Raw genomic sequence first — 72,089 nt, forward strand, 5'->3', positions numbered from 1 at the left:
TGCCACTCTTGTACAACTGTTATGTGTGTGAGTCAATTGTACAGTGTCCTGATGCCTGTCTCCTGTCTCTCCCTGCCTGCAGCGTCATCTGATGTGGAGGGCGGAGAAGGTGCTGTGGAGCACAGCAGCAGGGATGCCACCACCAGCCGGAGACGCAAGGCCCGGCTCCCCTCCCCTGTTGTCATCTCGTCGGGGAGTGAGGAGTCCGGTGCTGTGTCCCAGGTCGCAGCTGCCGAGGGGAGGTCCAGGAGGCGCAGGAGGAAGTTGGACTCCTCGGCAGCAGAAGGGGCAGCTGAGACCCCACAGGGTTCCGCGGCGGAAGATGGCAGGGAGTCATCCAGGTTGGTGGTGGGTTTGGTGGAGGAGGAGGCCGTGCAAGGGACGGAGATGGGGTCTGGAGGTGGGCATTCCACTGGTGCTAGTGGTGCAGCACAGGGGCAGGGACAGGAGGCAGCACAGGCCGCCGCGGAGGTGCCTGTGTGTAATCCTGTCCCCGGTCCTGTGTCTGCATCATCTTGCACCAGCAGGGTTGCCCACGTCCGGACCCATTCTCAGGGAGACCAGGCTGTGTTCTTCCATACACTGGGCCTTGTTCCGACCCCCTCCTCACCTGAACCCCCTATGCGCCAGTCGTCCTCCGTGCCATCTTCCTACCCACCTGTCACCTGGGTGCCCTGTGGAGCTGCCTCTGACGATGGGGCCAAGCTGGTGGAGGACACATCCCTGCCCCAGTCGGGAGTCGTGAGTCCAGCAGGGGTGGCCACCGCAACAACAGCACCCCAAACAATGGAGGATGTGCAGGCAGCAGGTGTCAGGGCACCGGCACCAGCACGTCAGCAGCAGGAGGAAGAAGGTGGGAGCCTTGATGGCTCGGGGCCATCACCATCAGAGGGGCAGGCATCAGCCGGAGGGCAGGAGGACCCTGGACGTCAAGTGTCTTCCGTGTGACAGCGGTTGGGCCATGCCATAGATGCGGAGCGGCGGCGGGCGGAAGAGGCGCGGCTCGCTATGGTCAGGGCGGAGAACTCCATGCGGAGGGCCCTGAGGCGGGCCGAGTGCCTCGAGGCCATCCGCAGGGAGTTGGAGGTGGGTACATCGGCGTCCCTGCGGACCCTCGGGGCTGTGGAACGGGGCCGCCTCCGGGACATCGAGCGGGAGTTCGATGATGCCCTGGCCCGGAACAACAATCAGTGAGCCGCAGGACTTGCCCGCCGCCTTTGTATATAGTTCTGTAGTTTAGTTGTAGTTAGGTTTCCTTTGTTTTAATGTTATTATTTGGTTGCCAAAGGACAATGCACCACATTTTTATATATAGACATTTTCTTACTTAGTGTAAATAGTTAGGTTTCATTTATTAGGGCTCATGGACCCGGATCATCATGTTGATAGTTTGAGGGATGTTAATATTTGTTTGAATTTTTCACATGAGGCAATGTGTTTCTTCTTTCATTTGTACTTGGATTTGATTTTGGACTTTGACTTTGGACCCCTATTTTACTTAATTTTTGTTAATTAGTGTTCCTGATTTTTTTGGTTGTGCTTTTTTATTATTTAGTTTGCATTGCATGTTTATTGTTATTTTTTATTTTTACCATCCTTGTTTATTTTTAATACATTTTCATTTGATCCTTCAATGTGTTGTATCATCTCATTGCTTTCATGCATGACATGTGGGGTGTTTGGACATTCACTTGCAACATCTGTGTGTGACAGACATGTGTTCATTCATATGATTTACATTGGGTGTGTCACATGTCATTGTGTTTGATATGTGGGTGGATGGGATAGTTGTTTGGGAATTCTTGCAGGGCAGACTGTCCATTACGGTCATGATTGTGTGGGGTTGTGACCCAGGTGAAGGTGGACATGGATGGTACATGGGTGGGGGCCTTCTGGTAGGTGCCCCTGACTGCGGGGGGGGGTGGTAGACATGGGTGGGGGCCTTCTGGCAGGTGCCCCTGACTGCGGGGGGGTGGGGGTGGTGGTTGACATGGGTGGGGGCCTGCTGGAAGGTGCCCCTGACTGCGGGGGGGGGTGGGGGTTGTGGTAGACATGGGTGGGGGCCTTCTGGCAGGTGCCCCTGACTGCTGGGGGGGTGGGGGTGGTGGTAGACATGGGTGGGGGCCTGCTGGAAGGTGCCCCTGACTGCGGGGGGGGTGGGGGTGGTGGTAGGCATGGGTGGGGGCCTGCTGGAAGGTGCCCCTGACTGCGGGGGGGGTGGGGGTGGTGGTAGACATGGGTGGGGGCCTTCTGGCAGGTGCCCCTGACTGCGGGGGGGGTGGGGGTGGTGGTAGACATGGGTGGGGGCCTTCTGGCAGGTGCCCCTGACTGCGGGGGGGGTGGGGGTGGTGGTAGACATGGGTGGGGGCCTTCTGGCAGGTGCCCCTGACTGCTGGGGGGGTGGGGGTGGTGGTAGACATGGGTGGGGGCCTGCTGGAAGGTGCCCCTGACTGCGGGGGGGGTGGGGGTTGTGGTAGACATGGGTGGGGGCCTTCTGGCAGGTGCCCCTGACTGCTGGGGGGGTGGGGGTGGTGGTAGACATGGGTGGGGGCCTTCTGGCAGGTGCCCCTGACTGCTGGGGGGGTGGTGGTAGACATGGGTGGGGGCCTGCTGGAAGGTGCCCCTGACTGCGGGGGGGGTGGGGGTGGTGGTAGACATGGGTGGGGGCCTTCTGGCAGGTGCCCCTGACTGCTGGGGGGGTGGGGGTGGTGGTAGACATGGGTGGGGGCCTTCTGGCAGGTGCCCCTGACTGCTGGGGGGGTGGTGGTAGACATGGGTGGGGGCCTGCTGGAAGGTGCCCCTGACTGCGGGGGGGTGGGGGTGGTGGTAGACATGGGTGGGGGCCTGCTGGAAGGTGCCCCTGACGGGGGGGGGGGGTTGTGGTAGACATGGGTGGGGGCCTTCTGGCAGGTGCCCCTGACTGCTGGGGGGGTGGGGGTGGTGGTAGACATGGGTGGGGGCCTGCTGGAAGGTGCCCCTGACTGCGGGGGGGGTGGGGGTGGTGGTAGACATGGGTGGGGGCCTGCTGGAAGGTGCCCCTGACTGCGGGGGGGGTGGGGGTGGTGGTAGACATGGGTGGGGGCCTTCTGGCAGGTGCCCCTGACTGCTGGGGGGGTGGGGGTGGTGGTAGACATGGGTGGGGGCCTGCTGGCAGGTGCCCCTGACTGCTGGGGGGGTGGGGGTGGTGGTAGACATGGGTGGTGGCCTGCTGGAAGGTGCCCCTGACTGCGGGGGGGTGGGGGTGGTGGTAGACATGGGTGGGGGCCTTCTGGCAGGTGCCCCTGACTGCGGGGGGGGGTGGGGGTGGTGGGAGGTATGAGCAGGTGTGCAGGGTAGTCCCCTGTGGTGTGGGTTGCATGCAGGGGACGTGGAGGGTGTGAATGGAACACCTGTGAGGACCCACCCAGCAGAGCCGCGTGTGAAACTTCCCACGCACCCCTGTAAATGACGTACCCTGGCTTTTCGCGTGTAGGATTTCACGCGCACCCCTGATATCGACGTGGCCAGGGCAATCGCGTGTGGGACTTCCCCGCACCCCGGGATACACGTACCCAGGGCAATCGCACGAGTGACTTCTCGCGCAACCCGTTGTACACACACGCGCGAATTTTTGAACAGTGGGTGTCCGTGTAAATGGCGTACACCTTTGCACATCATTTGTCCTTTGGGGTCACGGTATGGCCCATTGCTGTATGTGGGTGGTATTTGTTGGCGCAGGTTTTGGCGCACTTTCGTTAAGTGCGTCGGGACGCTACCGCCTGCTTACTTGTGGCGTACGTTTTTGGGCCTGTGCGCTGGTTTGATCGAGCGCTGTTTTGCCCTGTTCGAATCCATGAATACGTGTTGCCGGAGAGCGTGTGGGCGTTCCGCGCACTTGCCTCCTGTACTTCCCCGTGCCGCCCACATTCTTCCCCATTCCGAGTGTTGTGCCCCATTTTATTCCCCATTCCGAGTGTCCCGCCCTGTGTTCCGCCTACTTTAGAGCTGTGCGCTGCGCTCGGAGTGATAGCGCAGTGGCCGTGGCGCACGCCGTTGGTTGACCTGTGCGCCGGCGTGCGCCGCGCACTTTTTCAGCGCACTTCCTATGCTTTTCTTACGCACGGACTTCCATGAATCGACGTGCGCTGGTTTCCCTGCGCTTTTCGCTATTTTTCGGCGCAGCGCACGTATAGGCCCCTCTGCGCCGGAATTTTCGGCGCACATTTATTCCATGAATCGGCCTGTCAGTGTTATCACAACAGGGTCCCAAACGTAGCTTATTCAGCAGAGATCGGACAAAAGCATGCCAGCATACTGTGTTCCAACTTGTGAAATTAGCAAGTTAATATTTAAAGCCTTTGTCAGATTCTGCCCCTCATCCGACTATAGGGTATGCCAGAATGAAAACAGTCTGGAGCTAACAACATCCTCTAGATAAGTCAAAGCGGTTTCCAGGTGAGACTGGGCAAACGACAATAGCTTGGTCAGAAATTGATTTTCTGCTTTCTTCAGGCAATCCAAATTCCCATATCCCCAGATGTTGTTCCCATCCATCCCTGCAGGTGTTCCTTTGCCCTTATATATTGCCAGAATGATTTTAGCGAATCTGAAGATGCCACCTAAAACCTGCCTAATTTTCGCAGCTGACTTGTTAATTTGAAAATCCCAGGTAGGCCTATTATTAAAGCTTACACACAGATAGTCATGGTTTTCCGCTACTCCAAGTCAGTAACCCTTGTGGGATGTTTTAACCCACTAGTCCAGGCCCTGCAACATTACTGTGCATTGCTGGCAGCAGAAAACTCAGAAATGGCCACTGGAAAGCATGCTGCTCGCTAAAATCACCCAAAAGTGCGCAGTAAAAATCTGAAAAACAGGCCATCATCCACTTTTGCCTATGTCAGTGGGAACCCAGGAGACCACTGCCAAAACTCATCATTTGGCTGCCCACAGAGCAAAATCATTGCAAAAGAAAACACAGAGATGTTTTAAAAATCCGTTTTTTCCCTGGCTGTCAAAATTGCAAAAATCATGGCTCACAAACCCCACAAAAAGATCCAACCTCCTTGTTGGGTGCTGAACATCATTCTACTTCGAGAATCCACATAAATACAATGTCCACAGAAGTATATATTATCTGAACAAAGTCCACTTTTGAGGATGGTTGAGCTGGAAGAAATCTGTCAAAAATGGGTGTAGTACCGTTACTCACCTATGTCAGAAGCCGGCGATTTAAAACTTATCATGTGTAAAGTTGTCCATTGAACTCAAACTATGCCAAAAAAAGACTTGCTATCAGAAGCCTAAGAGGTGGATACAATTCAAAACTATATTCTAAACAGACTTGAAGTAAGAAATTGGTTGATGTATTTGTTAAAAATGTAAGTTATATTTTAAGACAAGTCAATTTCATACATTGGGTTTAAAAGTTAAAGTTTCCCACACTGGGCTTCAAACACATTCCACACCTCCTCCCTAAACAAAGGAACCTGTTCTCCTCTGCTCTGCTAAGAAATTGGCAGGCTGGTGTGAAAAGGAACTGGGAGGGGCACCCTGGCCTGTTATTCTGAGTGCAGACAAAGGGCTCCCTTGAGCTGAATGGAGATGCTAATTTGGGGCGTCAATAGAAACTGCCCTGGCAGGAAGGAGGCCATGTGACTCTTTGACTCAGCCAATCTTTGGAGGCGGGCCAGACTGAAAATGTGCATTTGACATTGGATTAAATATATGTTTAAGGAAAATACTTCTAAAATATTGTACCGAACTGACAAACATATCAAACTTAGAGATTATTAAAATGAAAAAGTCGCTCACAGTTTTAAATTAATCTGGAATCTGTGCGATGTTCTGAGACTGAACCACAAATGTTTTTAATATTGCGGCTATTGTGGTTGTGCTAGGAACATGAAAAATTACAGAAGTATGACCAGATGGTAAGTGCATGTATATGTAAAAAATTCTACAGATCCAAAAATGTGTAACCAACCAAAAGCGCGAAAAAACTGTCATTTGTGAACCATAACTGATAGGAACATGGGACTTGAACAGAGACGTGCCTTAATTAATCTGTGATGTGTATATGTAATATTAACAAGTTGTGCATATGAGAAATATGTTTTTTGTGAAAAATAGATTTTCTAATTAAAAGCAAAGGGAAGGTTCTTCCCTGGATTGTAAATGGCAGCCTCATTCTGACACATGATGACACACTGTTCCCTTCTCAAATCAGGGGACAGGGAATTCATTGACCTATCAGATCCTTAGAGGGTTGGGCATAGACAATCAGCCTCCCCACCCACTTTGGAAATGGATAAATAGGGACTGTTGAGGACCCACAGACACACTTTCCACTCATCAACTGATTTCTTGTCAAAGCACCCCGCAGGAAGATCCAGACTCCAGACTCTGAACCAGACCCAGATTCCAGACTCTAGAACTTTGAAGCAGAGAGGCCTAATCCAAAAAGCTGAACTCTTTTCAGCTGGCCTTCAGAATCTTAAGCAACCTGATTCGAACCCCTAAACTTCCAAGGGGCACCACAAAATCCAACAGCCTGGCTGAGCTGTTTTGCTGTTCTAGCTAAGAACCTTGTGCTAGAACCAAGATCCAGACCCATAGAGCAGAGCTGTACCCAGAACCAACCCGTCAGATCCAGTCCAATAGGCCGCGCAGACCAGAGGGCCTTGCTAAGAGCAGAACCCAGTGCCTGAGACCTGTCCGGTGGCGAGTGAAGTCCAAACCCCTGAGCAGATCTTTGACAGGCCCATTCCATTCCAAAGCCATAGGAGTGAGTATTTAGTATATTACTGTCCATAGTCACCTCTTAGTTTAAAGTAATCCTATTCAATCCATTTCAACCTATCCGGAACTACATTATAGAATCTTGTGTCCATACTGAATTCTTCTCATTATATAGTCTGTGATCATTGTAGCAATAATGATCTATGTGCTGATATTTTTGAAGAAAGTCAAGTGTCCTGGTGCACAACAATCAGAGTGGAAGGCGCCCTGTTCTGGTGGTTGTCCCGTTGGGTGTCCCGTTGGGTATCTTGCACTTTCATAGCCTCTTAGTATAAGTCCATATTGGTTCTGAATCTTTAAAGCGCAATCTTTCATTTTGAAATCTTGACTCTGTTTAAGAAAAATCTACCTTCACAAAAACCTCTGTAACTTTTGAACCATACGTCCTAGAAACAATATTCCAGTTCCTTATAGTTTTTCCGCAATCGCGTTTCCCGCACGCGGAAAAATTGCCGCAAATTTGCAATTTGGGTTCGATTCCACCACATGTAAAAATAGCTATTTCTTGCTTTCAACTTCTGAATTTCTTTTTCCATCTGCTAATCATTCTACAATCCTTGCTAGTGTTGACCTGAACCTATCCCAAGCCACTCTCACTAGTTATGAATCTCCTTTAGCGAATTAAAATCATTTTAAGCATTTTTCCCATTCAATTCAAACCACATTTAAAAGTAATTGACCTGCTTAAAATCATACCTGTTCTCTCTAAGCTTGCTGGGGGAAGTGGGATTGAAACTGCAATTGTTGATTATTATTCCTGATACCTGTGTGCCCTCATTCCATATCTCCATAGTGCATGTTGGGGGGGTGAGTAACAACAGGGGGGAAGAGTGATCATATTGTCTTTTGATTGAAGTCATATCAGGTTTTATTTCTGTGTTGCATTCTTTCCTATCATTGCATTTCCTTGAACCATGCATACAAAGTATTCTCTGCTAGATTATTCTTCCTATTCTACTCTTAGTTGATTAAAGAGATTGTTGATATTGTAATATTACCCATTGCTTATCATTGTTCATATTCATAAGTGTGATATTCAGATATTATTCATATTCATAAAAGTATAATCTATATATTGTTCAATTCTTCAAATAAACCTTTTAATTTGCAAAACAAACCTATTTCTTGGTTCAGTGAGACCAAGGGAATTCAAAGAGAGGGGCGTTATATAAGGGTACATCATCCAGAATTAAACAAACTTTTGACATAAAATATATAAATAAGGGTTTCCATTGGCCATCTCATACTAGGCATTGACTTAGTTGGAGTGCTGGATTTAAATCACTTACACCCTCCATGAAGATTCTGGGAACAATCTTTCTCTTGCCTGACACACACATTACTAAAGATTTGCTTTGGTTAAGTTTTAGACTGTTTGCTGAGATCATCTGCGTAGCTCAAGATTGGCAGCATGCTGCTTTCACACCTAAGTTTGTCCACATTTGTAGATGCCACGCAATCAGCGAGTGAATTCATATTTAAGTTATAGAGAAAGGGGGCCAGCACAAAACCCTGCTGCACCCCTTTGCCCACCCTGACATCCCCACTAAATTAATTTTAAGTCCCAAACCAGACTCACACCCTCAAATGAGAGTGCAAAGCCTTTATCATTAATAAGACAGATCTTGGCACATCCAAATCTCTCAAGGTTACTCACAGGCAATTCCTGTCTATGTGGTCAAAGGTGGAACTCAAGTCCATGAAGGCCACATAGACGTGGGAGCCCAGGATGTTCACATGCTTGGCCAAAAATAAATACACATGTAGTCCCTGGAAGATGGTGCCTGGCCCCTGCCGGCTGGCTATCAGACAAAGCATTACTTTCCTGTGCCCATTCCTATAGTCTTTTTAACAAAATGGCTGCATAAACAGTAATCCCGGGTTTACAACTAATAGGTAGTGCATTAGTAGAAATTAGTGCATTAAAAATGTAGCCAGGACTGGTATCCATAAATCAGGTTGGGAAAGAAAAATGTCATTAGGAATGCCATCATTCCCTGCGGATTTGTATGCAATTTCCCTGGAGATCACATAACCCATCTCCTCCATGGTAATGGGGCCTATTTGTTAATCAGCGGCTGTGGCCTTTCCTTCTGGTACAGCACTGCCCTCACAAAAGTAGAGACCTTCAAAATGGTCTATCCACATCTGTAGGAAATTCCCTTGCAGCCATATCCAGCTCAACAGATTTCCTGTCCACAATATTCCAGAATTCTCTACTGTCATTTTGCCCCGCCGCCTGACATAATTGGACCCTCTTCTCAGTGGTAATCTCTGACCTTCTTTTAGAAAGTTATTTTTTTAAGTCTCTCCTCTCTGTAACAACTCCAGTATCTGGGCTTGGATTTTGAGGGGTGCTTTGTTTTTGTCAAGATGTCCTTATTCTATTATCTGGCTCTTCTCTAGGGCAAGGTTTGAAGACTTATAGCAAATCCTTATTATTTGAGAGAGCGCCTTTACTATCTCCTCAGGTTTGGCATGCACATTTAGATTAGGTTATTAACTCCTGTTTTGTAGAGATAGTGACCCTGCTCTGTAGGCTGGCTTCCCTCTTGTTCATCCAGTGTACTACCGTGGTAAAGTCCATTATCCTAGAACACACATCAAGAAAAATAACCAGAATAGACGCAAGAATGGTCCGGCAGTGCCAAGTCCAGGCCAATGCAAAAAAGAGGAGACACCTCAAAAGACACATAAATTAGCGTAGTGAATCAGGTGCTCTTTCGCAATCTGCACCATGGATGCACACTTTGTCTTCCATTCAAAATGGGGCCATGGACAGTGGTTGCTAAAAAGGGCTCCATGATTGCGGCCGAGAGTGGACATAACAGAGTGACGAAGAACTGCATTTGGTGCCAAGGACTCTTGTCTAACCAGACTGAAGAAGCTCAGATTCAGCTAGAGACAGCCAGGGAAGTGAGTGAAGATGGAAAAGACCCCAAGGAGCCAATGGGCAAAGATACTCTCTGTATGATTATGACTGAACGCCTCTAAGACAGAATCCCCCCTAAGCCTTAACAGTACCACAGCACTGCAGAGCCTCAGTTGGCCCTTTGGGATGGTGCATAGAGCTGCTCACCTAGGGGTTCAGGTGTGGACAGAAGGGGCCACCTCTCTTGCCCATAGTGCACCAGAAGTTAGTATTTAACCTGGTGCTAAATCATTTGTAGACAATCTGATTCTTGGTTAAGGTTTCATAAGTGACAGAGCGGCTACCTCGCTGCGATCGATTGAAAGTCATCCTCTGCACCAAGCTTTTAAAAATAAATATATATATAAATACACAAAGACTACATGGTCATCACAAACACTACATGGAAGACAGTCACCTACAACAGGAAGATCACGGTGATGCCAAGGAATTAGTTCTAAGTGTGACACATGACGGGTAAACAACAAGAGTGCACCAAGTTCCAAACAATCAGATGCAAAAGGGGGAGGCACCCCCAAAATATCCTGCCAGAGTGTCTGCAAGGTTTCCTCAGAGGTTAAGCAATTGCCTAATATTTTAATAGTTATCTAGCTGATGAAAAGTTAATTATGGTTGTAGAGGAATGTTGTGACTTAGACTTAGGGCCTCATTACACGGAAGGCGGTAAGGGTTAACGGTCACCGGTAATGGCACCGGTGACCGTTAACCCTTACCGCCTTACTACGAGGTCCCTTTGCGGGTTGGTACTTTAACGCCTGCTATTAGCAGGTGTTAAAAACCAACCCGCAAAGGGACCAGGGTGCTAATTACGGTACCGCAATTTGCGGTACCGTAATTAGCACCTTCCCCATTCCCATTATGCCCTATGGGGCAAAAATGGGAATGGGGAAGGGCAATGGGGGAAGGGGGAATTACCGCCCCACCAACCTTGGAATAGGGCGGTAATTCCCCTTTTTTCCAAGGCGGTGCCGGTATTTTACTGGCATGGACCAAGGTGCTGTTAGCACCTTGGTCCACCGCCTACCGTGTAATGAGGCCCTTAGAGTGTTCCCCCTGGCAAGTGTCCACTGTCACAGAATCATTCATGAGCGTTTGCATGAGTAAAGGCCTTGCCATCTAGGGCAAGGGAGTATCCAGCGGAATCTGGCATGGCACCCTTACATATTCCCCCTGTGTCCCGCTCATGATATCAGGAGCACTGGCGCAGAGGGGCTACCCTGTGGAGACACCCACACTCCTAACAAAGGAGATCTGATGTCTCCAGTGGTCGAAGTGGGCGGCAGCGGTTGGGAGCAGTGCTCCTCTACCTTTTCATTTTTTTTAGGTTTTACTGTTCCTATATTTTTATTTTAAAAAGAAACCGTTCCGGAATGATTTACTTTTAAAATTAAAGTCTAGGAAAAACCTGCACTTCAGTGCACTGCACTGAACAGTAACTTAAACAGCGTGTGTGTTTGTTTGAGGGCTTGGATTTTGCGTGGGAGGGGGCGTGTCAATGGGGTTTGTGGGAAGTGGGGGAGGACAGCAGGGAACATAGTTCCACTACTTCTTTTCGTACACTTCGACCACTGGATGTCACTCACAGTTGATGATATCGAAGGTCGCTTTAGCACAGCAATGTGCAGTCGCTTTCCCTTCTATGTTCAAAGTCAGAAAATGTGCCAACTATTTTCAGGTGGTCAAAACACTGATGTATTTTAATTATTCATTTTATTAAGTTTGCATTACGTAAGGGGAGCATCACATCCTGAGCAAGCGTATCCTGTATAATTACCTAATAAACGCCCTCTCCTAAAAGGAATGGTCCGCTTGTCTGTTAACAGACCGGGGCCATGCCTTCGCTGCAAGCAATGTTCTGTGAATGCACAATACAGATGCCAAAGAAAAGGCAGCACACCCACCCTCTGACTTTATAGCCTTAGCTGCTGATTGCTCTTTTTATGCAAGAGGACTAATTGCATGGCGGTGACAGGGAACAAAATGAGGCGTGAGAATGTAAAAGCATTTTTGTACCTTGTCATCACTCATTATAAACTGTTTTTTCATACTTTTTTCATAAATCAAGAAGCTGTGGGCCTCATTACAAGGTTGGCGGTGCAGGAAAAAAAAGTGGTAATTCTGTTACCGGTACTTTTCCCACTCAGCCAAATTACTAGTTTGGCGGAGTTACCAAGTGGAAATTCGGCCGATTTATGGAGGAAAAGTGGAGGATTTAGCAGCAGAGGGAGATACATCCTCCACTTTACCTCAACCACTTTACCTCAAAAAAATATGCAGAAATATCACTCAGTAATTCCGCCAGTGGTAATTCCACCAAAAATCCCCAATGGAGTTCTGCAGACTCCATAAATGAGCACTAACACTGCCTTACCACCCCTTGTAATCCCATGGTAAACCCACAGGATGAAGTGGTGGCAATGGTAATTCCGTTTGGTGGTATTCGGGCAGATTTACCACCGGCATACCGGCCAACTCATAATGAGGCCCTGTATGTGTTATCAGGTTTTATATTAACCATACAAATATTAAAAAGTATTGCAAAATGTCTGCCGTGAACAATTTCTCTCCTCCATACTTCAAACAATGGGCCTCATTTCACGGTAGGCGGTAAGGGTTTACCGGTACTGGTAAGGGCACCGGTACCGGTAAACCCTTACCGCCTTACTACGAGGTCCCTTTGCGGTACCCGACCTTAATGGCTGGTGTAGACCATTGAGCCCTATGGGGCAAAAATGGGAATGGGGACGGGCCATGGAGAAAGGGGAATTACCGTCCCGCCAACCTTGGAATGGGCTGGTAATTCCCATTTTCTCCATGGTGGTACCAGTATTGTACCGGCGGCAACCATGGTGCTAATAGCACCATGGTTTACCGCATAACGTGTAATGAGGTCCAATGTGTCCAATTTAAATCATATCCCATTCTCTGGTTGCATCTTTAGCCGAGCCATCCCTACCATAGACTATGGGCCTCATTACGAGGTAGGTGGTTAAGGATTACCGGCACCAGTAAGAACACAGGTGCCGGTAATACCTTATCACCCTATTCCGAGGTCCCTTAGCAGGTCCCTTCCTTAATGCCTGGTTTTACCAGGCGTTATGGATGGGACCCGTTAAGGGACTTCAGAGCTAATAACGGTACCGCAAATTGCGGCTCCATCCCCATTCCCATTGAGCCCTATGGGGACTCGAATGGGAATGGGGAATGGTCCCCGGAATGGGGACTTACCAGGTCCTCCAAGGTTGGAATAACCCGGTAAGTCCCTATTTCGGGAAACCGGACCCGGAATGCGGTAAGGGGGTAGCCATGGTGCTAACAGCACCATGGCTACCTCCCACCTCGTAATGAGGCCCTATATATTGTAAAAAAACAACAAAAAGATGGATTTTAAAATAATGTAATTTCCCTGAGCAAAGAAAAACAAATAAATAACACTTGAATAATATCTTGCATTATTGCAAATTGTGCTAATTCATTCCTTAAAGGTTGTGCTGCTTCAAGCTCTCTCTGACCCTCTTACGGCAGGTTTTGCAACTTAAAATGAAGATAAAAGTTCTGACCTGTGAATGTTCTGGAAATCTTTGCATTTCAAGACATGCTGGGTGCTTGCAGTTCTTTCAAATCTTGTATGGCTCTCACGTGTCCTCCGCCCCATCGGAAACTGCCTCTTATCATATGTCTTTGAATTTCTTTTCTAATAGCTGTTATTTCTCTTTTAAATCTCACACACCCGTAGCATGATGAACTCGGTGTGGACTCTGCATGGGGATGAATGGCTTTGTCCATCAATGTGTGACCTCTTAATGCAGGGGTTATCAACCTGCAGTTCTTGCAATGTAATGGACTGCAACTCCCATTAGCCCAATTCACCATAACCAATGTAGCGGGATCATGGGAATTGAAGTCTCAAACGCTGGAGAGCAACATTGTGGAGGCAATGTCTTGTGAGAGGCTAGCTCTTATGAGAGGAAGAGGGAGCACGGCAAGGAGTGCACGAGTGAAAGAGAGGGGATTAAGCACAATGATTAGCATATTACCATGAAGCATCTCTCCTGCATTGCTGAACATAATAGTACTATTTTCATATTTATACTTATTTATTTATTATTTCATTGGATTTTTTTGCTCAGTGCTGGCCCTATCCAGTAGGTCTTGGTTCACCATACAAGGTTCAAAGGTTGAACAGATTGGAAGTGAATCTGAAGTTACAAAATATTTTCAGGATACGAATGGAAGATTAGCATAGACAAGTGGTAACAGGGGAGGTGAAGGGACGGGATTGTGCGTCGGGAAACAGGTATGCTTTCTTTGAGGCTCGTTCTAAAAGTGGGGATGGATGGTGCAGTGCATATGTGAAGAGATAGGCTATTCCAGGCTCTGGGTGCCTGCTGGGTAAATGTTTGTTTTTGTTTACATGTTAGTTTGCAGAGTGGAAGTTGTAGGAGATGCTGGCTTTATTCCCTGGTGTTTGTGTGGATGATGGGTTTTGAGTTTGTTGTGAAGATAAGATGAGGTTTTGTGGTGGATGGTTTTGAAAACAATGCAGAGTCCTTTGAAGGCAATTCTCAGAGGTACAGGGAGCCAGTGGAGTTGGTCAAGAGCTGGGTTGACATGTGAATGTTGGGTAGGTGGAGGATGAGTCTGGCTTCTGCGTTTTGTATGGCTTACATGGGGGCAAGGGTGCAGTTGGGGAGACCAGTGAGGAAAGCATTTCCATAGTCCATCTTGGAGAGTTCCAGTGCTTGGACTGCACTGCAGTACAGAAGATGTCAAGTAGAAGGCTGTGTCTGATCTTTAAAGGGAAGTGTATGTTTTGGTGACAGCAGCTATGTGGTGTGGGGTTTGGTGGTGAAGCCAAGTGTTTTCACAGGTTTGACGAGTGATATGTGTGGGTTATCCGTGGTGAGTTCTTTGAACAAGGGGGGAGTTTTGGGTTTATGTCTAGGGGGCAGGTGAAGAGGTATTCTGTTTTGCAAGGGTTGAGGAAGTAGGTGGCCATACAGTTGGTGACAGTGGACAGACAGACTTTGAGGGTGTTGTGAGGGGGGTGAGATTTGGAAGTATATTTGTGTGTTGTCTGCGTATTGGTGGAAATTGACATTTTGTTTCCTACGGGTCTGTCCAAAGGGTTCAACATATAGGTTGAAGAGGAGCAGAGATAGGGAGGAGCCTTGAGGGACACCATACTTGACTAGAGTGGTGTCGGATTGAAAAGGGGGTATGGAGACAAAGGGCCCCATTACACGGTATGCGGTAAGGGTTTACTGGTACCGGTAAGGGCACCGGTACTGGTAGACCCTTACCGCCTTACTACGAGGTCCCTTTGCTGGACCCAACCTCAACGGCTAGTTTTACCAGCCGTTAAGGAACGGGCCCGCAAAGGGACCTTGGTGCTAATTACAGTACCGCAATTTGCGGTACCGTCATTACCTCCTTCCCCATTCCCGTTGAGCCCTATGGGGGCTCACCTTGGAGTAGGCCGGTAATTCCGCCATCCACCAAGGCAGACACGGTAAAATACCAGCGGCAACCATGGCGCTAATAGCGCCATGGTTACCGCATACCGTGTAATGAGGCCCAAAGTGTGTCCTATGAGTAAGGAAGAAAGTTGAACCAATTGAAGACAGTGAGCCTCATTATGAGGTTGGAGGTAAAGGATTACCGGCATCGCTTACCGCTCCAGGCTATTACGACCCGCCAACCCGCTGTTAGCGGCACCGTAAATAACGGTGCCTCTAATAGCGGCATAGGCGCGGGCAAGCAACCCTTGATGGCGGCAATACTGGCATGGCGTAAACAGGAAGACATCACAAGTCAGGCGGACATGCAAATACCAGCATATAGAAGGTGCTAAAAGTGGATACCGATATGCCAGCAATACCGGCATCGCGAACCACCCGTAAATTGCCATGTACAGTGTTCTCATCTGCCACAAGTGCACACAATCAGCACAGGTGGAGGCAATGTAGACTGGGCCAGCACAAAAGGAGCACACCACACCCATTCCCACACCAAAATGATTCCAGTACTAGTAGCAATACTGGGGCTGGAGGACATGCTTGCATTGGACCTCCAGCAACAACAACAACAGGCAGCACAGAGGAGACGCAGGAGGAGAAGGAGGGTGAGACAGGCACAGCATGCCCACCAGTGCAGCAGTTGTACCACCCAGGCAGCCCCCAATCCCTCGAATCAGAGCCAGTCCATTCAACCTAACCCCTGAGCAGATCCACACCCTGTACTGTCTGGACCGGGGCACCATCACCACCATTGTGGACATGATACACAACGACATTGCCAGCCTCATAGACATCCATACCGCCATCCCCCTCTACTAAAGGTGGTGTCTGTGCTCCACTTCCTGGCCACAGGCACCTACCAGCACACGGTAGGGCAGATGCATGGCATATCACAACCATTATTCTTACGCATGCTGAACCAAGTGCTTGATGCCCTCCTGAAGCACACAAGCAACCACATATCCCTACCACAGACTGCCCAGGAGATCTCCAACACCAAAGTTGGCTTCCATTCACTGGAAAGCATCCCAAGTTGCATCAGTGCCATTGACCGCACCCATGTGGAGTTGGTGGTCCCACATGCCATGGAGGTAGTGTACTCCATCAAAGTGCAAATGGTATGTGACTCAAACAAGATCATCACACATTGTTGTGCCTGATTTCCTGGATCAACCCACGATTCAATGGTCCTGCGGAACTCTACGATACCACGCTACATGGAGCGTCATGCCGGACAATGTTCCTGGCTACTCAGTGATTTGCATGGCAAGCACATGGCAGTGTGATGGGGGGAGATGCATGCGTCACCTGGGTGAGATTGGGGTGGGAGAGATGCATACTTCACCTGGGTGAGATGGGGGGAGAGATGCATACTTCACCTGGGTGAGATTGGGGGGGAGAGATGCATACTTCACCTGGGTGAGATTGGGGGGGATGCATACTTCACCTGGGTGAGATTGGGGGAGAGATGCATACTTCACCTGGGTGAGATGGGGGGGAAATGCATACTTCACCTGGGTGAGATTGGGGGGGGATGCATACTTCACCTGGGTGGTATCAGTTGAGAGAATCAACAATGCCCATACTGTAATACACTGTGCCCCAAAGCAGCCCAGACTGAACCTGACACCTGACACCAATATGCAAGACGAAAGCTGCACAACAATGACAACAAGCCAGTACTGCAACTATACCATATCCATCCACATGTACACTGCACATCATCAGACCGTACCCTCTGCAACACAAAGCAGCGACATGCTGTCAGTATGCCCAATGCAAATGACCGCTGAACAGCATCACAACGGACAAGCGTCCATGAGTGCGTACAAAGGAATCACATGTAGGCAATATACAGAATGTCACTGGCACACCACCACAGAAGTGCAGCATGCCAGCAAGGGAACATCAAGCATGTAATGGCAGATCATTAGGAGTCTGGTTCCAATGGTGACAGGATCAAAGCATACGATTAACTACACATCACCTAGATTATGGCAACAACTGCCGTAGACAAGCACAGTGCATGAACACTCGCAAGGAATAGGACACCCCTGCATCAACTAGACGATGCTACGCACACCTGTGGATCATGTGACTTCACACATTGCAGTTACTTTGATTACCTCCATTCATGCAGGGATATGTGGATGTGATCAAGAAATCAATGCAGGCTTGTGTGTGATAGGTACAGGTTCCATTTGCTGAAATCACTTACACATAACCATTGTTGCACCCATGCAGGTGATGCTGGCTATCCCTTGAAGAGGTGGCTCCTTACCCCTGTCCGGAACCCGCAGAACAGGCACGAAGAGGAATACAATCGTGCACATACCCGTACCCGTGTGGTGATCGAGCAGACCTTTGCCTTTTTAAAGGCACGGTTTCACTGCCTCAGCAGGTCGGGTGGGGCACTCCTGTACGGGCATGAGAAGGTGGCCAAGACCATCATGGCATGTGTCATGCTGCACAATATGTGCATCAGACGAAACGTGTCTCTGCCCCCTGACATTGAACTGCAACTGCCTGGTGAGGCTGAGGAAGAGGAAGAAGATGGCGCTGCACGTCAGGCAGGTGGCGATGCACAGGAGGGACGTGCTGTGCGCCGGCATCTGATAGACCAATATTTCTAATACACATGGTTGAAAAGGGTGCAATGGATGTGGGACTCATGGCACTGGGTGTTGGGGGGACATGGACACTGTGCACTGTTCACCAATAAAGCACACACACACAATAACAAATGTCCAGTCATGTGATTGTTCTTGACATAACGGGTGTATTAACCATTAAGTGAATAGGAGGTGCATGAACCCTCCACCTCCAACACCCTCTCCCCCCTCAACTCCCCCAAACACCCTCTCCCACCTCCCTCCACAACTCCCCCAAACACCCTCTACCCCCTCCCCCCACAACTCCCCCAAGCATGGCGTGCACTTCAGTGCAGCATTAGTCTGCAAGAGTCACCAATGACAGGCTGCCCCTACTTCCCACGTCCTCTATCAGCATTGGGTGGTTGCAAGTCTGGCCACCGCAAGGACCGCACAGACCTGCGCAGGGGGCTGGTCTGCCTGGAGCTGGCAGAGGAGGAGGTGCTTCGTTGCTCCAATCCCTGTGAGGGACGCTGGCTCTCCATTGCATCCGTGATGCGGCTGAGGACCTGCCTCACAGCTGCCAACTCATCGCAAATGCATGTTGTACTGGCTTCTATTGTGAGTTTTATGCCCTTAGTGTATTCATGACACTCCTCCCTCGCCAGGACACCCTCGCTCATGTGCTGGACAACCAGTGCAGTGAACTCCTCCTGGCGCTGTTGGATGAGGCTGATTCCCTGGTCTCTGTCCCTGCCTTTGGTTGATCTTGGCGCAGCTTGCGGCATGTGTCCGCCATCAGGTGAGCTCTCCCTGGGGCTCCATCTCCCTGCCAATGACTCACCACCAGACAGTTCATGGCTACTGGCATTGGATGTGGGGTGTGGGCTGCGGTGGGTTGACAGCTGCGAGCTGGGTGTGCCCTGTCCTGCGGGTGTTTGGCATGGTCCCTCTACATCCGACAGGGGTGCCGTGGCAGCTGCTTCTCCAACCAAACTGTTGGCAGTGGACAGTGTGCCTTCTGCCACTGGCTCCTGTGTGGTGGGAGTGGCTGGTGTGGGTGCTGTTACATTGTCGGTCCCCCTTTCACGCCTTGGTGACGTAACAACCTGAGTGGCTTTGGCCCTCTGCGGCAGTCCAGGTTTGCCAGTGCCCCTTGATGTGCTAGGCCTGTTGCCTCCGTCCATGCCCCTGGCCTTCTTCATCGGTGTTGGGGCCTGCGCCGCAGAGTCCTGGTCCTCACCGTCAGATTGTGAGCCTGTGGGGGACCAAGAGAGGGACAGCATCGGTGATGGTGCAACATGCATCATGCATATGTTGTTATTGCTGCAGTTCTGTTGGACTTTCACAGGTTGCTTGCCATATGGGTGGGTCATACAGGCATACGTCTGGGTGACACATGTATGAGGTGCTGCATGTATGGGGACGTGATGGTGATGTGCACAGCCTAAGGGCAGGGTTGTGTACATGTGTGTGTGATGCCCCATGCATTGGCTGATTTCAGTGTCACATTTGGGGGACAACGTCATGCTTTGCATTGCAGTGTTTTGTGTGGACACTCACCTCCATCTGCCGATGACGGCACACCACGCTCCATTTCCCCCACTCCCTCGATTGTCTCTATGCCAATTGTGCTGGCACATGTCTCCTCCCAGTGTGTCAGCTTGATCGGGGAGCCTCCTCCGCCACCTGTTCCCATGCCCTGGCTCCTATTGGCTGCAAGTATGCTCCGGACACGGAGGCGCAGGTCATCCCAGCGCTTGTGCATGTCCTTTACAGTGCGGGGAGTGGAGCCTACCGCACTGACCTTGCGTGCCACCTCCTCCCAGATCTCCTTTCTTATCTGGGCGGCACGCCGCATGTCTTGCGCAAACACGACCTCCGCATTTGCAGCTAATGTGTCAGCGAGCATGGTTAGCTCCTCCACTTAGAAGCGGACCTTGCGCAGGCGCGCAGCACCATGCTTCAGGGCCTTGGGCATTCTCATGTGGTGTTAGGTGCAGTTGGGCTGCTGTTGTGGTGATGCGGGTCCTGGGTGCTGAGGATGGCAATGGATTGTGTTTTTAAAGATGGCCACCGTGCTCTTTCCCGTTCCTGTGTGATGACGCTACTTCCGGTTCCGCTTATTTACGGTCACTGCTATTAGCGGTGCCCGCTATTAGCGGTGGCTGCTAATGCTGGATCCATGGATGGCGGTAGTGCTATCAGCGCTTTCCTTGATGCTGCTAAGGGCAATTTTGGGGTCTTTAGCGGCATGGCGGTAATGTCCTTATCGGCATGGCGCAAAGCTTGTGCTCGCGAACTCGTAATAGCACGCAATTAGTGGGCTGTTTACTACACGGACACGGTAATTGCTCCATGCTGGTAAGGACCGTTACTTACCTCCAACCTCGTAATGAGGCCCAATGTGTAGGAAAGCAAAGTCCATCAATGGATTTCCTTTCAGAATATCTGTAAGCTTCCATATGCCTGCCGATTTCCATTTTCGGCAGTTACATTTTTTCTTTTCCTATATTATTATAGGGTTATTCAATAGGCACAATTCTTTGGAGAGTACATTTTTCTCACCCATTTCTATATGCAATTCCTGCCATTCTTTGACAGTGGGCCTCATTACACGGAAGGCGGTAGCCATGGCGCTATTAGCGCCATGGCTACCCCCTTACGACCTTTGGAGGCCGGGTTCCCGGAATAGGGACTTACCGGCCTACTCCGACCTTTGCGGGACCGGTAAGTCCCCATTCCGGGACCCATTCCCCATTCCCATTTGAGCCCCCATAGGGCTCAATGGGAAAGGGGAAGGAGCAAATAACGGTACCGCAATTTTCGGTACCGTTATTTGCACTGAAGTCCCTCAGCGGGTCCTATCCTTAACGTGTAGTCTGACCACACGTTAAGGACGGGACCCGCTGAGGGACCTCATAGTAGGGCGGTGGGGATTACCGGCACCGGTGCCCTTACCGGTGCCGGTAATCCCATACCACCTTCCGTGTAATGAGGCCCAGTTTGTGCTACAGATAGTGGGACCAGAGTGTATCGTAAGCTTTTATCCATTGTGAAGTGGCGGTCCAGAGTAATACAAGCAACAATTTCACACTATGATGGCCCAGGATGGCATGGTATTTGGATCAGTACAAATCCAATCAGATAAGGCACAAAAGGTGAATGCTGCATGCTATTTCCTCACATTAGGAAAGCCAAATCCTCTATCTTTGAATGGGTGCATCAGCATCAGGATTGGAATCCTGGGTCTTGTTCCAACCCCCCCACATAAATGAATGTTTTTTGTCTTTCCAGCTGTAGGTTTTTGGGGAGAGGCAGTGGGAGGATATTAAATAAGAATAATAGTTTGGATGGTAAATTCATCCCGATAGCACCAGTTTTGCCCCATAATGTGAGATTTCATTTTGCTTGTCTTTTGCAGTCCAAAGACAGCCCCTTATCTTAGATTTTAAATTGTTTTTCAGCAGATGTAAGATGCCCCTTGTAATAGAAATCTCAAGGTATTTGAAGCCATCCTTGGCACAATTAAGCTGCTGATCAATTAACAGGTCCCTGAAGCAAACTTTTGTAATGTGGAATATCTCAGTCTTAGTTATATTCACTTTAAAGTTGAATATTTTGCCAAACATTGTAGACTTCCATTAGTCTAATATATGTATGTTCCATATCCAAACTTAAAATAAAAAGGTCATCCACATAGACTACTACTTTTGAAGTACACCACATGTAATTTCCGTAATATCCTCATCAGAACATATTGTCACTCCCAGTGCTTCCATGAAATGATTAAAGAGGATGGGTGACAAAGGACAGCCCCGAAGTCTTCCACGATGTATCCCAAATTGTATGGTATTTATTTCATTGATATAGCGCTTTTTGCCAAAGTGATTTTACTAGTTAAAAGATGGTACACAAACGTTGCATATATAATGTAAGGGGATATATCCCAAATTGTATTGTATTTATTTCATTTATATGGTTATAAGAAGGTACAAAAACGTTGCATAGATAATGTAAGTTAACCAGTAGTAGGTAGTAGAAAGAGATAGTAGATAGTCTTTCAGGCGAGACCAGAAAAGGGAGAGAGTGGAGAGCCACCTAATAGATAGCCGTAGAATCTTCCAGTGTTTCGTTGCAAGAAGTGAAAGGGGTGGAACATTAGAGGGTGCACATGGGGGTGGAGAACTGCGAGAAAGAACTGTGCAGTACACAAGACGGAGAGTAAAAAGAGGCAAGAGTAGAAAGACAGGGAAGGGTGCTGTGTCTTGTGTGCCCTGCCTTGGTTCTGCATGAATGCTTGTCTGAGACAATGTCCGATGGAATGTTATGCCTGTTGTTAAGACGGATTTCTGAACTCTGTCCTGGTGGCGCAGAAGTTCAGAAGGCCAACCTAATTACTTGGAACAGGGTAACCTCTGGACAAGCCAGACCAATCAAGGTAGCGATCGCGGCGGTCAAGACTAGGTCTCAAGAGGGGTGAGGGTGACTGAAAGCCCGCAGTGAGCACACAAAGCAAGAGCGCTGACAAACTACTCCAAACAGTTGTTATATCAAAAATAGATACACATTTATTTTAAGGCCTTTAAAACAATGACCGTAGCGAGAAAATCACAATATCACAATACTAAACCAACACATACCATATCAACACAATATATATACAAATACACAGTCGCAAGCGTTTAAAGCACGAAATATGTAGTCCACCTGAAAGGAAAGGAAAACAGGCAGTGCGATAATGCTTTCGACTCAGTTCGCCTTCATAGGCACCTAACTAGATGGAAGTCCGAGCCCTGCGAAGAGTGGAGCCTTGTGCTCAAAGTACCTGCCACGCCGGTGCCGACGGGCACAAGGGGAAGCTCTTTGGAGGAAGTCAGGCGGTTCACGTTAGTGCACAGCAGAAGAAGAACAGGTTCCGCAGCTCAAGCGCAGCCTCCACAGCGGGCAGAAGCAGAGCGCGAGCGCGGCAAAAGGGTGCTGTTTTTACACAGCAGGAAAAAGCAATGGGATACTGCAGGAGGGCGACCAGATCCTAGATATACTACTCACCGGTCCCCGAAGCAAGCAGACCCAGGCTTCTCCACGATAGTTTCAGCAGCTGGCAGGTTCAGAAGAGCAGGGAACGCTTTGTAGTCGTGTAGAGCAAAAAGACGTCCCAATCGACGAAACCGGCACAGTTTTGTTGCCGCACAGGACAACGGAGCGGCCGTGTGTATTCGAGCCAAATGAACCCTCCTCCCTTCAGACCTGGGGACGCCAAGCGTACGAAGCGTGGGAGAGGGACAAGGACTCGCAATACAACACAACCTGGCGGCGGTTGCAGAGCCAAACTCCTCTGTAAGCTGGTCAGTCAACTGGATGGCCCAGAGACGCTTCCGAAGGCTTACTTGGCAGGAGATGGTTGAAGATGCCGGGAATAGCTGTTCCTGCTATTCCAAAGGTCGAAGCACCAGTACAGGCCTTCTGGTTCGATCAAAGGAGGACAGGGGCTCTCCGGACGACAGCAGTGCAAAGGAGGATTCCTTCAGCGGGTCACCAGCGATTCCTCGGTCCAGCCTCGTAGTTGCAGGATACTTGGCTCCTGTATTCCTTCGTTCGTGAGAACTCAGGAGATCGACATGGTAGTTGTGTTTCCAGCTCCCTCTTATCCACGGTTCCCTTCGCGCCAAAACGGAGGGGAGCCAATGGGAGATCCGCTCATCAACACACATACCATACGTGGACCAATCACGGACCACGGTGGTCCCAGGCATTCACACCACCCTAGACTCTCTGGCACCCAGGATGTGTATTGGGACCAGACATCCCAGCCCACACCCTGGAGGCACACAAACGACATGTAGAAGCCCGCGAAAGCAACCACGTTCCGCGGGAAAGTACATGTCCAAATAAGGAAGGCCCCGGGTCGCCCGACCTGGGGAAGGTGAAGGGAGCAAGACGGTCAGTGGACCGGACAAAGGAGCCTCGTGGACTGGCCATTTTGGGAGCCAGGCCACCATTTTGGGTTCAGTGCGAAAACGTGCTCAGAACGCCAAAAGGAGCTCAAAATAAACAAAACGATCGCTGCCACCAGTCCCGTCCCTGAATGACTTGCACCGATCAAATACCATCCTAAAAGAGTATCTAGGGCCTGTAGAAGGCTAGAGACCCAAGAGAGCTGTAACTTAGCTTACAGTGCCCTCTTGTGTCGTGTTGCACTAAAAAGCTGCGACACGATAAAAGAAACTACGGGAAACCACGTTCCCCGGTACTGACTGTCTTAAGGGCATGTCAGTTTCCCCGTAAGAAAGGAGCGAAAGCCCAGAGAAGTGCGGCAGAAGGCTGTACTTCTCTGGCAAAGTCAAGAACAAGGTTAAAAACAATAGCAAAAAGTTTAGGGGTTGCCACATGGAAGGAAAATTACCTGCAATCATGAAATCTTTCCTAACACTCGCCCCTCCCAGACTATGGACAGGGGGAACTAATCCACCCCTGGATGAGTCTCTTGTTCAGGTCGGTTAAACATTCTGGACAACCCATCAGCATTGCTATGTTGGACACCTGGCCTATGCTCAATAGTGAAGTCGAAGCCTTGTAGACTTATGGACCACCTAAGCAACTTTGGATTCTCCCCCTTCATGTTCATTAGCCACTTTAACGGCTTATGGTCAGTCTGCACAGTGAAGTGGGTCCCATAGAGGTAGGGCCTCAGCTTCCTTAGGGCCCACACAACAGAGAAACATTCTTTCTCTACCGTGGACCATCTGAGCTCTCTGTCCTTAAGCTGGCAACTAATAAAACCGATAAGGTGTTCCTTACCCTTCTCATCTACTTGTGATAGTACAGCTCCTATCCCAGTGTCAGAGGCATCCGTCTGCACGATAAAAGGTCTTTGATAATCAGGGGCCCTTAGGACAGGGGCCTGGCACAAGGAGTCTTTTAAGCCATTGAAGGCCTTCTCACACTCGTCGGTCCAAGTTACCTTCTTGGGTTTCTTCGGAGTTGTGAGGGCAGTCAGAGGAGCAGCTATGGTGCCATAGTCTGCCACAAAAGTGCGGTAATACCCCGTGAGTCCTAAAAAGGCTCTCACTTGGGTTTGCGTAGTGGGGGTAGGCCAGTCTTGTACTGCTTGTACCTGACTGAGTAGAGGCTGTCTCCTCCCTCCACCTACTTCATGTCCAAGGTAAACCACTGAGCCTTGTCCATTTTGGTGAGGGGCCACTCGGACACCCTCAAAAGAGCTATCTGAAGGACTGCTTGGGAACAGGCCGGGGAGAGGTTCAGACTCCTCTCCCGCAACGTCTGAAGCCAGTAGCAGTGCTGCGATTTCGACGCTTGGGCCGAAAGCCTTCAGCCTATTCACGTGAAACACTTTTAGAGCCTGTCCAGGCCTTCCAAGGTCCACTGAATAGCTAACCTCACCCAGGGGCTCCACCACTGGGTAAGGGCCTGACCATTTGTCCTGTAAAGCTCGAGGCCTTATGAGATTCATGATCAGGACTTGCTGACCAAGTGTAAAGTTGATGAGGGAAGCTTTCTGGTCGTACCAATGTTTCACCAGCGCTTGCCCTGCCTTCAATTTATCACTAGCCAAGCCCATCAGAAGTACCATCCGTTTTCTGAGCCCTAGCACATAATCAACTACGTTGGTAGTAACAGGGGGAGTGGGCATCTCCCATCCCTCTTTGACGATGGCTAAGGGTCCCCGTACGGGATGACCGAACAGAAGTTCGAAGGGGCTGAAGCCAACACCCTCCTGTGGTACCTCTCGGTAGGCAAACAGTAAGCATGAAACAAGAAGATCCCATTTTCTTCTCTGAGGCTCCTCCGGAGCCCCAATCACGCTCTTTAACGTCCTGTTGAAACGCCCCCCCAGACCAATGGTCTGGGGGTGGTATGCAGAAGAGAACCCGTAGGTGACCCCACATTCTTTCCACATAGCCTGCCTATACTTCGACATAAAGTTGCTGCCATGATCCGGCACAACTTCTTTAGGGAAGCCAACCCTAGTAAACATGCCGAGTAAAGCTTCTGCAACTGGCTTGGCAGTTACAGTTGTAAATGGGACGGCCTCAGGATACCGGGTTGCATGGTCGACCAGCACCAGGATAAACCTATTGCCTGAGGATGTTTGCGGGTCAAGGGGACCAACCATGTCGATCCCTACCCTTTCAAATGGTACCCCCACAACTGGGAGCGGTACCAACGGAGCTTGGATTGTCGCGCCAACCTTACCAGACAACTGGCAGGCGGCACAACTCCTGCAGTGACTTTCTACTTGCTCCCCCATCTTGGGCCAGTAGAAGTGCATGGATAACCTTTGCTTGGTCCTCCTCATACCAAGGTGACCAGCAAGGGGAACGACATGCGCCAACTGCAGGAGGAAGGGCCTAACAGCAAGGGGAACCACCAACCTCCTATGGTCTCCTTCTGTAGACTCTGTGGGCTCACTATACAGGAGTCCACCTTCCTGGTAAATCCTATGCATCCCAGGAGGTTCACCCTCAAGCTGGGAGCAGGCCTGTCTCCTTAGGCCTTCCAGAGATGGGCACTCACGTTGGCCTTTACTGAATTCGTCCCTATCAGGACCTCCTTCAACTAACAAGTCTTTTAGTTCAGGATGATCGTTGGGGTCGAATACTTCAGGCATCGCCACCTCCTCGTCAGGCTCGGGCGATTGACCAACTTCCTCCACCGCAGTGGTAGGCGAGCTCGGGGGAATATTCTCTTTCCCCCGTCTTGACTTGTAGACTCCTTTCGCCTTGGGTTGCCCCTTCGGCTGGGGCGGCGTATTGGACTTGGCCAATGCTGCCCGTGCTTGAGACCGTGTGTAGGGTCGTTCGGCAGTGTCTCCTACGAGCCCTAAAGCTCTGAGATCATTACCTAATAAGACCTTTCCCGGGACGTTTCTCTGAATGCTCACTGGAATCCTGACTGCTGTACCATTTAAAGTTAGATTAACAGGGATCACGGGAAACATACGGAGGGGGCCGTCAGCCAACTTAGTGGGCATCAGAGTAGCTCTGGCAACTTCCTCTGAGTCTACCAAGGTAGAATCCACTACAGTTCGACTGCACCCACTATCCCTAAGAGCTGGAGTATCCACTCCATTGATCAGCACACTGTCTTTAAAGTAGTGCTTGGTATTATCCGGAATCCTAGCATACGCCTCTGCGACTTTAGGCTCCCAGGAACCCAGGGACACTAAAACTACCTCGGCCTCTATTCCGCGGGGAAATGAGTCCGAGGAGAAGGATGCTCCTGTAATCTCTTCTTCCTCGTAGGAGGAGAAGGCCAGATTAGCGGAGTGGACCCCCAAAGGTCTAACCTTACAACGGGGATCCCCCTTCACATGGTCAGTTGCTCCACAAGAAAAACAAGCCCCAGTGGGTCTGTTTACGTAGGGAGGCTTATTGTAACCAGAGTTCTGTTTCGGAGGCGCACCTCCACTACCCTGTGAGTTCTCTTGTGTCTTACCCTTGTTTTTCTTTTTGTGGCCCTTATGGGAAGAAGATTTAGCAGATTCCCCACCCTCCATATCTTTGGACTTTTTCCCTTCCTCCTGCTTACCAGGATGAGTTTTGTCCTTATGGGACACTCGATGTGACACCCATAAGTCTGCTGCAATGGCCAGCTTCTTAGGATCTATCTCCTTCGAATCGGCCAAATGCTGCTTAAGCTCCGGGGAAGAAGAAGCAAAAATGTGTTCCAGCATGACAAGATTTATCATGCCGTCGAAGGTAGAAACCTTATAGCCTTCGACCCAGCCAGTTAAGTTTTTCAAAGATTCAGCGACATAAGATACCCAAGTACCACCTTCCTTTTTCTTATACTCTCGAAAACGCTTTAAATATTGGGCCGGAGTCTTCCCAAACTTTAAAATGAGAGTCTGCTTTAACATTGCGAAATCAGCCCGCTCAGCCTTCGACATTTCCATAATGGCACTACAGCCAGAATGGGGCAGTCTACTGAGCAACCACGCAATCTTATCAGCATTGTCAACTTCCTGGACCTCGCATGCATACTCAAACGCATTCAGCCAGTCCATAATGTCATTCCTCTCTTCATACACACTGAGCAGATCTTTTGGAAACCGTGGATGAGAGGAGGCCCCAGACCCATGTCCAGGACCCTTGGATCCATTTGCAACCTGAAGCTTGGCCAGTTCCAACTGGTGATCCCTGTCTTTTTGTTTTTCTGCCTGTTCGATTTTTAGTTTGGCTATGCTGAATTCAAGCTCCTGCTGCCTAAACCGCAGCTCTTGCTTCTTGAATTCAAGCATAGCCTCCCCATCAGCACTGGCAGAGGAAACATTAGACAGCTCGTCCTCCCTGTCCTCGTGGTCGCGGTGGAACACTGCGGCGGCAGAACCGTCGGTTCTACCAGTGAGAGCAGCCCCACCACCTTCCGCACTGTCCTCAGAAGTAATAGCGTCAAGCTGCGCTTCTTGCCACGCCACGATTCTTTGGATCATTTCCAATTTCGTGCCTTGAGAGGAAACACCTCTCTCCGCACACATCTTTTTCAGCGTTTCTGATTTGGAAGCATTTAAAGTTAACAACGTACTTGTTTCCATACTGTTTGATAGGACTATGGCCTTTTTAAAGTTATATTACAACAATTCACTACGTGTACTGTTTGGAATAACCTGAAATGCCCTAGTTCGAGCGCAACACTGGATACCTTCAGTCGTATCCCACCGCTGTACACCAATTTGTTAAGACGGATTTCTGAACTCTGTCCTGGTGGCGCAGAAGTTCAGAAGGCCAACCTAATTACTTGGAACAGGGTAACCTCTGGACAAGCCAGACCAATCAAGGTAGCGATCGCGGCGGTCAAGACTAGGTCTCAAGAGGGGTGAGGGTGACTGAAAGCCCGCAGTGAGCACACAAAGCAAGAGCGCTGACAAACTACTCCAAACAGTTGTTATATCAAAAATAGATACACATTTATTTTAAGGCCTTTAAAACAATGACCGTAGCGAGAAAATCACAATATCACAATACTAAACCAACACATACCATATCAACACAATATATATACAAATACACAGTCGCAAGCGTTTAAAGCACGAAATATGTAGTCCACCTGAAAGGAAAGGAAAACAGGCAGTGCGATAATGCTTTCGACTCAGTTCGCCTTCATAGGCACCTAACTAGATGGAAGTCCGAGCCCTGCGAAGAGTGGAGCCTTGTGCTCAAAGTACCTGCCACGCCGGTGCCGACGGGCACAAGGGGAAGCTCTTTGGAGGAAGTCAGGCGGTTCACGTTAGTGCACAGCAGAAGAAGAACAGGTTCCGCAGCTCAAGCGCAGCCTCCACAGCGGGCAGAAGCAGAGCGCGAGCGCGGCAAAAGGGTGCTGTTTTTACACAGCAGGAAAAAGCAATGGGATACTGCAGGAGGGCGACCAGATCCTAGATATACTACTCACCGGTCCCCGAAGCAAGCAGACCCAGGCTTCTCCACGATAGTTTCAGCAGCTGGCAGGTTCAGAAGAGCAGGGAACGCTTTGTAGTCGTGTAGAGCAAAAAGACGTCCCAATCGACGAAACCGGCACAGTTTTGTTGCCGCACAGGACAACGGAGCGGCCGTGTGTATTCGAGCCAAATGAACCCTCCTCCCTTCAGACCTGGGGACGCCAAGCGTACGAAGCGTGGGAGAGGGACAAGGACTCGCAATACAACACAACCTGGCGGCGGTTGCAGAGCCAAACTCCTCTGTAAGCTGGTCAGTCAACTGGATGGCCCAGAGACGCTTCCGAAGGCTTACTTGGCAGGAGATGGTTGAAGATGCCGGGAATAGCTGTTCCTGCTATTCCAAAGGTCGAAGCACCAGTACAGGCCTTCTGGTTCGATCAAAGGAGGACAGGGGCTCTCCGGACGACAGCAGTGCAAAGGAGGATTCCTTCAGCGGGTCACCAGTGATTCCTCGGTCCAGCCTCGTAGTTGCAGGATACTTGGCTCCTGTATTCCTTTGTTCGTGAGAACTCAGGAGATCGACATGGTAGTGGTGTTTCCAGCTCCCTCTTATCCACGGTTCCCTTCGCGCCAAAACGGAGGGGAGCCAATGGGAGATCCGCTCATCAACACACATACCATACGTGGACCAGTCACGGACCACGGTGGTCCCAGGCATTCACACCACCCTAGACTCTCTGGCACCCAGGATGTGTATTGGGACCAGACATCCCAGCCCACACCCTGGAGGCACACAAACGACATGTAGAAGCCCGCGAAAGCAACCACGTTCCGCGGGAAAGTACATGTCCAAATAAGGAAGGCCCCGGGTCGCCCGACCTGGGGAAGGTGAAGGGAGCAAGACGGTCAGTGGACCGGACAAAGGAGCCTCGTGGACTGGCCATTTTGGGAGCCAGGCCACCATTTTGGGTTCAGTGCGAAAACGTGCTCAGAACGCCAAAAGGAGCTCAAAATAAACAAAACGATCGCTGCCACCAGTCCCGTCCCTGAATGACTTGCACCGATCAAATACCATCCTAAAAGAGTATCTAGGGCCTGTAGAAGGCTAGAGACCCAAGAGAGCTGTAACTTAGCTTACAGTGCCCTCTTGTGTCGTGTTGCACTAAAAAGCTGCGACACGATAAAAGAAACTACGGGAAACCACGTTCCCCGGTACTGACTGTCTTAAGGGCATGTCAGTTTCCCCGTAAGAAAGGAGCGAAAGCCCAGAGAAGTGCGGCAGAAGGCTGTACTTCTCTGGCAAAGTCAAGAACAAGGTTAAAAACAATAGCAAAAAGTTTAGGGGTTGCCACATGGAAGGAAAATTACCTGCAATCATGAAATCTTTCCTAACACTCGCCCCTCCCAGACTATGGACAGGGGGAACTAATCCACCCCTGGATGAGTCTCTTGTTCAGGTCGGTTAAACATTCTGGACAACCCATCAGCATTGCTATGTTGGACACCTGGCCTATGCTCAATAGTGAAGTCGAAGCCTTGTAGACTTATGGACCACCTAAGCAACTTTGGATTCTCCCCCTTCATGTTCATTAGCCACTTTAACGGCTTATGGTCAGTCTGCACAGTGAAGTGGGTCCCATAGAGGTAGGGCCTCAGCTTCCTTAGGGCCCACACAACAGAGAAACATTCTTTCTCTACCGTGGACCATCTGAGCTCTCTGTCCTTAAGCTGGCAACTAATAAAACCGATAGGGTGTTCCTTACCCTTCTCATCTACTTGTGATAGTACAGCTCCTATCCCAGTGTCAGAGGCATCCGTCTGCACGATAAAAGGTCTTTGATAATCAGGGGCCCTTAGGACAGGGGCCTGGCACAAGGAGTCTTTTAAGCCATTGAAGGCCTTCTCACACTCGTCGGTCCAAGTTACCTTCTTGGGTTTCTTCGGAGTTGTGAGGGCAGTCAGAGGAGCAGCTATGGTGCCATAGTCTGCCACAAAAGTGCGGTAATACCCCGTGAGTCCTAAAAAGGCTCTCACTTGGGTTTGCGTAGTGGGGGTAGGCCAGTCTTGTACTGCTTGTACCTGACTGAGTAGAGGCTGTCTCCTCCCTCCACCTACTTCATGTCCAAGGTAAACCACTGAGCCTTGTCCATTTTGGTGAGGGGCCACTCGGACACCCTCAAAAGAGCTATCTGAAGGACTGCTTGGGAACAGGCCGGGGAGAGGTTCAGACTCCTCTCCCGCAACGTCTGAAGCCAGTAGCAGTGCTGCGATTTCGACGCTTGGGCCGAAAGCCTTCAGCCTATTCACGTGAAACACTTTTAGAGCCTGTCCAGGCCTTCCAAGGTCCACTGAATAGCTAACCTCACCCAGGGGCTCCACCACTGGGTAAGGGCCTGACCATTTGTCCTGTAAAGCTCGAGGCCTTATGAGATTCATGATCAGGACTTGCTGACCAAGTGTAAAGTTGATGAGGGAAGCTTTCTGGTCGTACCAATGTTTCACCAGCGCTTGCCCTGCCTTCAATTTATCACTAGCCAAGCCCATCAGAAGTACCATCCGTTTTCTGAGCCCTAGCACATAATCAACTACGTTGGTAGTAACAGGGGGAGTGGGCATCTCCCATCCCTCTTTGACGATGGCTAAGGGTCCCCGTACGGGATGACCGAACAGAAGTTCGAAGGGGCTGAAGCCAACACCCTCCTGTGGTACCTCTCGGTAGGCAAACAGTAAGCATGAAACAAGAAGATCCCATTTTCTTCTCTGAGGCTCCTCCGGAGCCCCAATCACGCTCTTTAACGTCCTGTTGAAACGCCCCCCCAGACCATTGGTCTGGGGGTGGTATGCAGAAGAGAACCCGTAGGTGACCCCACATTCTTTCCACATAGCCTGCCTATACTTCGACATAAAGTTGCTGCCATGATCCGGCACAACTTCTTTAGGGAAGCCAACCCTAGTAAACATGCCGAGTAAAGCTTCTGCAACTGGCTTGGCAGTTACAGTTGTAAATGGGACGGCCTCAGGATACCGGGTTGCATGGTCGACCAGCACCAGGATAAACCTATTGCCTGAGGATGTTTGCGGGTCAAGGGGACCAACCATGTCGATCCCTACCCTTTCAAATGGTACCCCCACAACTGGGAGCGGTACCAACGGAGCTTGGATTGTCGCGCCAACCTTACCAGACAACTGGCAGGCGGCACAACTCCTGCAGTGACTTTCTACTTGCTCCCCCATCTTGGGCCAGTAGAAGTGCATGGATAACCTTTGCTTGGTCCTCCTCATACCAAGGTGACCAGCAAGGGGAACGACATGCGCCAACTGCAGGAGGAAGGGCCTAACAGCAAGGGGAACCACCAACCTCCTATGGTCTCCTTCTGTAGACTCTGTGGGCTCACTATACAGGAGTCCACCTTCCTGGTAAATCCTATGCATCCCAGGAGGTTCACCCTCAAGCTGGGAGCAGGCCTGTCTCCTTAGACCTTCCAGAGATGGGCACTCACGTTGGCCTTTACTGAATTCGTCCCTATCAGGACCTCCTTCAACTAACAAGTCTTTTAGTTCAGGATGATCGTTGGGGTCGAATACTTCAGGCATCGCCACCTCCTCGTCAGGCTCGGGCGATTGACCAACTTCCTCCACCGCAGTGGTAGGCGAGCTCGGGGGAATATTCTCTTTCCCCCGTCTTGACTTGTAGACTCCTTTTGCCTTGGGTTGCCCCTTCGGCTGGGGCGGCGTATTGGACTTGGCCAATGCTGCCCGTGCTTGAGACCGTGTGTAGGGTCGTTCGGCAGTGTCTCCTACGAGCCCTAAAGCTCTGAGATCATTACCTAATAAGACCTTTCCCGGGACGTTTCTCTGAATGCTCACTGGAATCCTGACTGCTGTACCATTTAAAGTTAGATTAACAGGGATCACGGGAAACATACGGAGGGGGCCGTCAGCCAACTTAGTGGGCATCAGAGTAGCTCTGGCAACTTCCTCTGAGTCTACCAAGGTAGAATCCACTACAGTTCGACTGCACCCACTATCCCTAAGAGCTGGAGTATCCACTCCATTGATCAGCACACTGTCTTTAAAGTAGTGCTTGGTATTATCCGGAATCCTAGCATACGCCTCTGCGACTTTAGGCTCCCAGGAACCCAGGGACACTAAAACTACCTCGGCCTCTATTCCGCGGGGAAATGAGTCCGAGGAGAAGGATGCTCCTGTAATCTCTTCTTCCTCGTAGGAGGAGAAGGCCAGATTAGCGGAGTGGACCCCCAAAGGTCTAACCTTACAACGGGGATCCCCCTTCACATGGTCAGTTGCTCCACAAGAAAAACAAGCCCCAGTGGGTCTGTTTACGTAGGGAGGCTTATTGTAACCAGAGTTCTGTTTCGGAGGCGCACCTCCACTACCCTGTGAGTTCTCTTGTGTCTTACCCTTGTTTTTCTTTTTGTGGCCCTTATGGGAAGAAGATTTAGCAGATTCCCCACCCTCCATATCTTTGGACTTTTTCCCTTCCTCCTGCTTACCAGGATGAGTTTTGTCCTTATGGGACACTCGATGTGACACCCATAAGTCTGCTGCAATGGCCAGCTTCTTAGGATCTATCTCCTTCGAATCGGCCAAATGCTGCTTAAGCTCCGGGGAAGAAGAAGCAAAAATGTGTTCCAGCATGACAAGATTTATCATGCCGTCGAAGGTAGAAACCTTATAGCCTTCGACCCAGCCAGTTAAGTTTTTCAAAGATTCAGCGACATAAGATACCCAAGTACCACCTTCCTTTTTCTTATACTCTCGAAAACGCTTTAAATATTGGGCCGGAGTCTTCCCAAACTTTAAAATGAGAGTCTGCTTTAACATTGCGAAATCAGCCCGCTCAGCCTTCGACATTTCCATAATGGCACTACAGCCAGAATGGGGCAGTCTACTGAGCAACCACGCAATCTTATCAGCATTGTCAACTTCCTGGACCTCGCATGCATACTCAAACGCATTCAGCCAGTCCATAATGTCATTCCTCTCTTCATACACACTGAGCAGATCTTTTGGAAACCGTGGATGAGAGGAGGCCCCAGACCCATGTCCAGGACCCTTGGATCCATTTGCAACCTGAAGCTTGGCCAGTTCCAACTGGTGATCCCTGTCTTTTTGTTTTTCTGCCTGTTCGATTTTTAGTTTGGCTATGCTGAATTCAAGCTCCTGCTGCCTAAACCGCAGCTCTTGCTTCTTGAATTCGAGCATAGCCTCCCCATCAGCACTGGCAGAGGAAACATTAGACAGCTCGTCCTCCCTGTCCTCGTGGTCGCGGTGGAACAGTGCGGCGGCAGAACCGTCGGTTCTACCAGTGAGAGCAGCCCCACCACCTTCCGCACTGTCCTCAGAAGTAATAGCGTCAAGCTGCGCTTCTTGCCACGCCACGATTCTTTGGATCATTTCCAATTTCGTGCCTTGAGAGGAAACACCTCTCTCCGCACACATCTTTTTCAGCGTTTCTGATTTGGAAGCATTTAAAGTTAACAACGTACTTGTTTCCATACTGTTTGATAGGACTATGGCCTTTTTAAAGTTATATTACAACAATTCACTACGTGTACTGTTTGGAATAACCTGAAATGCCCTAGTTCGAGCGCAACACTGGATACCTTCAGTCGTATCCCACCGCTGTACACCAATTTGTTAAGACGGATTTCTGAACTCTGTCCTGGTGGCGCAGAAGTTCAGAAGGCCAACCTAATTACTTGGAACAGGGTAACCTCTGGACAAGCCAGACCAATCAAGGTAGCGATCGCGGCGGTCAAGACTAGGTCTCAAGAGGGGTGAGGGTGACTGAAAGCCCGCAGTGAGCACACAAAGCAAGAGCGCTGACAAACTACTCCAAACAGTTGTTATATCAAAAATAGATACACATTTATTTTAAGGCCTTTAAAACAATGACCGTAGCGAGAAAATCACAATATCACAATACTAAACCAACACATACCATATCAACACAATATATATACAAATACACAGTCGCAAGCGTTTAAAGCACGAAATATGTAGTCCACCTGAAAGGAAAGGAAAACAGGCAGTGCGATAATGCTTTCGACTCAGTTCGCCTTCATAGGCACCTAACTAGATGGAAGTCCGAGCCCTGCGAAGAGTGGAGCCTTGTGCTCAAAGTACCTGCCACGCCGGTGCCGACGGGCACAAGGGGAAGCTCTTTGGAGGAAGTCAGGCGGTTCACGTTAGTGCACAGCAGAAGAAGAACAGGTTCCGCAGCTCAAGCGCAGCCTCCACAGCGGGCAGAAGCAGAGCGCGAGCGCGGCAAAAGGGTGCTGTTTTTACACAGCAGGAAAAAGCAATGGGATACTGCAGGAGGGCGACCAGATCCTAGATATACTACTCACCGGTCCCCGAAGCAAGCAGACCCAGGCTTCTCCACGATAGTTTCAGCAGCTGGCAGGTTCAGAAGAGCAGGGAACGCTTTGTAGTCGTGTAGAGCAAAAAGACGTCCCAATCGACGAAACCGGCACAGTTTTGTTGCCGCACAGGACAACGGAGCGGCCGTGTGTATTCGAGCCAAATGAACCCTCCTCCCTTCAGACCTGGGGACGCCAAGCGTACGAAGCGTGGGAGAGGGACAAGGACTCGCAATACAACACAACCTGGCGGCGGTTGCAGAGCCAAACTCCTCTGTAAGCTGGTCAGTCAACTGGATGGCCCAGAGACGCTTCCGAAGGCTTACTTGGCAGGAGATGGTTGAAGATGCCGGGAATAGCTGTTCCTGCTATTCCAAAGGTCGAAGCACCAGTACAGGCCTTCTGGTTCGATCAAAGGAGGACAGGGGCTCTCCGGACGACAGCAGTGCAAAGGAGGATTCCTTCAGCGGGTCACCAGCGATTCCTCGGTCCAGCCTCGTAGTTGCAGGATACTTGGCTCCTGTATTCCTTCGTTCGTGAGAACTCAGGAGATCGACATGGTAGTGGTGTTTCCAGCTCCCTCTTATCCACGGTTCCCTTCGCGCCAAAACGGAGGGGAGCCAATGGGAGATCCGCTCATCAACACACATACCATACGTGGACCAGTCACGGACCACGGTGGTCCCAGGCATTCACACCACCCTAGACTCTCTGGCACCCAGGATGTGTATTGGGACCAGACATCCCAGCCCACACCCTGGAGGCACACAAACGACATGTAGAAGCCCGCGAAAGCAACCACGTTCCGCGGGAAAGTACATGTCCAAATAAGGAAGGCCCCGGGTCGCCCGACCTGGGGAAGGTGAAGGGAGCAAGACGGTCAGTGGACCGGACAAAGGAGCCTCGTGGACTGGCCATTTTGGGAGCCAGGCCACCATTTTGGGTTCAGTGCGAAAACGTGCTCAGAACGCCAAAAGGAGCTCAAAATAAACAAAACGATCGCTGCCACCAGTCCCGTCCCTGAATGACTTGCACCGATCAAATACCATCCTAAAAGAGTATCTAGGGCCTGTAGAAGGCTAGAGACCCAAGAGAGCTGTAACTTAGCTTACAGTGCCCTCTTGTGTCGTGTTGCACTAAAAAGCTGCGACACGATAAAAGAAACTACGGGAAACCACGTTCCCCGGTACTGACTGTCTTAAGGGCATGTCAGTTTCCCCGTAAGAAAGGAGCGAAAGCCCAGAGAAGTGCGGCAGAAGGCTGTACTTCTCTGGCAAAGTCAAGAACAAGGTTAAAAACAATAGCAAAAAGTTTAGGGGTTGCCACATGGAAGGAAAATTACCTGCAATCATGAAATCTTTCCTAACACCTGTGGAATGTTGTGTTTTGAGTGCCCCTGTAAGCTCCATGAATGTCAGTTGGAGTGAAGCAGCCTGTGAGAGATGAGGCCGGTGGATGTCTCCTGTGTACCTTTCTACTTACTTATCCTTGGACTTACCTGTTGTATATACTTTGTCACTGGAACTTAGTAAAGAAGTTCACTTCCCTTACCGGCAGCATCAGACCTTTCATTTCACCCCACAACACAGGCGACAAGCTGGCTTGCGGGAAGGGCCAGGAACCTGCAGCAGTCCAGAGTGAGCAGTGCCTAGAAGGAAAGAAGGAAGCCATTGAGACCACAGGAGGGGACATCCACGGGCCCCCCACCCCCAAAGGAGAGCTGATCCCTGTCCAAGATTCCAACAGACGTTGCATGGCAGAAAGGAGGCAGCTGGGGTGCGAGGTGGCTACTACTAGCAGCAGTAGTAAGCATCAGTGGGGCCAACTTTAAGTATTTTGGCCACTGGAAAAGGAGTTACAAAGAGTTGTAGCAGTTCCCAGAGGGTCCACCGTGAAGATTTGGTCACTGGTTCACAGCGAGGCTAACTTAAAAAATTGGGCCGCTGGTGCTGCACTTCCCAGCGGGGCTACCTTACAGTTATCTGGCTACTGGAGTGGTATTTTCCAGCAGGGCCACCTTGCAGGTATCTGACCACTGGAGCGGTATTTCCCAGTGGGGCCACCTTAAACATTCTTTTGGATCACTGGCACTGATCCAGCCTGGGAGAGGAGTTTGTTGTGTGAGGGAAAACTTGTCTCTAAGCACTAGGAATAACGCAGTTCTGAAATCCTTCAAGTGACCTTGTGCGCAGCACAAGGAGTAAAGCAGCTCTAGTGACCATGTGCACGGTTTACCGTTTGTCTGTTTAGGCATGCCGTTTTACACTGGATACTGTGCAGAGCATCAGTTCAGGAAGCAGGAGATTTGTTCTGTGCGATGTTTCAACTCTTCTGATGATGTCTTCTTTGGTCCGTGGGGAGTTGGTGAAGAGCAGGAAGACGATTAGAACGTTTCGGAATGAGAAACAACAGCTATTGACTTCTAATACTTTCACAGGATTAGAGGAAAGAACGCTGGGACGTGCTGCCAATGTATTGACAGTAAAGCAGTCCCGTTTTCTGCTATTCTACAGGGATTGACGCGTCCTCATTCGGGTGTGTACAGGAGAGCTATATCCTGCGCAGATGAACGACACTGCTGTTAATGCACGTCTGTTTTAATGGGTGCTGCCGGCATCCATTTGGACAATGCTCTGGGAGAAAATAGAATTTGTGGGCGACACTTCAGAGCATCCAGAGGTACTGTGCTGACATCACTGATGTGACGTTCGCAGGAAAAGTTGTAGTTTTGTTTTTCTTAGTCCCGCATATTGGAGCGATAGGTATGAGGAGTCTTGCAATTTTATGGACACTCTGCTGTGCATATGATAAAAGACGCTCTGCAGTAAACATCAGGGTGCTTCCACGACTTAGAGAGGGTTGACAATAATGCAACAGCATTTTTTGTCTTTGGCATAGATTGTTTTTTAACACTATCAAATTTAGATGTTGTGTGAGGCCTGTGAAATGTCAAATTGTACCTGTATTTAAGATTGTGCTGTTCACTTTTGCTTGTTAACGGTTGAACTGGGTATGACTGATGTAGCTTGGGTATGATGTTGGCTGATGTGTATGGTTGTCGTGGCCTCTGTTTAGAACAATTGCAATGTTTTGTGATGTACCTTGCACTAATGTTTTCTTCCACAATGTATCAACTTGTGTGTGGCTGAGGGTGATGTGCATTGGGAGAATGTGGGAAGTTTTTGCCTTGTAACAATTTCTGTTGTTTGGAACCCGCCACACATTTTATAGGGGTGTTCTGCCACCTGTGCCACAAGCATTGGGGTTTGGAACCAGGCACACATTTTATAGGGTTGTTCTGCCACCCGTACCACAAGTATTGGGGTTTAGAACCGGGCACACATTTTATGGGGGTGTTCTGCCACCTGTGCCACAAGTACTGGGGTTTTGAACCCAACACACATTTTATACGGGTGTTCTGCCACCCGTGCCATAAGTATTGGGGTTTGGAACCCGGCACATGTTTTATAGGGGTGTTATGCCACCTATGCCACTAATATTGGGGTGTGGGACACTTCACTTGAGGGGGATTCCTGCCCATGCCTTGGAGAGTTGGACGCCGTTACCTTAGGGGGTGGTGCTCTCGAACTGACTTGCATGGAGTGGGTGCCTGTGCTCTGTGCATTTTGAGCATTGATTATTTGTTCTGGTTTAGTATACTAGAAGATGAAGGGTGTGGTGTGTGTAAGTGTACCTTAGTTGGTGGTAGCTGGATGAATGAGGGTGCTGTTTTGGGAGAGTGTTGCATAGTGGTGTGTTGAGAGTTAGGGCTGGTTCCTGCGTTTGAGTGACTGTTGTTAGGCCAGTGACAGACTTTGAGTGTTTTGTATGGTGTTTGACTTCATGGTCGTTGAAGGGACGAGGTAGGTGGGAGCGGACGAAGTAGGTGGGAGTGTGTCTGCTTGTTCTTCGGAATGGAGTGAGTGAGTTTTGGATTGGAGCTTTGGAGCTTTGGAGTTTGGAGTGGAGGGGACCAGAGTGTTGTTGGTTCATACTTTGGTCGCATTACTGCGTGTATTTTCCTTCGCACTCTTTCCGTACCTTTATCTTGGTTTCTGTTGGGGAGGGAGATGTGTTGTGTCTTGTGTTCCCTGCCTTGGTCCTGCATGAATGCTTGCCTGAGAGAATGCCTGATGGAATGTTATGGTGTGGTGTGAGTGCCCCTGTAAACTCCATGAATGTCAGTTGGAGTGAAGCAGCCTGTGAGAGAGGAGTCCGGTGGATGTCTCCTGTTGTACCTTTCTACTTACTTATCCTTGGACTTACCTGTTGTATATACTTTGTCACTGGAAATTAGTAAAGAAGTTCTCTTCCCTTACTTGGGTATCAGATCTTTCATTTCACCCTGCAACAAAGAGCCAGTCCATGTAAAGATTTGAAGACAATACAAAGCGAATGAAAGATAAGGTGGGATTGAAAGGAGAGCCACTAAAGTGGTGAGGAAAGAGCATCAGAGATAGAGTGATGAGGAGGTATGCCAAGAACAAGATGAACAGGTGAATTATAGATAAAGTGCAATGGAGCAAGCTGGTAGGTAGGAAGCCCCAATAAAAGAGAAGAAAAGTAGTTTAGTCTGGAGAAAACAAGAGAGGTGAAGAAGAGCTTAGTCGCATGAAAGGAGAGATAAGGGTGTGCTTTCCTAAGTTCAAAAGTTGGTAGCAACATGAGCGGGCAACGACAGAGATGTGAATAGAGAAAGGGAGCGAAGAGTCAAAGAGATTGCCAAGATTTCTAGCTGATTGAGTTAAAGATAGTGTAGCCAGAGGGAAAGGGAAAGATTTGGTGGAGGAATGGGGGAAGGAAGAAGGAAAGAAGAGGACTTCTGTTTTAGTTAGAATAAGATAATTAGCTGACATCTAATGTGAGATGGCTAGCAAACGACTGGAGAAGGAAGTAAGAAGATAATCATTCAGGGAGGAAAAGGAAAATAAATGTGTGTGTGTCATCAGCATAGAAATGATGAGAAAGATCAAAGGACGTGATCATAGAGGAAAGTAAGATAGTATATAAAGAAAAAGAATAGAAGTGAGCCATGGGAAGACAGGAGAAGTAGAGTTAGCCCAAGATGCAGAACAGAGTGGTCAACAGTGTTGAATGCTGCAGATATATTGAGTAAGATGAAGGGAGAGGCCAGCTTAGCAAAGCGAGAAGATAGTAAGGAATTAGTCATGTGCAGAAGAGCTGGCTGAGGACTTGAAAGAGATGGCGAGAATGGGGAGAAAGTGTGAGAAGAACATATGCGGGCCTCATTACACGGAAGGCGGTAATGGTTAACGGCCACCGTTAATGGTAACGGTGACCGTTAACCATTACCGCCTTACTACGAGGTCCCTTAGCGGATTGGTGCTTTAACGCCTGCTTTTTGCAGGCGTTAAAAACCAACCCGCTAAGGGACCTTGGAGCTATTTAATGCACCGCAAAATTGCGGTGCCGTAATTAGCGCCTTCCCCATTCCCATAGAGCCCTATGGGGCAGAAATGGGAATGGGGAAGGGCAATGGCGGAAGGGGGATTTACCGCCCCTCGAACCTTGGAATGGGGCGGTAAATCCCCTTTCCGCCAAGGCGGTGCCGGTATTTTACCGGCATGAGCCATGGCGCTAATAGCCATGTGTAATGAGGCCCATAGTTTTGTCGATTAGCAGCTAGCAAGGAAGGGCCATAGGACGTATGAAGAAATTATATTATATTAAGATCTATAAGAGATCTAGGGCCTCATTACAACTGTGCCGGTCTGGAAACAATGGTGCTGGTAAACCTACCGGCATCGTTGTTTCCAGACCAGCACAGTAAAACTCTGTTGCAGGGTGCTGTCCCGCCCACCAGGGTCAGACCTGCAGGACGGCACCTGCTCGCAGAGTTCTCATGGAAACTCCAGCACTGGTGTTAATTGTGCCGGTGCACCCGTGTCGCCATTCCCATGGTGTTCTATGGACTCCATGGAAATGGGGACTAACAAAATTACCGGTGCCTGACTGTCCAGCCAACAGACTCGGAATAGCCTGGTGGCACCGGGAAGTCAGGCGCCGTTAATTTCTTTCAGGTCCGGGGCAACACGCCTGTTTTACCGGCAGGGTTACCGCCAGACACGTAATGAGGCACCTAGTCTTTTTTCAGCATTGTTTGGCCTGTTGCAGAGATTGATGAGAGGAACGAATACCGCAGACCTCAACCCATTTACCAGGATCTGCCCTTTATCTTAACTGTACAGCATTTTGAATATATTCATTAATATAGGGCAGAGGTGATCCTTTTTAGGGCCAGTCGCAGGTATGCCAAATGTACCCTGTGAAAGCCTTTTCAGCGACCAGACTGATTGATGCCAATCCCATCATAACTATCTACACTAAGATGGATAACATCAATAAGCTCTCTCAAATGATCATGGCTATGTCAGACATTGATAAAACCTGCTGGATTTCTGTGCACTAAATTGGGAATCAGATCCCTCAATCGCATTGCAAACATTTTTGCAAACAGTTTAACATCAATATTTAATAATAATATTGATCTATAGTTGTCACATTTTGTAGAATCTCAGCCTGGTTTAGGAATCAGTTTAATTAGGGCTAATGGCTAGGATTTTCCCCTCCTGATATTCCTACCGCAGGAAAACAATTACCAAAATCTCATTGAAGGCTTCATAAAACTCCAAAGGGAATCCATCAGGTCCTAGAATGTTATTGTTTTTCATCTGTCTCACTGACGTTATTAGTTCCTTCCCTGTGATTATGGAATCCAGTGCTTCTAACTTGATCCATTCTAATGTATGTGACTCTAGCCTATTCAGGAATTGTATTTTGTCTACCTCTGAGCTTGTGTGCTCAGTCCTATGCAATGATTCATAATAATCACTAATGGCACCATTAATGTCTTCATTTCTCGACAGTATTGGACATTGGGGGTCATTACGAGTTTGGAGGCAGCCATGGTGCAAGCAGCACCATGGCTGCCACCAAACCCGTGTCCGGTTCCGTAGTGTCAGAATAGGGACTTATCTGGACATTCTGACCCTTGCAGACCCGGTAAGTCCCCATTTCGAAAACCATTCCCCATTCCCATTCGAGCCCCCATACGGCTCAATGGGAATGGGGAAGGAGCTAATAACGGGCCTGCAAATTGCAGGCCCGTTATTAGCTAACTGGTCCCTTAACGGGTCCCGCTAAGGGCGTCTGGTAAAACCTGCCAGCCCTAGTGGGACCCGCTAAGGGACCTCGGAATGCGGAGGTAGGGGGTTAACGGTACCGGCATCCTTACCGGTGCCGTTAACCCCCTACCGTCGTACTCACAATGACCCCCATTGTCATGTATAATAGAGAGTATGGGACTCATTATGATTATGGAGGCAGCCATAACCTTAATAAGGGCATGGCTGCCTCCATACCAGGTTCCAGTACCAGGTTCGGTGAATGAGGAATTACCGGGTCATTCCAACCTTGGAGGACCCGGTAATTCCTCATACACAAAACCATTCCCCATTCCCATTTGAGCCCCCATAGGGCTCAATGGGAATGGGGATGGAGCTAATATTATTAGCTCCTTGGTCCCCTCACGGGACCCAGAAAGGACGTCTGGTTTTACCAGACGTCTGTTCCGGGTCCCGCTAGGGGACCTCATAATCAGGCATCCCGTAATGAACGGTGCTAGTCCCGTAACGGCACCCTTCATTACCGGAGCGCCTGCCTCGTAATGAGGCCCAATGTTCCGAGTTATCAGTAAACCAATAATTTCTGACTGGCTCTCAGAAATGTGTCTCTGTTGATGTCAGAGAGACAACAATTATTGTCCCACTCTGCGGGCCTCATTACACGGAAGGCGGTAATCCAGGGTGCTATTAGCACCCTGGACCATGCCGGTAAAATACCAGCACCGCCTTGGTGGAAAGGGGAATTACCGCCCCATTCCAAGGTTGGCGGGGCAGTAATTCCCCCTTTCACCACTGCCCTTCCCCATTCTCATTTTTGCCCCATAGGGCATAATGGGAATGGGGAAGGTGCTAATTACGGCACCGCAATTTTGCGGTGCCGTAATTAGCACCAAGTTCCCTTAGCGGGTTGGTTTTTAATGCCTGCAAAAAGCAGGCGTTAAAGCACCAACCCGCTAAGGGACCTCGTAGTAAGGCGGTAATGGTTAACGGTCACCGTTACCATTAACGGTGACCGTTAACCATTAACGCCATCCGTGTAATGAGGCCCTTTCATCACTTACCAAAGCCTTGTTGTCATTTATATAGTTCATTAGTTTATCCTTTATATATCGCTAAAAAGCTACATCTGAAAGGAGGGATGTATTTAGCCACCATATTTTTTCTTTAGGGTGTCACCCCTCCTGAATAGTCCAACACCATGCCACATCTGCATGATCAGACACCACTATCTCCCCAAAGTCCACTGACATCACAACTGGCACCAATGATTTTGAAATCAATTAATAGTCAATCGGGAATGATGTTCCATATGAAGCTGAATAAAATGTGTACTGTCAACCTGTTGGATTCAGGGATCTCCATGGATCAACTATATGTTTCCATTAGTGAAAATAATTCTAGTTGAGCTCTGTCCTTCAATTGTGGTGGGCTACCAGGTGATGTATCTATTTTCCTGTTCAGGACTAGATTGAAATCGCACCCCTCCCCCCCAACCCCTTTGGTCTATATGAGTTGGTAGAAATGTAGGAGAATAAGCGATTTACTGTTCAGTACTGCCTCTATTAGTATATACCTGCCCTCTATGTCTACAATGTTTCTACCAATTGTAATACAGAGACTGTTCTTAAATGGTATAGTAACTCCTTGTGATTTCATTTTAAAACAACTAGATACCTCTCTGTCAGAAGTCTTGTTCAATATATAATCTCTGTCTTTTACCAAAAGACGTGTTTTTTGCAAAAAGACAATGGGCCTCATTCTAAGTTTGCCGGTCCGGAAACAATGGTGCTGGTAAGCGTACTGGCACCATTGTTTCCAGACAGGCAAACTACGGGTTTGCCTGCCGGAGCCGCTGTGCCCGACAGATCTGACCCTGCCAGGCACAGTGGTCACGGCAGGCAAAGCCGTCACTGAAGCACCGGCTCCGTTAACAATGGGGCCGGTGCTTCCATGTCCCCATTCCATACAGTCCTCTTGGACTCTATGGAGTCCTCTTGGACTCTATGGAATGGGATTCAGGGAAATTGCTGGCACCTGACTTCCCGGCCGCCAGACTTGAAATAGCCCGGTGGCACCAGGAAGTCAGGTGCTGGTAATTCATTACGGGTCCGGTGGTAACCTGCTGGTAGCACCAGCACAGTTACCCCCGGGCCCATAATGAGACCCAATGTTTGCCTTTCTCTTCATCACTTGTTCCTCTTTATTGGATCATTAACCCTCTAAACATTCTAAGATGAAAACTTTAGATGTGAAGCCATTACTATTATTCAGTATCTCACTTTGCGTTCTTAGGGCCTCATTCCGAGATTGGAAGTAGTCATGGCGCTATTTGCGCCATGACTGCCTCCAATAACGGGTCCGGCACCGGTATGGTTCAATGGCGACTTACCAGTGTAGTCTGACCTTTGCGGGACCAGTAAGTCCCCATTGAAAAAGCCATTCCCCATTCCCATTTGATCCCCCATATGCGCTAATAATGGTACCACAGATTGCGGTACCGTTATTAGCTCTGAAGTCCCTTAATGGGTCCCGTTCATAACGCTTGGTCAGACCAGGCGTTAAAGGGGGGACTCGCTAAGGGAACTCATAGTAGGGCGGTAAGGGATTACCGGCACCGATCTCCTTACCGGTGCCCGGTATCCCTTACCACCCTACTCGGAATGAGTCCCTTAGTCTTGACTTCCCTTATTCCCTCTGAATTTCACCTTTTGCCAGATGACTATAGTCATTCTTTTTGGCTCAAATGGTCATAGGAATTGGGATCACACCAAAGGGTGACAAAAATGCATTACATAATTGTAACTGGAAACTTCACTCGTAGTCCCTTATTTCTTACATTAGTTGGTTTCAACAGAAAAAATAATTTATGCCTACATTAATTCACCTGGTAAGTCACTCTCCCTCTACGATGCGTGCTAAAAGCTGTACACAATGAGAGCTGCCCTCAACCCCTCACAGTTAGTGCTTTAAGGATTCCAGATATTAGTTATAATACATGAGGGAAGATGTGTAGTTGACTAAACTCTGACAAACCACAAAATGACCTCTGAAGATATTCCGTCCATAACAGGAAATCATAAAGGAAAATGCAGCTATGAGAAATCCAAAGAATATTGGCAAAATGCCCATTTTATCATACAAATTTAGTACATCTTACATTTTACTAATCCTTCATGTGGGGAAGCATTGTAAGTTATGCAAGTAATCGGGAAAGGATCCCTTTACCCATACAGAGGTCCGAACTGCATTTGAGCACATGCCTCTCACCATTTCCAGAGCTGCATAAGACCTGTGGTTGTTCCGTGCGGTTCCATCACCACCATATGTCTGTTTCCTAAATTGCATCTGAGCACAGATCACACATCGCTATCGGAGCGGTGGAGGAACTGCGCCTACTCCATGGGTTTCCAATTACTGTTGCATCTCAGTTTCCTGCTTTGTGTCAGATGTCATGACATCATGACGTCTACACACGCATAGATAGCTGCACTCAAGTTCGCTTTCACCAAGCTCATGCTACACGACTCGCACATCATGTTTTTGTAAATTTTTGTCTACCAACTGCCTCCTTCAATCAGCGCCATCTTGTGCCTATGATAGATATGGTTGAAAGATAGTATGTCTATGTATTATAGTATATTATATTGTTCGAATTACAAAAGACTGCTTTCAAACCAGACATTGAGCAAGGAACAGAACCAATTTGAAACAAATCTTGTTATATGAACATTATATAAACATTGAATGAAACGTTTTGATTCCTGATTAAATTAAAAACATAGAATAGCTTTCATGAGATCCATAATAAGTCTCACCCTTACAAGCCAGTTTCATAGTAGCAGTCTTTAACGTATAATATTGTACTTTCATTATATTTGCTTTTTGCTTCAGGTTACTGAAGCTTTTCCTTTGTTCAACCACTGCCTTTCCAAAGTCATTGAAGAACATGATTCTATATCCATCTCTGCAAACAACATTTTGAATTTCCCTAGCTATTTTAATTAACATCTCTTTGATTGGGAAACACATAAACCTAGCTATAAAAGGCCTTGGGGTGTGCCTGGTTCTGGTTTTGAAGTGAGGGATCCATGAGCCCATTCCATTTCCAGAGTTTTTCCAGTAGGTAAGTAAAACATTTCAGGTAAGACTTTTTCTAAAAAAGCCTTTCCTTTTCCACGCTCTCTGGGACCCCTATTATCTGGTGTTGGACCTTCTCGGGTGATCCTCCTGGTAAACAATTTTGTTTTAGCTTCATCCAGTTCTAAAGTAAAGGTGGCCACTTCTTCCTCCAACAATGTGGGTGCCCTTCACATAAGTTACTGATACCCTCTCTTCCAGGCAGTCTATCATTCTCTTAACCAAATTACGGTCTTGTTCCATTGCGATGACAGCCTGCTCAATTTAACAAAAGACAAGACAACACCATCCATAATTTCCAACAGTAATCCTCACTGGACTGCCCCTTTGCTCTGACCCTGGGGATTAAAAGTGATTCTTCCCTGACCCTTTGGTTTGGTTGCGTCTCATTGGCAAGATTATTAGTTGTCTCGTCTAGATGGACACTCTCTCACCCTCTTGTGGATGAGGGTTCTCCAATTTCCACCACCAATTCAATCACTTGGACACTCAGTTTTCAAGGATTTTTGGGCAGTTGCAGGAGCTGAGGTTCTAAGCTGCTGCTCTCTCAGGTACCAGTGCTAGGACCCTCACCTGTATTTTATTTCATATCATGCTATCATTATCAATCATTTCAAAATCTAGTCTTTACTGATGTATGCTTATCTCAACTCCAATACTTTTAGTCCCAAACCTATTAAATCATTCAAAGTGTTAAAGAGCAGCGTTACTTATAGCTATTACCACAAGTTACAAAATACATGGTACTTGCCCCAAACATCAAAGATTTATCATTCATGACTATTGTTACAAAAATAACATCTGGAAAACTCTTCATTCCTTTTTTACTCAACATAGTTCGATTGTTGTGATCTTGATAGTCATGTAGATGAAGATACCACCGTCCCCAAGTACCACACTGGTAAGAATAATATCACTACCAATGCAATTCTTGAGGCCACAGGTGTGGAGTGCCGTCAAGCTGGAACCAGGAACACTGGAAGGACCCCCCTGACCACTGTAAGGCAATAAATGATTAGGGCAGACAGTCATAATGATCACAATGCAATATGGTGGAAGAAGCTAAAGGGCTTACCCAAATGTGCTGGTCAGGATGCCTCAAAAGGTTAGGGGAAACAGAAGGGTCCTTGTGGGCACTCTTGATGGAGTACACCTGTAGGTCAAGTAGCCAGTGGATGATCCGTAAACAATCTGTTAACAGTCCAGGGTCGAAAGCCAAGAAAACAATAGCCAAGGTCCAATATCCAAAGTTCAAAAGTTTGTGCAAAGCCAAAGGTCGTGAAGCCTGAAGATTAAAGTTCGCCTGCGCCTGAGGAAGAGACCAAAAGCAATCCGTGAAACATTCCGTGGTCAAAGAAATCCAAATTCTAAGCGAGATCCAAAAACGCCATGCAGCACTCCGAAAAGCAGCTGTGAAGCGTTTGTTCCGCGTTTCCCCTGTCCTTTTGACTGTGTTGAATTAATCACGTGATACAGTCACGAGGGAAACGCGGATCCACGTCACGTGACCCTCGACGCTGCACGGGGAGTCTGCCGGCGATTGGCCAGCTGTTGCCAGCGTTTGGTCACCTGATCGGAAGCACACCGTGCGCTGGATCGTAGTCTCCGGGCGCCAGTGGACGGGTGCCGTCCCGGAGAGAAGCGCCATGGCAGATTCCAATGTAGGAAAGGTCATAGCCGTCCTTGGTAATTCAGTTGCTGAGTTCGATTAATGTTATGGGGAACACGCCGGATGAAGCGTGCATGGTTAGGGGTGGTGGATGTGAATCTGGAAGGTTGTCTGGCAATGGTGTGGCAGGGAGGAGGCATGACAGAGTCCCCCCCAACGGCCCACGACCCCGTGGGCTGTATGGATGGTCCCGATAAAAACGAGCAACCAAAAGCGGGGCCCGTACATCCCGAGAGGAAACCCAAGAGCGATCCTCAGGACCATACCCCAGCCAGTCCACCAGGTACTGCAACTGACCCCTACAGAGACGGGAACCCAAGATGGCACTGACCTCAAACATGTCAGGGGATGACACTGAAACAGGAGCAGGCGATGTAATGATACGGGTAGGAGCAGGGCAGGGCTTGAGCAGGAAAGAGTGAAACACTGGGTGGATCCGCCATGAGGCGGGAACGAAGAGGCGAAAAGCCACTGAGTTAATGACTTTGGAGATCCGGTAAGGACCGACAAAGCGAGGGAGCAGCTTACGGGAACCAGGAATGTGTAAATGCCAGGAAGACAACCACACCCGATCCCCCACCCGTTACAACCAACCATTTCTTGTCGGCCGCTTTCTTCATGGAGATTTGAGATTCCCGCAAATAGACAAGGGTTTGGGCGTGAACAGTGACTAGATCGCGAGCACAGGCATTGGCAGCAGGGGTGGCCGTAGGCGTGAAATCTGGGAAAGGAAGGGTACGAGGATGTTGGCCATAAAGGGAATAGAAGGGGGAGAAGCCTGTTGAAGAGTGTAGAGCGTTGTTATAGGCGAATTCCGCCAAGTGCAAGAGATTTAGCCATGTGTCCTGATATTGGAGGGTAAGGCATCGCAAGTACTGTTCTAGGGATTGGTTCACCCTTTCTGTCTGACCATCACTCTCAGAGTGGTAAGCGGAAGAGAAATGCACATCAATGCCCAGCAACTTGGTCAAAGCCCGCCAAAAACGAGAAGTGAATTGGGTACCCCGTCAGACACTTTAACCTGTGGCAGGCCAAAGAGACAGAAGATGGATTTGAAAAACAATCAGGCCAGTGCTGGTGCCGTGGGAATCCCTGTGCAGGGCACGAAACGGGCCATCTTGGTATAAGAGTCCACCACCACCCAAATGGTGTCGTACCCCTGTATGCGGGGTAAGTCCGTAATCAGGTCCATCGAAACCGTGTGCCATGGCTTCGGGGGTATGGGTAGTGGTTGAAGTAGACCTAGAGGGCGACCCCTTCGGGATTTACATTGGGCACATACTGAGCAGTAACTCTCTACATCCCATCTCATCGATGGCCACCAACACCACCATTTCAATAGATCCAGAGTACGGCGTTGTCCCGGATGGCCATTGATCGCAGCGTCATGCAACCAGTTCAGAGCCTGGGTGCACGTGTCACTTGTGGGCAAGAATAGTTTCCCATGTATAAACGGCAAGCCGTCCTGAACTATAGGATCCCATTCACTGACTGCATGACTATTGTGAACAACCCAGTGGCGTATGGTGGTTAACATGGACGGTGAGGGTGTGCAGGCACAGATAACATGGCCTTCTCCTAGCAAGGTATCTGGGAACAAAGGAAGGGATTCCCCCCCTGAAGAGCGGGACAGAGCATCTGCTTTACCATGAACCACCCCGGGTCGGTGCTTTATTACAAAATCGTATGCAGCAAAAAACAGATGCCAGCGTACTTGACGGCTATTCATCGTTTCAGGGAAGCCAGATCCTGTAGATTCTTGTGGTCGGAATAAATGGTGGTTTGGTGCTTAGCCCCTAGAAGATGATGCCGCCATGTCTACATAGCGTCTTTAATGGCCAATAGTTCCTTCTCCGTTACGGTATAGTGCACTTCGGATGAAGTGAACTTCCGTGAATGGAAAGCCACCGGGTGCAGTCGACCCGTGGTAGGGCAGGTTTGAGAGAGAACTGCACCTAATGCAAACGATGAAGTGTCTGCTTCCAAAACAAAAGGGCGTTCAGGATCGGGGTGCTGAAGAACAGGGGCAGTGGTGAACCTCTCCTTCAAGGTATCAAACGCCATTTGATGTTCCGGAGTCCAGTGATAGTGCAGTCAAAGGCGCAACAATGGAGGAGAAACCAGCGATAAAACACCGGTAGAAGTTTGCGAAACCAAGAAAAGACTGCAGCTGTTTGAGTGTAACAGGGACGGGCCAGTCCGTGATAGCGCGGACCTTAGATTGGTTCATGGAGAGACCCCCGAGTGTTATATGGAATCCTAAGAATTCAACTTCGGTGGCGTGAAACAGACATTTTTCAGGTTTAGCAAAGAGTGCGTTCTTTTTGAGGCGGGACAGGACTTCTCTGACGTGAATGCCATGCTCTTCCAGAGTGGGGTAGAAGATCAGGATATCGTCTAGATAGACCACTACATATACATCTAGAATATCACTGAACAAATCGTTTATGAAATGTTGGAAGGTGGCTGGGGCGTTGCAAAGCCCAAATGGCATCACCGTATATTCATACAGTCCTTGTCGGGAGTAGAACGCCGTCTTCCACTCGTCCCCTTCTCGCATACGGATCAGATTGTAAGCCCCACATAAGTCTAGTTTTGTGTACATAGATGCGTGAGAAAATCTGTCCAACAACATGGAAATGAGCGGGATTGGGTATCTGTTCTTAATGGTGATGGAATTTAGCCACCGATAATCGACGCAAGGGCGCAGGTCACCTTCTTTCTTCGGAACAAAGAAAATGGGACTTGCTGCTGGGGAAGAAGAGGGGCGGATGTGACCTAACCGTAAGGCCTGTTGGATGTAATCCTTCAGGGCCTGTTCTTCTGATTGGGACAGTTAGTATATGCGGCCCCTCGGTACCGGAGCTCCCGGTATTAAGTCGATGGGGCAGTCATACGGCCTGTGAGGTGGTAGGCCCTCTGCTGAGGCTTTATCAAACACCATGTGGAAGTCCTGGTATACTGAGGGTATCCCGGCTGTGACAGCCCCAACGGTATGAGATAAAGTGGCAGTGGTTGTGGGGGTACCGTCTTCCAAGGTTAGGGAAGCAAAGCCTCCTAGTACTCTTGCGGGACTGGACAAAAATTCCGACTCTACCAGGCAAAAATGCTGACAGACCTCGGATTCGAAAAACACTTGTCCGGTACTCCAGTTGATCAGAGGGTTGTGTTGTTTCAGCCACGGTATCCCGAGGATAATCCCGAACTGAGGGGTAGTGATCAGATCAAAGGTTAATGTTTCTCTGTGGGTACCTTGGATTACGACTTCCAAAGGAGCAGTCTGTTGCTTGATGGGGCCGGAAGCAAGGGAAGTACCATCTACGGCCTGTACTGGTTCAGGACGTTCTTTGGTGATCAATGGTAGGTTGAGTTGTTGAGCCAGTGTGATGTCAATAAAACAGCCGGTGGCACCTGAATCGATAACAATGTGAACCGAATGCATGCGTTCCCGGGCTGGGATCAGCATAGCCTGGACCACCACTGGTTTAATAGGACCAAAAGCGATATCAGAGGGGGTTAGTGGAATGCTCGCCCGTACCCCCGAACTCAGGGGCGAACCTTCTGAAAACCCGGATTTTTGTTTTTGGGTCGGCGAGGACATTCTTTTATGTAGTGGCCGCTGATGCCGCAGTAGAAACAAGCATTGTCAGTACGTCTACGTTCCCGTTCAGTATGGGTAATGGGGCTGTGGATCCCGCCTACTTGCATGGGTTCTGGGGTTTGATCAGTTGAGGGGGAAATGTGATGACCGGAAAAACCTGCTTCTGCCCTTTGCTCAGTCTTTCGGGCATCCGTCTGTACAGCCAGAGCAACCAGGTCTGAATAGATAGCCGGAAGGGATGGGACGACTGAGAGGGCATCCTTGAAGGCGCTACTCAGACCCCTATAGAATACAACCGCCTTTTTGTTTTCAGGCCAAGACGTCTCCGCAGACAGTTGGTTAAAGCGGGTTATGTACTCTATAAGCGTCTGTCTGCCCTGAGTGAGGTCCAAAAGCTCCAAGTCCTGGGATTGTGCCCTATATCTGGTGTCGAAGACTTTTGCCATTTCATTAACCAAGAGGTCGAAGTTGTATAGGGCAGGATGGTCACTTTCTAAAAAAGGGTTCGCCCAAGTGGCTGCCACTCCTGACAAATGCGAGAGTAGAAAAGCTGCCTTAGTGACGGAATCAGGAAATGCCAAGGGCCGGCACAAGAAATGGAGCTTACACTGATTTAAGAAAGTGCGATATTTCCTAGGGTCTCCATGGAACCTTTCGGGGGCTGCCAGGGGAATGGGGCTAGGGAGTACAACAGGAGGGGGCAGAGAGGGAGCCGGAGGAGCTGTGGGAGGAACAGGGTTCTGGGGGGCAGCGTCCCCAAATTCGGCATCAACGGGCAAAGGATGTTGGACGCTGTTTAAGGCGTCCAATCTATGGTGAATAGCGGTGGTAGCTGTGGCCATATCAGTCCTAAGGGCTGTGACTGCTTGCATTAAAGTGGCCACTGGGTCCCCGGAAGAAGTATCCATCTGGACGACCAAAAGGCTTCACAGTCTGTTGTGATCTTGATGGTCGTGTAGATGAAGATACCTCCGTCCCCAAGTACCACACTGGTAAGAATAATATCACTACCAATGCAATTCTTGAGGCCACAGGTGTGGAGTGCCGTCAAGCTGGAACCAGGAACACCGGAAGGACCCCCCTGACCACTGTAAGGCAATAAATGATTAGGGCAGACAGTCACAATGATCACAATGCAATATGGTGGAAGAAGCTAAAGGGCTTACCCAAATGTGCTGGTCAGGATGCCTCAAAAGGTTAGGGGAAACAGAAGGGTCCTTGTGGACACTCTTGATGGAGTACACCTGTAGGTCAGGTAGCCAGTGGATGATCCGTAAACAATCTGTTAACAGTCCAGGGTCGAAAGCCAAGAAAACAATAGCCAAGGTCCAATATCCAAAGTTCAAAAGTTTGTGCAAAGCCAAAGGTCGTGAAGCCTGAAGATTAAAGTTTGCCTGAGCCTGAGGAAGAGACCAAAAGCAATCCGTGAAACATTCCGTGGTCAAAGAAATCCGAATTCTAAGCGAGATCCAAAAACGCCGTGCAGCACTCCGAAAAGCAGCTGTGAAGCGTTTGTTACGCGTTTCCCCTGTCCTTTTGACTGTGTTGAATTAATCACGTGATACAGTCACGAGGGAAACGCGGATCCACGTCACGTGACCCTCGACGCTGCACGGGGAGTCTGCCGGCGATTGGCCACCTGTTACCGGCGTTTGGTCACCTGATCGGAAGCACTCCGTGCGCTGGATCGTAGTCTCCGGGTGCCCGTGGATGGGTGCCGTCCCGGAGAGGAGCGCCATGACAGATTCCAATGTAGGAAAGGTCGTAACCGTCCTTGGTAATTCAGTTGCTGAGTGCGATGAATGTTATGGGGAACACGCCGGATGAAGCGTGCATGGTTAGGGGTGGTGGATGTGAATCTGGAAGGTTGTCTGGCAATGGTGTGGCAGGGAGGAGGCGTGACATCGATTTAGTGTGCATTATCATTGGTCTTTTGCCAAATAAACTTTTTTAAATTCTTATCAAGAAGTCAATTGTGCTAAGCTTTAATTAATATGTTGGAAGCATTCCTGTGATTGATTAAAAATGTTGTGATAAAAGCCAAAGGTTCTTGCTATTTACATTGATGTTGTTTAGTGCTAGGAATTGGAAGACTTTCTTTTTCTCTGTCCAGCTATTTTCTGAGGTTTTTCTAGAAGTTTCTCTGTTTAACCTCGTCCTTTAAATTTTTCTACTGGAATAGTTTTAATAGTACATTTCCTATGACCCCTTCTTGCACAAAGCACAGAATTTGCCTCTGTATCATTTATTATCATTTTACTATCCTTCTACTTTCTATTGTTCATTGTCACTATATAGTTCTAAATCTAAGAACATTGCTTTTGCTATATTCCCGGTCATTTTTAATTTGATTGTGAAATAGTTGGTGTTTAGTCAATCATTAAATTACTCACACCAACTTTCAATCCCAACTTTCAACAGAGCCAAAGCCGGTGGAACCAGCTTTAAAGTCCTATCCCCTAAAGCCTGCAACTCACTTCCGCCCAGTCTTAGAAAAGAAGAATCCCTCCTCACATTCAGAAAAGCGCTAAAAACAAAGCTGTTCGACTAAACTGTGCATCATCCTTTATTGCCTCCCACACTGTTCCACTGTAATCACGGAACACCCTTTTTTATTGTAATAATACACATGTTTTTGCCTGTAACCACTGTTAATATCATGCACCAAGTTGAATTTTCTGTAACAGCGTCAAGATGCCCCCGGGCCGCTGGGCGCTTAATAAATCCAAATAAATAAAAATAAATAAAGACAAACAGCTCTTTGTCATTACTGTCTCAATGGATGGTTTGATCTCTAGGGATAAAAAGTCGATTTGTTTATCAAAATCTAATCGCAAGTTAAAAAAATGTTTTCCATCTGCTACGTAAGCATACTTTTATTGCAGTTGGCACAAACACATTAGAACGGTCAGAGAAAGCAAGAGAAAGCACATCTTTGTTTTCACTACTGAAAAAATAGGTACAGTCATCATAGTAAATTCATCCTTTTGGGCTAAACTGTCTTAAAAATGTTGTAAATGCATTAAAAGTTCAGGCATACAAATGAATGTATTTATTTTTATTTATTTTGACATTTGTAGAGTGTGCCTAACCTGGAGGCAACTGGGCGCTAGGTTACATATGAATGCTCGTTGCCGTAATTACATATTGCAGATTACATATTACAGTTGGTTACAGGCTGTGCAGTTGCGGCTGCAGTTATACAGTCAGAGAACATTGTATGTATAGCGTAATATATATAGTTGGTAACAAATATCGGTACAGGTATAGATTGCTTGTAGAGGTCGTTCCTCTAGGTATCTTGTGAAAAGAGCTATGTCTTAAGGCCTTTGCGAAAGGACCAAACGGAAGGATCATATCTAAGCGCTAAAGGCAAGGAGTTCCATTGTTTGGCTGCGATCACAGGGAAGCTACAGCCACCGGCATTTTGGCGCTTGTATCTAGGGATGACTAGGAGGCATATGTAGGCCGATCAGGTAGGTCTATTGGATTGGGCCTTGGAGATTTGTCTGGCTACATAGATCAAGGCACTGTTTGATAGGCACTTGTGGGTTAGAGATAAGGTCTTGAAGGTGATGTGTCCCCGGCCCGGGAGCCAGTCGATATCGCGTCTAGCTGATGAGATGTGATCTTTTTTCGGAATATTGAGTGCAGCTCTTACAGCATTGGCCTGGATGAATTGTAATTTGATAATGTTGCACGAATTAGATCCTGCAAAGAGGGAGTTACAGTAGTCAATCCTAGACAGTATAAGTATTTGGTTATAAATATGAAGAATCAAGTTATCATTGGAAATATGAGATTAAAATGCACCCTCAGTCAACTAACATATACCATTTGTTAAGGATTGACTCTGGGTGGGGAGGAACAAGAGGTATAGCTGAGGAGCTGAAGCCTAGTGCTGGGGGAGAGATGTGCATCTTTTTGTGAAAAATAATTTAGGAAGGGTTATTTCTAGCCATTTCAGTTGATATATAAAAGGACGGTAAAAAGGAAAAAGACAACATAACACAAGGAAATCAAAAACAAAAGGAGGTGGGAGAACTGCTTATCCAGAATCCAGAGCAACAGACATTGTCAAAGGGTTTTGAAAAAGAACTAGGGCGTAAATTATAATAAAATTGCAAAGAAAGAATTCTGAATGTGGAATCATAATATACAGTCATGTGTGTGTGTGTGTGTGTGTGTGTGTGTGTGTGTGTGGTGTGTGTGTGTGTGTGTGTGTGTGTGTGTGTGTGTGTGTGTGTGTGTGTGTGTGTATGTATGTATGTATGTATCGTGGGTAAGATGATAATGATGATTTGAAAATATGATGATTTTTCCTTTTTACCGTCCTTTTATATATCAACTTAAATGGCTAGAAATAAGCCTTCCTAAATTATTTTTATAAACTCTTTCACCAAGATAATATAATTTGGTGAAATGGGGACGCTGGAGTTTGAAGCCAGGCTTGCTTGTATCCGAGTTTGCAATTTGACACCAGGCTAAATCTCATTCCATCCCATCCCACCTTTAGTTTTAGACCAATTTAAAGAGGTGCAGACACTACAGATTTCATTGGTAGAGCCGAGTCAGGTGGTTTGGCTTTACTCTAAGAGAGCCAAACAGGTGCCGGCATGGCAAAGACCCATATCTGGCTACTGTGTTTAGTATGTGCGGGTTGTTCCCTGGAGCTCTAAGAAATGACAAACATAACTAAACGATAAGTTGCATAAAAGGAAAGTAATTTCAATAATGTCTACTATATATGCTAGGGAATATATAGGTGGTGTAGAGGTTGGTAATGAGTTTAGTTCTGTAATTTGGGGTTGATGCATTGTGGGACAGAGCCACTGCACCATGAGCCAGAAAACTGTGCTTGCCCCCCAGGTCAAAAGGTGCCAGTTCTCTCCCGCTTAACAAACCCTGATTAGTACACATAGGGCCTCATTATAGGTTTGCCTGTCTGGAATTAGCGTGTCGTTAATAATGTTTACTGGCACCTTTTTCCTGCCTGGCAAACTACAAAAAACAGCTGGTATTACCAGCACCGGTATTACCGGTTTTACCAGCAATCCCCCGAATGGGGATTAACCTACCCTCAGAATCTGTCTGTAATTCCGGCAGTCTGGGTGCCAGTCACGTAATACCGTCAGGCGGTTTCCCACCGGTTTCACCGGCGGGATACCACCAGACTTGTAACGAGGCCCCATAGAGTGTTTTGCTCGGTGTACCTCTGCCTCGGACATACGCTAATGTCATGTGCGCAGGGTTTTATGGGTCTTTACGCACATGCCAACCAATTAGATCTCTTACTGTGCTTTCTTCCTAAACATGGTTGTGGTCGCCACATCCTCTTCTACTTATTGCTGCAGTTGTTGCTCTGTCCACGGTTCGTGTAAATCCGTGTCTCCTCGGAAACAGAGCAATGTCAGCTTAGACAGTTCATTCTTTGCCTTTCATGGCTGTTGCCCATGGTTTATTTGGGTGTTAAGGTCTAGGAAATAGAGCATCCAAAGATCTGGCTTTTTTCTCAATATTAGTTGGCTTTGCCATGTGTAAATGCAGATGATGAGTTAGTTTAAAAGACTTTGAGAAACTGATGTGTTTACTGGTGTGTTTATTCCATTGCATGTTTGATCAGAAAAATGTGACGGTCTCATGGTTTCAGTCAACAGTAGACTAAGCAAATGTATTCCACTGCTGTCTGTGAGAACTGAAATGGAATTAGAGGGAGTGGTGATTGCGAAGAAAACCGACATTCCCATGCACCAACATACACACTTGAGAGTTAAAGATGGCATTAAGTGCCAACGCAATCTTGAAGCACTGACTAAATCCATCGGTCTGAAAACTGGAGTGTTGTTCTAGGGTGAACTATTGCTAAGACAAAGTGTGCGCATTTGACATGGGCACATGCCCATCATGGTTTTTTAATGGTTTTTCATGTATATCGGTGTTTATATTTGCATCAATTATTACTGCTGTTTTAGTGCTGCTGCTTTAGTGTAAGGCAACCAAGAGGACCCAAAAGACGATGGCCGACTAGAAGGTTGCGCACTTCGTCAACAGTCAGTGTCGTATGGATGGTTGATGGTTTTTGGGCAGGTCATTTTACAGAGACCGCACTGGTTGTGATTTGAGAAGAGCCATTTTACGATCTGCAATAGCACGGGATAATCTACAAATCTAGCGGTATTTCAATAAACTTATCTTTGTGTCACTTTCAGAAGGTAACGTCCTGTGAGCAGAGTTCAGAATGCAATGTTGCACTGCAGGATCAAAGGCATGCATTGTCCGTCATCGATGGCAACTTGCTTAGCTGTTTCAGGCCATCTGCTGATGCCTCAGGGTGTGTAGCATATTTCAGACAGCATGCCCGTGTCCTGGGGGTCTTTAGGAATCCATTTTCTTCAATTACTGGGATCATTTTCAGGTGCCAAAGTGATCTTTCACTATGAGAAGCATCCAGTGACTTCGAGTGGTACAAAATGAAATTGGTGACTAGGGATCACCCTGTTTTCCATTGAGTCTGGATCTGCCCACTGGCATTGCAATTATGTCATGGGATGGGCCTTACCTAGCAAAATTGTCACCAGACGGGTGGGCAACTTGTCTGAGAGGATCCAGAAGCTGGAAGAGTGGTCATGAATTTTTAAACATCTCTCAACTGGCCCCCCAATGAAGGTGTGTGCCTGGAGGATTTTAACATGTGTAACCTGCTAAACAATTAGCAGAAGTCTGCTGTGATCCCCAGACGATCCGTGATGGAGCAGTGTCATTGTGCACCAAGACTTCAATACGATGCCATTTGCAGCGTATGAAGAGTCCAGCCTTTTCTTTGAATCTCAGATTTAGTTGTGTTCTTTGTGAATTGTAGCCAACAGCCTTGCTGGCCAGGATGATTAAGAAGGTGTGCTTTCAGATTTACTCAGAATGTATTGGGGAGCTCCAACAATCTTGGATCAGGCAGAATTGAGATGCAGCTCTGGTTTCATTAGTTGACTGCTTTGTGTTTCCGTGTTATCGTATATTTCCTTTCTCTGTCTGGGTCAGTTTTGGGGTTCCCATGGGTGGCTCTTGAAGCAGCTCGGATACCTTCCCTCTGCGGAACATCCTTAAGACCTGGCCAATAGCAACAGGGGAGACACATGTACACAGAAAGTGGTCTTAAAAAAGGCCTTTGGTTCTAACATGTCTGCCCATTCTAGAACATGCTTAGGCTTTCATTATAAAATGTGCGGTATGCAATAAAAATGGGGTAATTAATCACTGTCTATGTTACTTTAATATGACATAATAACGGTATGGCGTAACATTTTATGTTATTGGATATATTTATAGCGCACTGTCGCCATGGACTAGCCCTCATAGCACTGGGGAAAAACTCTTGTAGCATTCCCTTAAGATTGTTAGATTTCAAAAAAGGCAAAATAGGTGAGTCTTCAAATCTCTCCAATGCCAGCAAAGTATTCCATAGGTTTGCAACTGTGTATGATAGTGTCCGACCACCCCATTTAGATGTACAGAATCTAGGTATCCCCATCAAAAAGCATTACTGGAGAGTAAGATCCCTTTTGGCTGGCATCCGGTGAATTTTCTTTTAAGAAATATGGACCTAGTTTTATGGTAGCCAATGAGTACAATTTCTAACTCTTTAATGTCACTCTTGCCTCCACCAAGTAAGGTTCAGAGCACAGCTGTTACTTGATCATACTTCTTTAGTCCACATCCTATTCTTGCTTCCGTGTTTTGGATTATCCAAAGCCTTTGCATGAGTGTCTTGGAAATCCCACTGTACGAGCTATTCTCCGAATATACAAGTGATAACACCCTAGTAGAACCCTGCATGGGTTCTACCAAGGTGATGCTATTTCTCTGCGTGCCCTTAACTAGGCGGCACTTCTTTACTACTGCTGTGACTCCAGCGAGTGCTCAAGATCCATTAGAATGGCCAAGTGTTTATTCTTATCTGAGGGCATAGAGCCACCTCTTGTGCAATAAGGCAGATGTGCTTCGGCCATGTTGTCATGTGGGCTGCCACGATTAGGATCTCTGTTTTCAAAGGGTTCAACTTTAATTGATTCTGCCCTATAACAAGAAGGTATTCCAAAAATGTTCAGATGGGACTTTTTTGATCTTGGGCAATCTCAAACACCAGCTACGTGTCAGCCGCATAACTGCAAATATGTGTCCCTACCTTTTGAATGTGTAAAATCAGGGGAGTCATATACAATAAACAGCAAGGGGGACAATGCTGACCCATCGGGGACTCCACATTCCAGAGTGTCTCCTTTTGGTGAAAATGATAGAATCATCCCCCTTTGTTGTCCGACAGATAGGAAAAATTGTATCCACTCCAGAGCCTTTCCTGTGATTTCTGTCTGGTGCAGCCGCATAAGCAGTCCCTAGTGAGTACAGGTGTGTATAGGTGTGGAATTCTGTTGTTGAAGGTTCCAGATGTTCCTGACATCTGATTAGCTTTTTTTGTCTTAACAAGGTTCAACACTGGCCTTGTACCAGGGGCGCGAGTACATGGGTGCTCTGGGTCCCGAGCCCCCACCTGCCCCCCGAGGAAACACCACCTGCGTAAAAGTCTTTTCGGCCCCATCCTGCCCCCCAATTCCAGGAAAATTTGGAAATCGGTTCCTCTGCCTTGTACCAGCATCTATATCCAACCGTTGCTGCACATTGTCAGCACTCGGGCCCCCCTATGGCTCATCACAGCCCTAGTTTCAGAAATTCCGATTCAAAGGAAATCTTTGTATTAAAGGTCGATGCAGCAGGCCACCCCACTAGTGCTCTTTACTGCCCCCATGCGAACTAGCATTTGTTTATTTATAACATGTTTGTACCGCCCAAACCCTAGGGTACCTCAGCGTTTGTTCAGAATAGGCAGGTTAAGAAAAAAGCGACAGCCAGGTGGGACAGGCAAGGCAGTAGAAAGGGATTGCGGATAAAAGGTGAAAAGGTGTCATTATTCATATTTATTGAAGAGCCAGGTTTTCACCAACTTCTGGAAGGTAGTATAGGCCGTTTCATCTCTGACGTTTGGGGGTAGAGAGTTGCAGGTTGAGGGGGCAGCTCCAGCTCTAGCCTTTTTGAATCGTGGGATGGCAAGAGCAGTGCTGTTGGACGAGCAGGGAATCACAGACTGAAAATATGTATTGGATAACATACCCCCCCATCATTATAAAGATGCTGCAATGCAAGTCACTGGGGAGTTCCTTAACATGGCCTCGGAACTCGGAGGTAATTTGTGATACCCTTTATACGTATAGTAGGGTTCAATACATGAAATGCTTTAAGTGGGCTTCGAAATAGAGGGGAAGCTCTGGAAAGGGTGCATGGTCAAATTGTGCTGGGTGGGGCCAAAAGGAGGGGGCGGGTGACTCAGGAGGGGACCACCTGCCCCAAGCAAACAATACATCATGAGGACCTGCAGAAAAGTACTTTGGCCCGTCCTGCACTGTCTCAGGGGGTGTTGTTTGCATCCATTCTGCATGCTGCAAATACAACTCGATCTGCTTCAGTTTCCAAATAAGCTGCTGTCTGTAAATAAATCCCTTCCTGACTCAGAATAGAAGCAATTCAATCCGCAAGCAAATCACCTTCATTCTGGAAATAAATGGCCCAGGCACGGTGTGATTAAAAGCTCCGAAGTGCTCATTTAGGGTTTCGGGATCCCCTGCTGTCTACCTGTCCTGTGACAATGTGTACCTAGCAACCACCTGCAAGGAAGGGCCAATAGTAGGACATGTTCACACAGTACATAGGAAGGCAAAAATACCTCCTAGGCGAACTGCTTCCTGCTTTGCATAAAAGCAAAGAGCATTTTGAGAATGTAAGAACAAATTCACATATGTATATATAACATATCGTTGACAGTGATTGAAGCCTGCAACACCTCCATGCGCATATATGAAATAAGCCGAAAGGCCAGCGTGCATTATGATAACACACTAGCAGTAAAGGGACGGCAGACTACGATCATATACACACATTTGGAAGAGTTATACTTTGGGAGTCAGGTGCTGGCTGTTCTGCTTTAGCAGGCAGGCAGCTTCCCTGTGTGTCCCTGTGTGTCGTGACCTGTGTGTCGTGACCAGCATCCCTACTGTACTTGACCAAAATCAGGATGCGGGCTATTCATGGGGATCTGAGGTATCCCTGCTACATGGGCTTCACTCCAGCTAGCCCTGGCGCACTTAAAGCCGTCATAAATTCCTTTAAATATATAGTCACACATTTATCCCTTTCAATAGCTGGTCTTGTACTAAGTGATTGACATGGAACCAAGCTGTCCGTAAATAAACTCATGAAGGATTGGACGTTTTAGCAAAGGACGATCCATGGGGACTTCACCTCCCATCATGCTTAGCAGTGCGATCCTGCAGACTTCCCACAGATCTCACATCAGGACAAGATCTCTCAGGACTTCTAGGAAGACTGGACCTAGCCTAAACAAGTCCCAGCCCACATGGAGCACATGCCAGTCTTTCTAGTATCCTTACTTAGAAGACCTTGTGCTCCCACAACTCCTCTAGAAAAAGAAGAGAATGGAAGAAAGACTTTGCTGTAGGACTCGCTTACCTGTTTAGATTCGGTCCTGTCAGCAGTGTTCAGATCTGTAAGCCTTTTCAATCTTGAGAACTCAGTTTGGGAGCTCCACATTTCGAATTCTCAGCATCCCAGAAACGGTTATAGGTCATAGTTTCGAATCCTTTTGGTCTAATGCCAAAAGGATCGAGTCAATAGGACCGAAAAAAAGGGTCGAAATTCTTTTTTTTTCTTTTTGGGGTGGGGTCCCTGGGGTCCCCCCCCCAAAACTCAGTTTTTCTTATTAAAAACAACCTTTTTTATGTATACGAAAGCCTAAAAAAAATATATATTTCTAAAAAAAAAAATGTCAACCCTTTTGTTTTCGGGCCTATTGATTCGATCCTTTTGGCATTCGACCAAAAGGATTCGAAACTTTAACTGGACACCCCCAGAAACTACTGCATCCTTGAAAGAAAGTTAGGGACACATAAACATAAGGGCCAGTTTCAGAAATACAGGAATCACGCTTTGGTGGAACATGAATAATTCTGAATCAACAAGCAAAGAAGAGGTGCATCACATATGCAGTATGACTTGAACTACTGGATGAACAATCACGCACTCAATAGATTCAAAGACAGAGAATCAAAAATGTTGAATGCCAGTATGCATCAGGATTTCCATCCTCTACTTACCTCAGGTACATCCCAGATTTCCACAAGCAAGGTTGAGGTGGAGGGACATTACATATTGGAAGGAATAGGCTCCCAATGATACACTGTTTGTCATCCACAAGGACCGAGGGGTATAACAAGAGGTCTCTCGATCGCCAGCCCAATAAACCCCAAACTGTTGTGGGAAACTCAGGTGGCTGTTTCAATAAAACCCCAGGAGAAGACAAGTTAAAGCCACTGGGACCTAGCTCTGTGACGCTCCCGGAAGCATCTAGTCCAGTTATGTTGTTATGAAACGACTGACCCACAAATTCTGACTACCATAGGAGCCATGAACATATCTCTAGGGCCCCATCCAAAGTCTGGCGGAAACCCCTAAAAGTGGCGGTAACGTAATTAGAGCCGCCAATACTGCTCTGCCGGATCAAGAGCCGGCACAAATACCACCCACTGTAAAATCAGCCGGTGCTATTACAGCCCGCACTATTACAGCCGGCGCTATTACGGCTGGCCACATGAGACGCAAACACAGCTGCATCACAAGTCTATGTTCGCTGGCATTAGCGCCGAAAACCAGCGCTAATACCACCGAGAACACGGCGCAGTCACCTCCAGCTTCCAATTGGAGGTAAATGAACACAGGTGCCTGAAATGAAGCCACAGGTGATCCAAATCCACCCAAGTGCCAGATAAGGCACAACTCTACCCCAAACACTGTTTCCAACACCATGCTGCCACTAGCCACTGTGAGCTGGGATAGACAGCTGCTCATTTTGTAGCTGGAAGTAGAGAGGCAGGACAACCAGGCCAGGGCACAGGGAGTACAGGGCGGCATCAGGATAAGTGGGAGGAGGAGGAGAGCCCAGGCAAGGCGCGCAGCGATTCCCAGGGTTAGGCTCTCACCCTGGACCCTCACTGACAGTCAGTTGGTCACCCTGTACCGCTTCAACAGGGAGACCATAACAGAGCTGCTCACCACAATGCAAGAAATGGAGACATGCTGGCTTGTTTCTAGGTCCGGATGGCTGCAGGGAGTGGAGATATTTGATGGTTTGTGTTTTTCAAATTGGCCACCGTAATGCTTCCCTTTGCGGCGATGAAGCAATTTCCACCGGCACTAAATAGCTTTTGGGTCTGCAGCAGTAGTGCTATTAGCGCTGAAGTTTTGGTGGGTGCAATTATTTTGGTGCAATTTCCGCTGGAGCGCTAATAGCGTTACCGCCGGAGTTGGGCACGCGTTCCTACCAGGTTGTGATGCAGCGTTAATTCTGCTGCACGAGCCGGCAGTAATGCTATTTCCGTTCAGCGGAAATTACACTGGATTACCGCCAGACTTGTGATGAGGCCCATAGTCCCTAACCGGGATACCAATAATGCAGTGGCAACACAAACAAGCACCTGCAGGCTAGGCTCACTCCCTTGAATGGCCCTCCAGGGCAAATGGGTCAACTGGCTCCCGTACCAATTCAGATCTTTAACCCAATACCTCTACCTCAAATCCCACCAGAGAGATTTAGCGAGGACCCACAAAAGAATGTCCAACTTGAAAAGCAGTGTAAACTGCACTTTATGCGCAGACCTCAAGCCTTCCAGAATAACTCCACCAAGGTAGTCTTCATGCTTTCTTTCTTACTTGATGGAAATGTGGGTACTTGGTCTACCCTGTTGGTCAAAAGCCAAAACCCTATTCTGCAAAATGACTGCAGGTTTAAGGAGAAAATTCAGAAGTTGTTCACTAGGAAGTCCCATGCTGAGTACTTAAATAATAAGCTCTTGAGGCTAAAGCAGGGGAATCAGGAACTACTTGCATATATAAATACTTTCAATTGGTTGGTAGTGCAGGTAGTCAACACGCCACAGCCATGTCCATAATATGTAGAGTTGATTGAGCAGTTAGACCACTGCCTAACTGAAAGGAGGAGTAATTACAAGGGGAGGGCCATCCACTGTTTTTTCACCCAAGAGTACCCTTGTTGTCAGGTAAACGATCCCTAGACCTGCCCCAGAGCTCATGCAGATTGGGGTTTGGGGATCAAGGAGCCCCTAACTTGAGAAGAAAAAGAGAAGAGGCAAGCACATAAATAGTGGTTGTACTGTGGATGCCCCAGACATTTCAATAGAGAATGTCCCACGCAACCAAAGGGGCCAAGAATCACTTTTGGAGCAACAGACAGCCACTCCTCTGCTGGTAAATTAGCTTGCCCGTCTTGAAGGCCAGCACGTTGAGTACATGTCACACAGGAGCCTTCTCTAGAGAATGAGATGGTACACGCCACCAGACCTTACAGGTGGTGCTAACCACCACAGCAGAGAACCCTCGAGTATCAGTGATATTTATCAGCTTTGGAGCCACAAGAAATTATATGGACTGCACTTATGCAGCCAGTCTGGAATCAGTGCTCATTCCCAAGGATAGACCAGGCGACGTTTGTGATGTGGACAGAAGCAGTTTGACTCCTTCTCTGGCTAGGTATCACACAGATCTGTGCATCAGCAGTGCTGAGACAGACACACGGAGTGGGTGACTTTCAACATTTCTGACACTCCTAGATTTAAGTTAAACCTAGAAATTCCCTGGCTACTGGAGCATGATCCCTTAATCTGCCGGAAGGAAAGAAACATGCAGATCACTTCTTCTTGTATTCAGAGAAGCCTCAAGGTTGGCCATCCACAGAAACATTGCTTCATTGCCCACAAAACTCTGCAGAATCCGGATTTAGGTGCACCAGACTGACACCCAGCCACATATCTAGACTTCTAGGACATCTTTAGTAAAGGAATGGACAATACATTACCACCACATAGGCTATATGGCTGCCAGAATGGCCTGATACCTGGGGCCCAGGTTCCACATAGTTGAATACACACACTAAAAGAACCTGAAGAGAAATGCCTCTGACAATACTTGGACAAATATGTTGCCAGCAGCTTCTTTCAGCTCTCCAAGTCTCAAAGTGCCTCGGCCCTCTTCTTTGTGTATTAGAAGGGGGGGGGGTCTATGTACTTGCATCAACTATGGGGACCTCAACAAAATCACCATTAAGAACAAGTATTCTATACCCAGCATAGCAGTATTCTTGGATCAGGTCAAATAGGCAACAATCTGTACAAAACCTGACTTGCGGCAGGACCTTTCACCTTATTCAGGTCAAAGTTGGAGATGAGCAGAAGAAAGCCACTGGGAAGAAATGTAGCTTATTTGAATACCATCTGATGCCATTTGAACTGATCAATGCTCCTACAGCTTTCCAGTATTTCATTAAAAAAAGTAGAGTTGATGTATGTGTGCGTCATTGTATACATTAATGACATCTTTGCATATTCGAAGACCCCTGACGAACATGTGGAAAATGTTTGATCAGTCCCAGTCCAGTCCCAGTCCAGCTCAGAAAGGATAGGTGGCATGATTCCTGCCCCTCATGTCCCCAGCCCTCCAAGATGTCAGGCTGGAGCCAGGCCACGATCACCTACATGGCCCTCAAGGGCCTCTCCATCCCTCCAAAGACCCACTTAGAGTCAGACTTGGCGCATGTGGCACCAGACTCACTCACTCCCATAGGATAACATTGGGGATTGGACTTGTAGTGCATTGATGGGGACAAGATGGATGCCCCCACATATTTCGGTTCCCAGAACTGCATGTGCAGTCTAGTCTTTTGGGTGTGGTTCAGCCCAGAGACACCTCGGATACCCAGAGACTATTTAAGCCACGCCCAGGCTGGGAAACATGCTTTGTGTTTTCTGCACCTGCAGCGTGACACTCGCCGTGTTCGGATCGGTCTCCAGTAGGCCTGCATCTTTCTTCTGCGCTCGGCTCCTGCAAGAACAAGAACACTGTTAGGAACAGCCTTACCTTGCGGCGCTTCTGCCCATCATTCATCGCTTCTTCTGTTCTGCGGGCATCTTCGGCGGTGTCATTCCCATCCTGGCACGCCGCTTCCTAAGGAAAAGGGAAAAGAACAGAAAAAAGGCATTAGTAAGCATCCAGCAAATCTTCGCTTATTTTTAAAGACTGTACGAGCTTCAAACGCTTACCTGAATCCCAGCCGCTCTGGGGGAACTCTGTCCCCAGAACTTCTCATCCATCTGCAAGAGGGAAAAGACACGCCAGGTTAGCGTGCAAACATCTAGAGGCGCCGCATACTGCGCTTACTCACCGCATTTCTTCTTCATAACCGGCATCCACGCTGAAAACGTCGCGGCACCTAAAAGACACAGAAAAAAAACTCAGTTTAATACAAATACGAAAGGGTCGCATCGCGCATCACGCTCTCACTCACCTTCAGCGCTACTCATCTCAGCAGCACGTCACCATCCCCGGACGCCGGCCATCATCTAAGGAAGGAAAGGAACGAAGTTAGAGAACTGTTCAAAAGACTCATTATAATTACCTGTCGGACTGTTGCCAGTGAAGTAACTAGGCAGCAACAAGCCCGTATCACCCCTGAGCTGAAAGCAGGACGGAGAGCACACTTTCCAAGAAAACAAGGTGAGCTGTGGATCAAAGGGAAAGGTTGGACCCCGGGGAAGAAGGGGTTCAAGCACACAGAGACAATAGGGAGTTAAACTCTTGCAATCCTGTGTTTCAGGCCCAGTCTCCAGTCGAGTAGACTCCAGGGAAGGGTTCGACGTCGTAAGAGGTCAGAACAGACTGAGTGACGTCCCCGTGGATACCAGTTGAGCGTTACAGAACTCAAAGCCTCACATCAAAATCCACCTGGGCGTCACGGAAATGTCAGAAACCGACCAGTTAGCCCACATGTTGGGGCAGCTATGTTCCGAAGTACATGCAGCCAGGCAGGAGACCAACACCCTGAGGAGAGAGCTGATAGTAGCCAAAGAACGCACTGGTGATTTAAGCCGGCAACTTCTCCAGTCACAAGCAGGGCATGCACCATTGCCGGGAAGCATGCCCTCGATGCCAGCACCATCACCCAATCCCGTTCAGATAACCCTTCCTAGGGCAGTTCCCTTGGCCCCGCCCGAACGATTTACGGGGGATCCCAAGAGGTTTGCAATGTTCATGAACCAGTGCCGCCTGCACTTCCTTTGTAGACCAGGGGCCTTTCCGAATGACCAATCAAGGGTCGCTTTTGTGCTATCCTACCTGAGTGGTAGTGCCGCGGACTGGTCTGCACCCTTTGTGGTCCAAGACGATCCTTTGCTGCATGACTTCAGGGGCTTTCAGCAGGAGATGGAAAAGCTGTTTGCCCGTTGTACTCATGGTCAGGCATTAGACAACACAATTCTGTCCCTATGCCAAGGGAATCAAGACCTATTAACATACATAGCCACGTTCAATAGACTCGTAGTTGAAGCAGAATGGCCAGTGGAGAGGAGAACCACGTTATTTCATCGGGGGTTGCGGGGGGAGCTCAAGGATGTTCCCGCACAAGTAGTGAACCCCCCGAAAGACTGCTCAGAATTCATTGACCTTGTTGTTCAACTGGATCATAGGTTGCCGGACCGAAGAGCAGATCGAACCAGACCGGACCCTTGTCCTATGTATGTGCGTTCAAAGGACAATATTGCCTGCACAACGGAAGGTTCAGGAGAACCAATGCAAATCGGGGGGGTCAGATCCCCCTTCACTAAAGCGGAAAGGGATAAAAGGAGACAGCAGCAGTTATGTCTGTACTGTGGAAGGTCAGGTAATTTCCTAAAAGAGTGCCCTGTGAAGCCACCGAGGAGGATGGTAGAGGCCACGGACAAGGAAGATACCATCAAGGAATCGGAAAACTCCCCAGCCCGGCAAGTGTAGGAGTCCACTTGTCGAGCAAAGAAAGTGAACTACAGACCTCCCATTTTTTCTGTGGTCTTGATCAATCACCAACAACCATCTCGGATGCACGCAGTACATTGACAGTGGAGCCGTTGGGAATTACATCGACCAGGATCTTGCAGCAAAGATGGGGCTTCCGTTATGCCCTAAATCAACCACCGACACTGTTACCACTGTCGACGGCACGGAAATAGCTTCTGGTCCAGTATCCCAATGCACTGCAGCTTTAACCCTTCTGTGTCAGGATGGACACCAAGAATCTATCGTTTTCGACCTCATTAAGGCACCACAGTTCCGGTTGATTTTGGGAATGCCATGGTTGGTAGCTCACAATCCTTGAATCGATTGGTGAGCAAAGGAATTGGCCTTTCCCGAGACTTGCGCCCACACATGTTATCGCCAAGAGAAACAACCAATAGACACCAGAACCTCCACGCTTGCGACTGTGGCAATCGGCACCCTACCAAGTGAATACCAGGACTTTCAAGATGTCTTTCAGAAAGAACAGGCTAATACCCTGCCACCGCATAGACCATACGATTGCCAAATCGACCTGATACCCGGCGCACAGATCCCTTGTGGGCGAATTTACACACTCACAGAACCAGAAAACCAGCACCTGAAGGCCTATCTTGACCAATACCTGGCCAACGGGTTCATCCGTCCCTCGAAGTCTCCAGCAGCCAGTCCTCTATTCTTCGTACCGAAAAAGGAGGGGGACTTGAGAACGTGCATCGACTATCGCGCACTGAACCAGATTACCATAAAAAAACGCTACCCCCTGCCACTGATCCCTGAATTGCTTGATCAAGTCAAAGATGCCCAAATCTACACAAAACTAGACCTGAGGGGGGGCATATCACCTTGTTCGCATGAAACAGGGGGACGAATGGAAAACCGCTTTTCGCACCAAATACGGCTTGTACGAATATCAAGTAATGCCCTTTGGCCTTTGCAACGCGCCTGCAGCATTTCAATACTTCATGAACGATGTCCTACGGGAATCGATTGATGTCTGTGCTCTAGCGTACATCGACGATATTCTAGTATATTCTGCATCAAAGCAGGACCACGTTAAACACGTCCGATCCGTATTGGAGAAACTCTGTCAACACCAGCTCTATGCCAAGCTCGAAAAGTGCTCATTCCACGTCTCCGAGGTGGAATTCCTGAGCTTTATTCTCAGCCCGAATGGATGTACACAAGATAGATGCTATCCTGAACTGGCCATCCCCAAATTAATTCAAGGGGGTTCAAAGTATGCTGGGTTTTGCAAACTTCTACCGCCGGTTCATCCTAGGATTTTCGCAAATCGTGCCTCCCATCACGTCATTGCTAAGGAAAAGCAACAAAAAGTTCCAGTGGACAAAAGAAGCCAAGGAAGCTTTCCAGGAACTCAAAGCAAGATTCACATCTGCCCCAATCTTACGCCACCCTCGCCCTGATCTCCCATACCTGGTGGAAATGGATGCCTCAAGCATGGCTATGGGAGCCGTCCTCTCACAAAAGGAGCCCGAAACGGGCAAGTTACACCCTGTTGCCTTCTGGTCGCATAAATTCACACTCCCTGAACTCAATTACACTATCACAGACAAAGAACTGGTGGCCATTAAGTCAGCCTTTAAGGCATGGCGGCACTACGTCTTGGGCGCCAGACACACAATCACCGTAATAACTGACCACCGGAACCTCCAGTACCTAAAAACGGCAAAGGCCCAATCCTCACGACAACTACGTTGGGCTCTTTTTTTTGATGAATATGACTACGCGATTACATTTCGACCAGGGGTGAAAAACGGGAAGGCCGATGCCCTTTCCCGTATGGGGGTGGAAGAGCAAGGGTATCAGACCCCTGACCCAATAGCAATCATCCCGAGTGACAAGCTCCTAGAAATCACAGCAACCATAACTCAGAAAGAATTACATGAAGAAATCCAAAACCTGATGAGTCCGGAGCAATTACAAGCGTGGAGTGCACAAGGAGAACATTACATGATAAAAGATCAGTTGCCTTACTTCAGGAATCGTTTATTCTTACCAAACCAAGAACTACGAGAACAAGTCATGTCCGGTTATCATGATTCCTTGATCGAGGGCCACCCCGGAATCGCTAAAACCCTAACCAAGGTAAAACGAAATTATTGGTGGCCCACGTGGCGTAAAGACATTATCCAATTCATACTATCTTGTGGAGTATGTGCTCAAAACAAGTCATCCAAGCAGAAACTGGCTGGGCTATTACAACCATTGGAAATCCCACCAGCACCCTGGCACACGTTGTCCCTCGATTTTATTACTGACTTACCACCCAGCCAAGGGTTTAACACTATTCTTGTGGTCGTGGACCTATTTTCAAAAATGGCACATTTCATTCCTCTTAAGGGGCTCCCAAATGCTTCCACTCCGGCAAAGGTATTTCTTGAAGGCATCATACGGCTCCATGGGTTTCCTTCAGTTTTAGTCTCAGACCGAGGTACTCAATTGGTATCTAACTTCTGGAGAAAATGTTGCTCTATGGCCCAGATCGACATCCGGCTATCCACCAGTCACCATCCCCAAACGGATGGTCAAACTGAGAGGACAAATCAGACGCTCGAGCAGTATCTGTGTTGCATGTTACACCAAGCTGAAGGAAGCTGGTTCGACCTATTATGGATAGCTGAATATGCTTATAATAATTCTCTACACACCAACACTGGACAGACACCCTTTTATACCATGTATGGCAGGCACCCACGTACTTCTGAGTTGGACGTTCCTACAACTCTGGAAATGCCAGCAGTCAAAACCTTGCACATGACCATTTCTCAAACCTTTAAAAGGGCAGCTGAACACCTACTTCATGCTAAGAATCGCCAAAAGAAGTTTGCTGATCAACACAGAGCAAAGGCCCCCAACTACCAAGTGGGAGACAAAGTCTGGCTGGCGTCTAAACACGTGTCCATTAAAGGAAC

The sequence above is a fragment of the Ambystoma mexicanum genome, chromosome 4p, assembly GCF_040938575.1.
Source record: "Ambystoma mexicanum isolate Mex_15411 chromosome 4p, UKY_AmexF1_1, whole genome shotgun sequence".
Taxonomy (NCBI): Eukaryota; Metazoa; Chordata; class Amphibia; order Caudata; family Ambystomatidae; genus Ambystoma; species Ambystoma mexicanum.